Below are 72,089 nucleotides of genomic sequence, written 5' to 3' on the forward strand. Positions count from 1 at the left end.
TAAAGATATGCCCTATTCCTTTAAAGAATCGAGTCTCGGGATTTACGCGGTGGTGCAGCGGGTGAGACTGTGCTCGCGCTCCCAAGGCAGGGGGCCCGGGTTCAGTCCCTTGACAGGGGAACTAGATCCCGCATGAATGCAGCAACTAAGAGTCTGCATGCCGCAACTAAAGGTCCCGCGTGCCGCAACTAAGATGTGGCGCATCATAAATAAATAAATAAATAAATAAATAAATAAATATTTTTTAAAAAGAAAAAAGAATCGAGTCTCTCTTCTGCTCTCAACACAAAACAGGAAGCTTTATAGATACCGGCTTGAAAGATGATTCTCCTAGAGTCAAGGCTTCACCCTCTCAAGGGACCTAGGACTCAAATCTCTCTGGAACTCAAGAAGGAATTGCCTCCAAGCTAATTCACTAGGGACCATTTCTTGTCCTCTGGGCACTATGGAAAAATTCAACTCAAATTCATTAGCATTCAAAAAGCAATAATTATTTCACCAAATAACCTGAGTGAAATTCTATACCCTATATTCAAAATGACCAGGTAATTTTTAAAATAAATTTCCAACCTCAAAAGATCGTCTTTTTCTTCCCAGAGTGGTCATGGCCTTTACAATGGCCAAGCCCTTTAGAACATTGCTCCCACAGGTACACGCAGCGCACGTGACTGGTGAACAAGGCCTTCAAAAGGTCCACAGGTCAGTCATCTTGACAGATACTTTATTTGAAATGGAATGCATTTTGAAAATACGAAAAATAAATCACATCTCTCCAAAATCATTTAAGAGACATATTTACACAAATGACGACCACTTCATTAAGTTCACAAATGTGATAGTTTGTAAAGCATTTGGTACATGGTGATGCTTGCTTTTCAAAGCTCGTATTTGCATATTCTGAAATTTTAAGCAGAAGGTTGACAGGGGAATGTAACAGACAATTGTCTTATCTTTCTTCTCAAAATAAATACAATGGTCTGGAAGGACCACCTGTTGTTAAAATCTGCTTCCCCACCACCCAGCTGATCACCAGCAGGCCAGCTTCAGAACAGGTAGTTTTTACGCAGCTGCATCTAATGGTCCAGGGCCCTTCTGCTTCCTTCATTGGACAATAATGCCCTTTCTAGGAAACCCTGTTGGATCCTTTACTCCATTTGACAGATGGAGTCCTGCCAACAAAGTCACAGATCACTCTGTCATCCAATCTTATGTAAATCTGGATTGGCTGTTCGGCACCGCAGATCAAAATTCACCCTTTAAACTGTGTCAAGAATTTAGAAAATAGTTCTTAAAAACCCATCCAACCCGATTCCACAATTAATACATCTTAGGTTGTTTTAGGTAAATAGGTGTTATTTCTCTTGAAAGAATCACTGATGGATTCATCGAGCTCTATAATTCCCAAATTTAAATTTTATTCTACTGAGGGCATTTTACTGGTAAAGCAAAAACGAATGAGTTTGACATTTACAAAAAAAAGAGGAAAAGGAATGTTCACAGGCCCATCGTCATCCTACAAAGCTCTATTTTCTATGAGATTGCTCCAGTTTCATTCAAGTCTTAGATCCCTCTTGTAAACCTGCCACTGAACGTGACACTGTAAACACTTGGAGCCAAGCTAAAACCAAGTCACTCTCCCTGGGGACAGAAAACAAGTGATGTGTTTGAACCCACACACTGGCAACAACTCATATAGTGTCAGACTTAAATGAAGAGTCTTTAAGAGAAATAGTGTTTGGAATATGAGAGCAATACAGCGTTAAAACGGGCCCCTCAGCTTAAGCCAGACTTCCTAACGGTGCTAACGTGTTAAGAGGAGCTCTTTTAAGCAACAACTGGGCTTCGTTCTTTTTTTTTAACCTCCATTGAAAAAAATACGTGAAGTGAAGTTATAAAGTTGGTTTGATTTCTACATGATGAGAGAATCCCCCTTCCTCTATGAGGGGAACGTTCACTTTGAAAGGGCCCTTTATAGCCATTCGCTCTCTGACCTCAGCACTCCCCGTAGGGCATACACAGATCCATGTGGATCTCCACTAAGAAAGTATGTCCAAGGAGTTCCGTCACGATGCATAGCCGGTCCCAGTGGTAGCTGTCCTCAGGGAATCGCATGAGAGCAAGTAGAGAAGGAAGCACTGTGTGAGGCCAGAGAAATCGCCCTCCTGGGTGCTGGGGAGTTAGACATTTTTTCCTTCTTTCATTTGTCCCAACAGATAAGTCATTGAACTCACTGTGTAAGAGGCTTGGTGCCAACACAAGTTCAAAGACAAAAAGTTCAGTTTCCAGATGGGACATTCCTTTTAATTTTCCAACTTTTTACATTTTATGTTTATTTAAGGGGTGGGTTTTCTACTGGACCTGTCCTCTCCTTCTTCCTTTTCTTGGGTTGAAAGAAGAATCACCTTTCTCCATGAAGGTGATTTGTCAGGCCTCAGAATACCCTAAGTGGTTTGTATCATTTTCTTACAGGTAAAACAGAGCCACCAACACATTATATGATTTGCATTTGTATTTTGTTTTGCTGAGTATTGTTAAGTATGCTCGTTTTTTGTTGTTGTTATGTTGGAAAAATTATTAAGCCATAATAAGTGTTAAATAAAGAAAAAATCCCATCCTACTCCTCTCCTTTCTAATTTCTGAGGTTTCACAGTTAAATGCTAAGAGGGGTTCAGACTAGAGAGTCACTAAGAGGGTCAACTCAATATAAATATCACAGCAGAGCAAGGACTAAGGGCTGTGGAAACATAATACAAGGAACCACGATTCCGGTGGCCACATTACAAACCAGAGCCATTGTGAGAAAGAAAAAAATTCTAGCAGCCACGAGGGAGCCTGGGCATACTTTTTTTTGACAACAGTACCTAGCCGGTATGCAAGCTAACAACATACAAGTGCCTTTAAAAGCCTACAAGAATCTTAATTTTAAAAGTATTTGGTATGGATTTTAATTTTTTTATAGCATGAGAATTTGAAAGAAAAATCCTTCCATCTGGAAAAAAAAGCTGTGGTTTAATTGGGCTTACATGATCTGCATGTATTAAAATGACAGTACAATGAGGCATTATTAAAAAGCACAGCAGTGGTTCCAAAGAAATCAAACTGAACTTGACTTAAGAACTCTTGAGATCTGCTCTGAGATGCCCATCATATATATTTTTTCACAACTGCAACTTAGTCTCTGCAAGTGGGAGTTCACTTAAATTCTGCTTGCCATTTGGTTGACGTTTATTTCCCCCACCACTTCTTGGATTTGAGTTATGATCTCAAATTTTAGTTATTTAAATATTGCACTGAGAAGTAATTTGACCTTGAAACTCCTTTTCAGATGGAGGGAGAATAAAGATATCTCTAGCATGAAATTCTATTTTCATTTCTTGACTACAGAACTTAGCAGTGGCCCAATACTGACCATTCCAATTTGGAAGCTGGAAAAATACTGATCAAGACTTTGCAGAAAAGATGATGGTAAACAGAGACCCGTTAGTAAAGCTAGGCAGATAGGAAGTGATTTTCAGCCGCAAGAGGATTTGGTAGCATCTATGGGCTCTTTTTAAACTTAAGTAGCATCTGCCCTTGTGGATTTTGACCATCCTTTTGATTTAACACAGAAGAGGGTTTGTTCTACCTTTAAAAGCACATGCTCTTCCCCCACCTCCCCCTCCCCCGCCCCAACAACCCCCCAGACTCCTGAACAAGTCGCTGCTAAAACAAGACTGGGGTTGTTTTCTTACTGCAAATCCAGTGTTTATCCAGTCCTTCCTTTTTCAATTTCTGAGTTTAGCTAACCTAACAACAAAACATATAACCCTTGGATTTCTCACAGAGCAATAAAAAGCAAAACAGCTGGTGTCTCTGATCAACATTATTCTCAGAATGAAAACAAAAAGCTATGACTCCTAGTCCTTTGAAATATTTACAAACTGTATTTTAAACTATGAGATTCTAGAATATGTTTCTAGAACAAAGTAAAAGGGCCAGAAAATGTGGTTCACATCAAGTGTGCAAAGCTCTTGGAGAAGGGTAATATCTATGGTGGTTAAGAGTACAAATGTTCTCTCAAACAAGTGGAATAATTCTTTTCCCCCACTATGTTTTTTGAAATGAAACACCTAATGCATTCATACTGAGAAATCATAGAAAACTCCTTATTAAACCCTTCACACATAGATAATCTAAGGAAGCCTTTTCCTACAGCAGACCCAGCCTTCCTTGTATATTCAGGATATGATCATCTTGCCATCAGCTGGGTTATGTTTGAAATATTCTGAATCAGCTATCATTACTACTGATTTCCTTTTAGAAAAAGCAATTCGATTTTTATAATTACACAATTCTGAACATTTAGCTTCTTTAAACTTCCATTCTACACAAAATATGTGTCGAAGGAAAAAGAAACTCAAAAGAAAAGAAGAAGAAAGAAAACTCCACATAGTATCACAGAGTTTAATTTCAACCACCTGGTATAACATTTAAGTGTCAGACCTTCTGAAAAAGAATTCTTGATGTGTTCCCTTCACCACCCTTTTACTTTCTTCTTTCCCAAGATTAGAACTTACTAGGGAATAGGTTTTTGAAAATAAAGTTTCTTTTTTGGAAAATGGCCTACATTCAGAAATGTCTCAGAACAAGCATTAAAAAAAAACTAATAAATAATCATAAATCAAAATACATTAAAATAACATTACAGTACATCATCGCTCCTAAAAGGTCCACCATACTGGAAGATCCTCTCAAAGGTTCATAAATAAAGCCTCTGGACTCGAAATCATTTCCTGCATTGTGATGAAGACTATGCAGAATAACTAAGAGGAATCGCCAAGTTATCGGTCGTATTCTGTCCAAACTACTTGGTCTGGTGCGGGCGGGGCGACTGTTTTGTTTTCGATCCAAGTGAAGACAACAGAAAGGTGCTCGTCCCACTTCCTCAAGTCCTCACAACCTGGAAAGAAATGACACGGATTGAAGTGGCTCGGACTCCTACAAGACCCAGTTCTCTTCGGGCCTGTCCCGTGGACAAAGCGAGCTCAGAAGGACACCGGGGTCGCTCCCTCGAGTCCCCAGACACACTCAAGTGGCGCTGGTGACAAGGAGAGAAGCTGCGGCGTCGCTGGGGAGCGCACCAGTGAACACGCGTGGGTCAGCGTGGGCGGGCGATCAGGAGAACTTCCTGCGCCGCCCGAACCCCGCACCCTCCCCTCTCTGCCCCGCCTCTCCCGGCTCCAGCTTGTTCCCTTCTTTCCGCCTCCCAGAAACCTGCATTAATTTCTCATTTTTCCACCCAGGATCCGAACCGGGGAAAAGGCTTCCTACCGCTACCACCCCCAGCCCCACTCCTCGGAACCTCCCTCGGGAGCCGAGCTGCCGGGACCTTACCTCGTCTGGCCCGGGTGCTGCCCTCTTCAGGCAGAGTTGGAGGTGCTACGGAGAAGCCGGTGGCCGTGCGGCTGCGAGAGCGGTAGTGGGTGCGGGTGCGGATGTGGGTGCGAACGCAAGTGCGGATGCGGATACGGATGGAGCGGCTGCGGCTGCGGCTGCGGCTGGGGCTTGGGTTGGGGCTGCGGCTGCGGCGGGGCTTGGGGGTGGGACTGGGTCTGAAGCTGCGGCTGCGGCGGCTGCTGCTGGACCAGGTGCTGCTGCTTCTGCCGCGTGGACTTGACCGCCAGGATGGCCTGACGATTCTTGTACTGGACCATCTGCAGCGTGATCTCCGCGTTCCAGCCCTGGTCCTGCGGGCACCGAAAGTCGATTTCCTTGCCCTCGGCCATCACCACAGTGAAGTACATATACTTGCCTTTGCGCTCCACGCAGTCCACGGTCTTCATGTTGGAAAAGTGCAATTCCTTCAGCTTGACGGGCGGCTCGAGGCTGCCCACAGCGGGGCCTCCGGGTTGGGATGGCTCGAGCGGCCCCTGCCCGGGCTGCTGCTGCTGGTGTTGCAGCTGTTTGGGCGGGATGAGCAGCAGCCCCTCCTCAGTGAGGATACAGCACTTTTTCTTCCAGAGCTGCAGCAACCCGTCGCTGCGCTTCTCCAACACACCCTCCTTCAGCGCCTTGCAGCCGCTGCTCTCCAACATCCTCCCGGCATAGGGGGGGCCGCCGCTCGGCTCGGCCTCTCCTCTTCCAGCCGCCCGGGCCGGGGCGGGCAGCAGCAGCCGCGCGCCGTCCTCGCCCCAACGGCTCCCGCGGCCGCCCGCCCGGAGCGCGCAGAAGAGGCTAACGCGCAGGAAGCAGAGCGGCGGCGGCGGCGGCGGCGGTTCCTCGGGGTCCGGGCAGCAGGGCAGCCGCGTCCTGATGCGCCACAAGGTCCGGGAGCTGCGAGCCGCCGGGCCTCTGCCGTCCTCTTGCGAGCGCTCACTGAAGGGCTCTGGCCGGGCCCCCTCGCGGCGCTTTTGAATGGGCCATCCCCCCCACCCCCGAGTGACACCCAGCGGAAAAGGCGGCTCCTGGCGCCCGCGCCGCGGGGGAAAGCCCAGCTCCGAAAGGCACTCCGCCGCCGGCGCACGCCTCATTAACTTGGGGCCTTTCCAAAGCCGGCCGCGTCCACGCCCCCCGCGTCCCTTGCTCCGCCTCTCGCCGCCCACTCGCTTCCGCGCTCCTTCCCCGGGATGGCTGCAGGGACCCGAGTCCCGGAAACTCCTCTCCTCCGCCGGGGGCCACAGCCGAGGGCGCCCGAGATGGCCAGCGAAGGATGCCGAGGCGCAGAGGGCGCCGAGAGGCCATCCCCAGCCGTCCCACCTCTCCTCCCGGTGGGGCTCTCTACTAACAGCCTCAGAAAATGAGGATGGGGCTGCGAGGACGGGTACAGCTACCACAGTGCCTGGTACGCCAAGCTGACCCTCTGCCATCGGGAACCCAGCCCTGGGGATTGGCGCTGCCTGGGCGAGCAAGGAGCCTGGGGGTGAGGCTCGCGAGCCGCGGAGTCCCGTGGAAGCGTGCCTCCCCCGGACACTACGTAAACATCTTAGTGCACAAAGGCCGAGAGGACACGGTGCCTTTACACTCACATTCGCTTACGGTCACTAACTAGCTCTCGTTGGAGACGAAGGGGCGATTGTTAAAGCAACAGCGCTCCCGTCTGTTCCCGTTTGGAAGGGGACCACTTCGGAGGGCACCTCGCCTTCCTTTTCTCGGGCCAGGAGCGCGGGCACTGCCAATCTTTACCCGTGACACAAGCGCTCTAGCTTCCTTCTTGACCCACCCGTACAGCCCGCAATATCTCACAACAGTAATTCAACTCTAACGACAAATTCAGGTAATGCCCGGTCCCAACACTTTAAGGCAGTTTAGCCTTCCAAACGGCAGGCTAGCCTCCGCGGGTCCCTCTTTGCAAACGCCTAACGGGTCAGAGCTCTTGGAATCTCGTTTATCTGTAACCTGGGGAAAGTGATGCGGCACTCGCCCCGAGCTCCCTCCTACGCTCCATTTAAACAATGTCTATAGACATTCTGGGAAACAAGGCAGAATAAAGAGCCTAAGCCGAGACCAAATCTCCTGGGGGAAATGTATTAAGTAAACAGAGAACCCCAACTAGGTACCGACCCGGAAAATACGAAGAATTACACAAAGAAGAAATAAATCGGTGGTGGATAAGTCAGAGTTGGCCAAGGTAAGAGGAAAGGCTGCTACTTGGACTCAAGAAGGACGAAGGGAGAGCTTAGCTCGTCTGTAGTTGCATCAGGCTGGAACAAAGAATTCAAAGGCGGAGAAGGGAGAGAGGTGCTTGGAGAGCAGAACAAGATTCAAATTCTTTGTGCGTCACGCTTAAGAAATTCCAGGTTTATCCCAAGGTAATCGAGAACGGAGGATAACTTTTAAACACGGGAGGGTCCTGAATCTTAATCTAAGGAACAATGTTTCAGCAAATGGGACAATTCCAGCACAATCCTGAGACCCACTCAATTGCACTTAGTGGGCTCTCACGGCCTTCACATTTTTGATGGATTAGTCTTTTAAGGAGAAAGGCAAAGTCATGTAAAGATTACATTTTTAAAAGGTTACTTTTTTAAAGTTCTGTATACCAGTGAAGGACAAACGCTGCACCTAACATCTCAGTTTCTCCCTTGCCTTTGCAGGACAAGTGAGCATTCCAGAGAATTTCCACATGACCAGCTGTTCCATCTTTTTAACAGAATGCCATTCTTCAGCTCATTTAGAAAGGATACTTCCTTTAAGTGTGTAATTCAGAGTCTCTGAGGGCAGGTGTAGTTGGGAAAGACATTTCATATGGAAAATTGATACTATACAAACTGAACTGGGTAAAACATTAAGATGTATTCTGGAAGCCCAAGCCATTTTCTTGAGAAATACAACATTTGGTGTTCCTATCCTTCTGCAGTTTATCAGGATGCAACAAATGCATTCTATCTAAGCTACTTCACAATGTCTGAACAACCAGCAGCACGATTTTCAAAAGCACTTGTTATAATTAGAGACTTTAAAACTCAGAATTTCCAGTTGGGTATTTCACGACTTACTGACTTTGTGAACAGCTCAGAAGTAAGTATAGTTTGCCTTCTCCAACCATAGTGCAACTGATTATTGGAAATCTCAGTAGTATAATATAGGAATCTTGTAAATAGGTGACAACTTTGCTCTTAATTTCACCAGTCACCACCAACTCACAAAAATGGCCATATTACCATTAAGACAAATTCGCAGAAAATGAATTACAGGAAATAACTGCCCCCCCCAAAAAAAAACCCCCACAACTTCAGTTGTAGATAATGAAAACCTACGAATGTCACTTAAAAATTACTAAAGTTTAGAAAGCTAGCTAACAAGTCATTGCTTTGGTAAACAAGTCTGAAAAGGCTCAAGTCAAAGTGGATATTATGGCCGGCTGCATCAAGTTGTGTATCAGCAGCATCTGAGAGTTGATCATCTTCTGCTCTAGGATAGTTCTTCACTGGCTTCGAGGACATCACTTCGCTTTCCTTCCACCTCCCTGGTCATTGTCTGTCTCCTCTACAGGTTCCTCCTCTTTCCAATCTTTTGAGGGCCCCAAAGCTCAGCCCTTGGTTCTTTTATCTACACTCACTCCCTTGATCTCATCCAGTCTTATTATTTTCAATAAGATCTATATGCCCGACTCCCAAATTTATATCCAGCTGCTTGTTGCCAAAGAATAAAACAAAGACTACCAAAGTTAAAAAATAACACCCCCAGGCAAGGGAACACATACTGGTGAAGACATGCACTGAGTAGTTCGCTAGAGGGAAGAGTCTGAGGGGATTTTGGATCACAGAAAGCATGGTTCATAGAGCTTCTGCAAATAAAAAACAGCATGCCGGCTAGCATGGAGTCCATAGGCTTATATATGACTGGTTAAAGCAAATTCCTGGGTAGGACTGGTTCAGTAAGGGTCTGAAGTCAAAGTTCATGGTTTTTTTAAAGAGCCTTAGCTGGTTAGAATGGCTGTAATGAAAGATACCCTTCAGTTTTTATATATTCCAGGCTACTGTTACTGTAAATTGAATTTTTTCCTTTTCCCTTTCTCTACAGTACTATTTGGGTGTCTAATAGAGAACTAGAATATATGCACTCCCAAACTTATCTCCTCACCCTGACCTGTTCTACTTACCTGCAGTCCCCCTCTCAGCTGATGGCAATTCTATCTGTACAGTTGCTCAGGCCAAAACCCTTGCAGCAGTACTGCCCTTAGAACAAGACAATAGGAGCCCTGTGCTTTGAAGAGCCAGTACTACATGCCTATCTGGAACTCATACTTGTTCTAGACTACACTCCATGTACTCACTCCAAATACCCTGCCTAAATGACCTCGGCTATTTCAGAGTATTACATGACCACTGTGTGCACTGGTGTGTAAGGTAGGTGGACAGATTGTGAACATGCAGGCTAGGAATGTCCACACAAACGTGCAGGAGGCCCCTTGCCATACAATTCAGAGGCAGGGATGGGAAGACAAGGAAAGTGGCACACAGGCAGAAGATCAGCTTCCTCTCAAGGAAGGGAGTTTTAAGGATCTGAATTTCAAACCTGGACCTCCAGGTACTTGGGAAGGTGTGTTTGGCAGGATAGTAGTGTGGGACATACCTTCGTTGAACAGAACTTTACAATAATCACTGGCGTCTCCACTGCACTCCTACCCCAGGACGGCACATGTTTAGGAGCACGCCTGCCGTGCAAAAATCCTTTACTCGCTTTCCAGTACCCAATCCACAAAGTGAGTCAAGAGATCCCATCGGTTATGCCTTCGAACCACATCTGTATTCTGTCCATTTCTCTCCACTTCGTCACCACCCTGATCATCTCTCCCCCGAAATACTGCCATGGCCTCCCCGATTCTACCCTTGTTGTCTTATCACCTATATTATAATCTACTTAAGACATCCCAATCACTTTCTTCAAGTCTCTGCTCAAATGTCATCTCAATGAGGGCTTTCCTAATCACTCTAAAACTGCAACCACCCAATTTCCCTTAATTTTTCCCATAGCATGCATTACCTCCTAACATAACTGAATAATTTATAATGCCTATTGCTTATTTCTGTTCCCATTCCTAGAGAATGTCAGTTCTTCCAAGAGGTCAAAGATCATTGTTTTGATATGTCCCAATCACCTAATACATTTCCTGGCACACAGGAGGAGCTCAACATATGTAGAAATTTTAAGTTGGCTCAAAAGCCTGTATCTGTCATAAAAAGAAAATGTCTTCAAATGCTTGACAGACTTTTCATAATGCATCCTACTTTTTAAAGTTTTCAAACTGTAACAAGAATTTATGAAGACTTCTAAAACTTGCCATACCAATACATGTATTTGGTAATAGTTTTTTTTTTAGTAAGTTTATTTATTTTTGGCTGCGTTGGGTCCCTGTTGCCGCGGTGCGCGGGCCTCCCACTGAGGTGGCTTCTCCTGTTGCGAGCATGGGCTCTAGGGGCACGGGTTTCAGCAGCCGTGGCACTAGGGGCTCAGTAGTTGTAGCTTGCAGGCCCCAGAGCGCAAGCTGAGCAGCTGTGGCACACGGGCCCAGCTGCTCCGAGGCATGTGGGATCTTCCCAGACCAGGGCTCAAACCTGCGTTCCCTGCATTGGCAGGCGGATTCCCAACCACAGCGCCAGCAGGGAAGCCCTGGTGATAGTTTTAAAAAATTGAATTAACTATACATGCTAAGCCTCTCTGAACTTTAAATGCTACTATAGTCTATAAATGCTATCTAAAATACGTCCTACAAACCTTCCTTTTCCTGAGCAGCATGCAGCTTAATATTGAGAGGTATTTATACATCATCCTATTGCTTGCTAGTAAGAGTAATCAAAAAAAAAAAAAAAAAAGAACATAGTAATGGAACTGAATTGATAGAATTTTCTTAGTTGGCAGATACCTGCTTAGAAGTTCATTAATACTGGCTTAAAGACATTTAACAGAAGTTATAAAGTTATAGTGTTTACTACCATTTACAATTTGATTACAAGATTATAAAACTTTTAATCTATAAACTTCCTAATTTGCAATATAAAGTAGAAACTCATGAAAAATATCATTATTAAAGATTTGGATAAAGTTCAAATGTCTTTTAAGAAATAGTTAAAAGCCGAGTAATCATGAAAATACAAGTCAGGTCACCTTCATTAGTGCATAAAGGCCTGTGTTCAGACTGCAATTTAGACTTCTTAGCCATTCATGTCTTCATTTTTAAAAATTCTATTCAGTAAAAATTTTATAAAGATTCTTATTTCCAAAATGCTGAGATGAAAAAGTTAACAACTCAACTGAATACAGAACTATTTTTCTTCACAGATGCGTCCCTCTAGCTGCCTTCCTTTTCACCTAAAGTTGATGAACTGTGCCTCCTAGTGACCAATTTGTATAACACAGCTTAGAGCAATTGAGAATTGTGAAGTGTTCAAAACAGGGCTATTACAACCCGTTTACAGATCAAACACTGTCAATCAGCCGTCTCTGTCCTTTCTATTGTGCCAACAGCCTAATTTTAGGTTCTCATTTCTCTCATTCATGCTCTTGTAACAGCCCAACCACTTGAATCCACACTATCTAATACACTGCACTGCTACCACTTCCATTCCTAAATTATGATAGAAAAGTTTTGGTCTCCTCCTATTCATATAAGAGAACATCCCAACTCCTTATTCTAGCATGAAAAGCCCTCCACAGAAATGTAAAGCCCTACCTGCCCTTACAATTTAGACTCTCCTTCCACTCAACCCTAAGTGAGCTCGTCACTTATCTACTTTGTGCTGTTTTTGCTTTTCCTAAACCTCAGTAACAATTTGAGCAGGCAACACTGTACTGATACTGACTTCTGGGTCTTCAGGGATGGCCGCAGAGAAGCACCAGGTACTTCACTGACTGACAGTGGAAGCACTGGTAAACTTGTCTGCAGGTTTACTTTGAGCGTTGCCCTGGCAGATTAGCATCCAAGCCTCTGCCTTCCAGTAACAGCCCATAAACACCTAATGTCCTAAACCTACTTCTACTCAAACTAGGTAAATGCTCCTGTTGCTTGCAACTCAAATATCTGACGGATAGCCAGTGGGCAAATCTCTCCTTTTAAGGGACTAGAGTACATGGGGAAACTCCCTCTTTTGCAGTCTTCTTTTACAACATAGCACACAGTCTGAGAACAGACTTCAGTTTGATCACTGATACCTGCAAAAAAATGAATAAATCAGTAAATAAGCAAAGGCCTTTTTTAGGTGGTAGAAGAGGGAAAGTAAAAGCAGTGAGTATAGAGAATTCCTTCCAAAAATTCAAGGATACAGGAAAACAGGTGGTATGATAAACTTGCTTGGGTGTTGCTGTAAATGGCAAGGCTACTTCAGAAGAGGAACTCAGGTTTCGAAGATCAAGACTGCAGGGTGGAGGGTGCATCACAGATGACAGCTGACAGAGAACCAAGGAGCAAAAGAGATGGAATAAAAGAATTCTGTGGGGTGGCCAGGCCCAGAAAGATGGAGGAACACTTTTTACCAAAGAGAGAATCCAGGAAACCTTTTTATGGCAAGCTTCCACACTGCCACTAAACCTAAGAGGAAAAGCAAGGCCCCAGGTGAGAGGCAACAACAAAATCGCCACACAACTCGTGACTACAAACTATTTAACTATCAGCATCCTTTAACAGATCAGAAACTGGAACATTTAGCATTTCTTGTTTCTAATGAGATTCTATTTACACTTTTGCTTAAGTCACTGTCTCAACTTCACTTGTGTACGCAGGGGTTCTGGGAAAGATTATCATGTAAGACAAAGCGAAAGATGGCTAAGACTCCAATCAGAACTCATCTTCAGGTTGTATTCCTAAATCACCTTTCTGGAACTGGTTTGCTTATTTCTGAAATGCAGCTGTTTGCCTCCTGTCTTCCAGGATATCCTAAATCCTTTACTAAACCTGAAGCTCTTCAGCGTGCATGGCTGATGTGGCTGGGATCCCAGCCTTTGTTCTACCCAGGGTCTACTATATCAAGCAGCCCCGCTTTTGTGCTGAAAGCGCAAATCGTAAGCCCATCTCTAGAGACGGCTGGATGCCAAGAGTCTTTTGCCTCCTTCAGCCCCGCCTGCTGCCTAAAACCTGCTAATAATGGGTAAGAGTGGCAGCAGCCATTTCAGATGATAAAGCAACTTTAAAGGCGGAAGCCATATGTCAAGGAAAACAAAGCAGAGGATGAAGCTCTCAGAGCAGGTGGGAGCAATGATAGAGGCCAAATCAGCTGACATCAAACACTGACTCCAACAAAGATCAGCTGGGCAGCCCTGTTATTTACCTTTTACCCTTACATGTCGAGAGGGAATAATTACCATTTTCAAACAAGTATTAAGATTAAATAAAACATTATTTCTATTACCTTAAATGGCTGAATACGCATTGGGGTGTTTTTTTAATGCTGATTAACATTTATAATGCAAAGTCCCACCTAGTCTGAAATACAAACAGTTGAGCAATGAAGCTTTCTTCTGAACCCCGAACTATGTAATATACCCAACCTTTGAAAAGAAATATGTACTTAATGGTCATCGTATACTTACCATTTACGGTTCTTTTACTAATCAAGCTTGACATTTTAATGATCAGAGTGAGCTAATTATGTGTACATTTGGTTATCTCAATTGTCCAGATAAATTCAAATGATAAGATTCCAGTATAATAAAGTAAAACATTCTTTCTCCATAAACAGGCGTACAATACATAATTTAACCTTTTCTGATGTTTCATTTTGGGAAACTATTGTAGCTTTTGTTTTATCAATACTATTATAGCCAACTGTATTTTCCAAAGACAAACTGTGGACACTACAAGATTCCAGTTCCTCTCACCTTCCCCAAACTATATCATTCCTCCAGCAAGATGTAGAGTCCTCTCCCATTAAACCCTGGTGGGTTTGACTATAACCAAGAGTACAGAAGTGATGACTTCCCAGGGTAGGATAAAACTTTGCCTAATTCTTGGAACCCAGCCACCATGCTGTGAAACAGAGTCTAGGTAGAGTTCTAGCCACAACCCAGCTGAAGTCTCATCCAGCACTGACCACCTGTGTATGAAGAGCCTTCAGATGATTCTCGTCCCCATCCTTCAAAGCTGCCCCTAATGAGACTCGGTAGAGCAGAAATGAACTACCCAAGCACAATCAGCAAAAATAAATCTCGTTGATGCTTTAAGTATGGGGAGTGGCTTTTTTATGCAGCATTAGGTAACTGCAACAATTGATTCAACTCTCCACATTCTCACAGCCCCTCTGAGTTCACAGAACAATATACACGGTCCAGTTGTGTGGTTTTATTGGTTTTCCTAAAATAAGCAACCCAGTATGCAAAAATGTGACAACTACAAAGGGACCTGGAGCATCTTGGCTGACTTAGGAGATGGAACTAATGAGAATCAGTCACTTGTTACATGGCCCCATACAGTCTTATGGCTGGTAAACTGGAAGGAGTCCCTACTCTATCTACGCAGTGGCTACATAAAAATTTCCTGTATAGCTACCATCTTCCTGGCTCCACACTGGAAATCAGAGAATCCAGCAGTGAACAAGCATTCCTGGAGTCCTCCTTGAACTGGCAAAACCAGTTCAGAACTAAAGAACCAAAAAAAGGTACGTGTTAATTCAATGAAAAAAGAGACTGTTGAGCTAATAAGGTATGTGCACAAGACCCAGGAGAAGGAAGTGAAAGAAAAGACAGCCAAGCATAACTGAAACAGTACAAATGTAGGTTAAACAGGGCAGGTTGCAGATGTGCAAGTTGCTCTAAAGGTTCTAGGTCCACTCACCAAGCCAACTCAAACAGCAAAAACACAACTAGCCTAATCCAGGTCTAAACCCACATCTGACCCGAAGACTGACACTTCTCACTGTCCACCCACAATGTCCAGGGATCCAGGTTAATAAATGTTTGGGATGGAAACGGATGGGCTAATGACGACTTGGAAGTTTTGGAGCATGAGGTATCTAAATACAGTCAAACTTCATTTAGTTTTACCCTAGATGATTTCTGGACTTCACAAAACTAAATAAATCAGCATTTTTTTAAATGAAATCAGATTTTGAAGACTGATTTTAGGTAAGGGCGATCAATTTTTTTTTTTTTTTTTTTTTTTTTTTTTCCGGAACGTGGGCCTCTCACTGTTGTGGCCTCTCCCGTTGCGGAGCACAGGCTCCGGACGCGCAGGCTCAGAGGCCATGGCTCACGGGTCCAGCTGCTCCGCGGCATGTGGGATCTTCCCGGACCGGGGCACGAACCCGTGTCCCCTGTATCGGCAGGCGGACTCTCAACCACTGTGCCACCAGAGAAGCCCAGGGATCAATTATTCTTTTCTTCTATTTTTCTTATCTCTTTATAAAAAACATCAAAAACCTTCAAAATGGGGGCATAAGTTTATATTTATTATCCAGTTTTAGTCTCAGGGTTCTTTTGTACACCAAGTAGGGACACCTCTTAGCCAGGAGCCATTTTGCCTTTAGAATCAACAACAAAAACAGAACCAAAAAACCCCAACTAATTCTGAAATTAACTGCCAGAATCTATTATAAAAGGTGATCCCAACCACAAATTCTAGGTTTTCTTATGTTTAGGAAGCATGTTTACTAATTGCTCATTATATCAAGTTCTAAGTACTCCCGAACTACTTCAAGAACTAATGTGTTCTCTCATCAGTGCCCACTACCATCTTTCACAAGACATCAAAATAATGAAACTAAAAGAACAAGTGGTAGATTAACTCCGAAGCTTATATTTAACCATTCTACTATCCAATGTATCAACTATTTTATTCCCATATTCATTAAAAACAGATGGTAAGGGTCGTTTGTTTAGGGCTGCCAAAGTTTCAGTCTAAAATCTTTTCCACTTTTATTCATGGTTTCTTATTCCTATAGAGCAACCTCACCTACTATTCCCAGCTGGATCAGCTACTACTAACCCCACCTGTTTGAAGGTAGTTACAAATATGTACTGGGGTAATGCTGGGAAAAAAATCCTATTGTGTTGGATTAACTTCGAAATATTCAGTGTGTACTCAGTTTTTAATGTATTTCTTAAGTCTGTCACCTGAAAAGACCTAGAAATAATAAGTCACCTGAAAAGATCTAGAAATAATAACATCCCACGAACAAGCAAACCCATCACCTAGACTTGATTTCTAAGTACCACTCCCCATTAAAGGGAACCAGGGATCCTTGGGGAAATAGCCAGTTTCAGAGCTGGTACAAAAAAGCCCAAGATGATCCCAGAAAATCTTTCTGAGCTATAAAGTATGCAAGAGCTCAAATGATGAAGGACACACCAAAGCACACAGGAACCAACTGTAAAAGGATACCATTGATCAAATCTGAGATGACTGAAGCATCAAAATGAACTATGATTACACAGTAAAATTTCCTGACTGATTAATCATACTGTGATTCTGTAAGAATGTCTTCCTACTGAAAAAATACAGCATTTAGAGGCTAAAAGGGCACAATGTCTCCAACTCTGTCGAGTACTATAGAAAAAAGACATATGCATGAATACAGAATCATGTAGCAAAAACAATAAATGGTGATTTTGAGCAAAGAATGTACAGGAATTCTTTCAACTATTGTAATTTTAGAGTTAGAGAAAAGTTGCAATATCCATAAGGGCTTCCTTGCAAAAAGCAATCTGGAATTTAAGAGGATTCGTTGCAGATAACCTTGAATCTATTATTTAAAAAACAAAAAAAACCCAAAACCTTCATCCCTTACTTTGACACTCTACCCTACTTTTAGACCCAGCCTCTAACCAGCCCCAATGTTCTTACCTACGAATGGTTGACTCTTAGTCTTAATCATGTCTTACTTTAAAGTTATCTTCATGGAAAAGCCATCCTCACTTGAAAACCCCTTTAAAAGGACTTCTACAGCTAAGCCTTCCATGGCTTTGCCCCTTATGTCATCCATTCTTTCACTGCCTTGAAAGTGCCATGGCTTGTCCTACTTCAGGACCCTCATGGTGTGTCTCCTCTAAAACCTTCACCTGAACTGCTCTCTGCTCGGAGGCTCCACCCATCACTACACAAATTCCTACTCATCCGTGATTTCCCAGCTGAAAGCTCTTACATACGATTTGAGTATTCTGGCAGAAACTTTTACCACTCCATGAAAGTTTCTGAGCAACAACTGCTTAACTTCATTATGAATGGAAAAATGAGTATTAATACTATGAAATCTGTCCACTTCTGGCACTTGAATTTTCCAACACATCCCCAGTTCCTTCTTATTTTCAAACGTAAAATACATGAAGACCTAGCCTTTCTGAGGAACCGACAAGATAGCAGAAGTGGAAAGCAGCAGACCTTCCACGAGCTCACCTACTGTGGCCTGGACCTCGACCCACCGCTGGACATATCCTAGGAGCAGCTAAGGCAGCTTCATGGCGCGCGAGGCAGTGGCGGCGGCCGCACCGCCGCCTGCGGAGGAAACAGCACTGGCTGCCGAAGCGCCTGCGCAAAGTCAGTTATGCGGCACCGCACAAGGAGAAGCCCGAGGTGGTTAACGCGCCTGCGCAGCATGATCATCCTGCGCAGCATGATCATCCTGCCCAACATGGCGGGCACGGTGGGCGTCTACAACGGCATAGACCTTCAACCGGGTGGAAATCAAGCCTGCGATAATAGAGCACTACCGAGGCGAGTTCTAAATCACCTAAGAGCCAGCCCGTGAAGCACGGCCGGCACAGCACGGGGGCCCCACACCCCTCCCGCTCCATCCGCCTCAAATAGCCTGCCGGCCAATGAAGACACAGACTTCTCTTTAAAAACAAAAAACACCCACACAGATGAAGAACTAAAAAGTACTGCTTTTAACTAACACATCCCCGAGTTTCAAAATAATAAAACTCAAAATAAGAGATCTACAAAAGCTATAAACTCTTATTTCTCAATATGAAAATTAAGCAATTTGATTAACAACTTATTTCCTGCTGGCAATTTATTATTTCTAAATTGTTATGCTCCGTTTCTCATTTACTTTACACTTAAGAAAATTAAGTCAATACCTCAATTCTTTAAAAAACTGAGAAACAAATTATGGTATATAACGTCAAATGGAAGAAACACAAGATAGCGCGTATATTGTATTTTTTGAAAATATAATTAACTGAATACAATTTAAGTTTTCTAATAAACATTTATCCTTAAATAAAGTAATTCTACACTCCAACAAAGATGTTCCCATTTCTCTGAAGTTAGTAATCCTTAATTAATCCAAAAACTTGGCTTTTTCTCCAAGTTATATTTTTAGCATCTGGACTTTTAAACCAGTATACAAATATCACCACTATATAAGTTAATCTCAGTTAATTTCATCTTTGTCATTTACATTTACTTTTCAGCTATTAGAGACTTAGTGCTTTAAGTAGCAAACTACCTAAATTATAAACACGGATTTTCAAAACAAAATCCAGTTCACAATTACCAAGTATATACAGTGCAGATTAAAATCTACGTGAGCATATGATTTCTCTTTCCTAAGATTCCTATAAAGAATGTATGCTTCTTCTATCCATTAATTCTGTACATCGAAATAACATTTGCCTTGATTTAAACAGTCAAAAATATAAAGGCTAAAATTTTTATAAGACTAACTCATAAAAAAGGACTCAAATTCTAAACCAAGCCCTAAAACCAAGCAAAGAATATTTGAATATTAAATAGTTTAATATTTCTGCATGGTACAATGAGGTTTTCACAATGATTCAGTTTTATTTTTATTTTCAATGATGGGAATGGCCTACAACTCAGATAACCCACAAATTCACTGTCTTACAAGCAGCAGTGATATACAGTTAATTCAGTTATCTTAAGGGCCTTATCAAATACACCAATCAATACCATTAACCCGTTCACAGAATAATTAAAATGTATCTAAGCTAATGTGTCCTTTTAAGGTTTATGTGTTGTTATTAAACATGTTAAAAAGGAAACAGAGGTAGAATCCCACGTTTTAAAGCACTACTCTGTAAGCCAATTCCACACAATTAAGACATTTTTATGCCACATAAATACTAATGCAGCTTCAGTGAATTAGATAAAATAACGTTCAGAGATCCATGTTAAACTAAAAACCAATCAATTTATGGAACTGTTGTTCTCTGCTTATAACCATATTTGAATAAAAAGAAAAAAATTTAAGCATTACTTTACAGGTGATCATATGGGATTTTACCATTTCTAGAAAGAAATAGTTAGAGGAGAACTTGGTAGTCACTGCCTGGGCTAGAGAATACTATAAACTGAAAATGTAAAGACAAAATTCGAAGGGCCTTAAAAACATCTAGAGTTAACTCAGAGTATGATCTGTAGAACGAGGGAATTCCTTTCTGTCTAGTCTTCCAATAACAAACACGATTTAGCAGAGCTCGCGAGGTTGCTCTTAAAATGACACACTTTACAGGCCAGCATGGCCTAAGCATTGAATAGCCTACTCAAAACATCTCTACTCTCCACTCCTTCAAGAACAACAACAAAAAAAGTATATACTCATACTTTTTTAAAAACCACCCAAAATATCACCAGTACATTTTATAAAATTAAATGCAATTTTATTAAGGATTTCAAATTACATATGTCAAATTTCTAGAATGGAATAGAACCATTTTGAAACTGGAGAGATGGCATAGATGAACACTGATATCCCTTGAAACTCCAACTTTATTTAAAAAAACAATTCCTCTGCAAACCATATTCCCCCTTATATAACAAGACGAAATAGTATCTACCTCTTCACTTTGGCAACAGCTATTTCCTAAAGGAATGAAAAAAAAGAAAGTAGTGATCTTGCTACTTCTTTAAGTTCATTAAAAATGGGATTCTATCTTTAGATTAAAAATTTTCAGTTCAGAAAAAGCTGTGTTCAGGTGAGCTATGGGTACAAAAGAAAAAAAAAAGTCACAGGATGTCTAATCAAAACAACCAAAATCATTTTGAAAATAAAGAGGAAAAACAGGTGTTTTCATGGCATTTTCCCCTTTTCCCCCCTATAAGCTACTGCAATTGGTTAAGGATTTCCAGTAGTTAATTAAAATCTCAGGAGAGGAGCAGACAGTACTATACAAAGAACACAATGTGTTTACATTCCAAGACCTTAATACTAAATTTTTAAAACAGAAGCTCTATCACCTCTAAAAAGGAACGCAATGTAATTTTATTAATATAGCAGGAACTCTAAGGCCTTCCTATAATTACAACCCAATTAGTCCATCCTCACTGTCAAAGCTTTAAAGTTCATCCCCAAAAGTAACAGTAATTAGCCTGAGGTATTTTAAACGTGGCTCTACAGTCTCTAATTTAATGGCATTTCCCCCCTCTAAAAATGGTCTTATTTCTACTTTAGTCCCATGGTATCTGCAGTATTTACTACAATATGGTCATAATTAAAAGAGCTGGAAAAAAAATTCTTGGACCTTTTCAAACAGTTGCGCTTCCATTCACTTCTATTAAAATAGGAGCCACACAAATATCTGCAAGGGTTGCCTGACCGGATCCAGAATAAAGGTCCTTAATCTTTGTTTTCCAGTTTAACTATCAGACCTTGGTATAAATAAAATGCTGAATATCACATATTTGTGGTACAAATAGGTCCAAACTTTTGAGCTTTTGATGAGACTGAGAAACATTTCATAAAATTTAACTTAATATGCCTTAACACATCTGTGAGGTAGTTAAGTAAACAGTACTACCCATTTTAATACATAGTAAAACAAAAGGCGTGGGTAAATGACACACTCATACTTTAAGGAATAAGAATTGGAATTAACTGTAGAGGCTTGGGGCCTTTTATCTAGTTCTGACCAAAGGAAATAAAATTTACCCTTTTAATCTTTCTATTAAAAACATTAAATCATTTAAGATTTTGTTTTCTTTTTTAATACTCTCTCATTAGTAGATGTAGTACCTCTTCCAAAGTTGGCACCCTTTTCTTCAATAATGCGGTAAACTGGGTACATAATTTAAGCTAGGCCTCTGCTTCTACCTGAATTAGTACAAAATTAAGACATTATCTCTGGAGAACTAAAATTATATTTGACATTTTTATTTTAGGCTGCAAAAACAAAAACGAGCAAACAAACAACAAAAAACTTGAAATAGGCTTGTCAAATGATGTAAATTCATCCTTTCCAGGGAAGCAGAAGGTAGACCCTACCACAAAGAAAAGATGCTTAGTTAATGGAGGTTAAATTTAAAAAGTACAGTTAAAATAAAAATAATGAGACTTAACTTCTGAAAATACTAGGTTTTATTCACCTCCCTGTGGTAACCAATAACCATACTATTAGTAAGATTTCTTTATAGTAACTGTCACCTGAAATACAAAAATCCATTAACAATCTAAGTTATCAGGTGTGGTCTTACTGGAAATTCTTAACCATATACTTGTCTTGACAAGTGTTGTTTTTTAAATGATGAATTGTCTTAGTATAAGTCACTGTATTTCTGTAACAAAGTAATGAAAGGCACAGCTAGTGCAAGCGAACTTAAACCCATTCAACTACCCGCTGAAAAAATACTTTGGTTCTTCAGGAAAAAAATTAGCAAGACAAAGAATCTGGTTCATTTCACAGTTCTGTTCATTTTCATAACTGTAATCTAATAGTTACAAGATAAAAATACTCCAGGAAGAACCAAGTATGTAGCAATGAACAAACATGCGTGAGAGAATTTGTGCATTCAATGTATCTGGCAGAAAAACTAGTTAAAATGCTAAGTAGAACAAATTTGGTCTTTAAAATATCAGTTCCTTTCCTTTAAAAAAAAACGAGTCTACCAAGAAAATACAAAAACATAAGGCTGTAAGTAAATAATAGTTGTGTTTAGGCTATTACAGTGCAGGTTATCCTCAAGGCCACATACATCCTGCTTCACTGCTGCTTGCACTCTGCTGGGTTTTGATCCTTCTGTTAAAGGAAAACAAGAAGTCAATCTATCTTTTTCTACCTGCTTCAGTTTATTTTTCAATATTAGTTAACTATCTTAATTATCATATTATCTCACTGTTCTGTCAAAATTTCTGCCAAATTTTAAAAAATAAATGATGGCAAATTATTTATTCAAATATTACCAAGTCACAAAAATGCTAAAAAATAAAAGCCCCAATTTTACATCGTAGAATGAACTCCATAAAGTGAACACATTAAGCTATCATCTTAAAATAGCCAAGCAATTTGTTAAGTCATATTACCAATTATTTTTGCCTTTTAATAGACCAGTTACTCTAAAATACTAATTCCATTTATACTTAGCCGTTAACACCAATTCATACCTATTAGAATATTTGATTTTTTTAACTACCTCTGTTACCTGCTCACTAGGTTAAAGTATCTTCTGGGTATTTTTACAGCATAAGCAAACAAATAAATACATTAAAGAGAAACCAGAAGTTCCAAATGAATTCTGATAACATACTAAGCATTCTGTGGGAGATAAAGTCCATAGGACAACTTCCCAGGAATAAGAAACTGGGACTCTCAGGTATGGAGCAAAGCGGTGACTGGGAGGACCTAAGAGTATCGCTCCCCCACTCCTGTGCACTCCTGCATTCAGATGATTTAAAAACTGACCTATGTTTATAAGCTTTCCTTTGGGGAGAAAACCACCTAAAGAATACAAGCAATAATAAGTAATGTTAAGTGCTTCTAAAAAAATTTTTTTTAAATGCCCAAGATAATGTGCCATTAAAATAGAACCTAGGATTATTTCGCCTGAAACTAGGAAAAATAAAGGTCAGAACCAAAAATAAACGTTTCTTAGGAAAGGTGCATTGAAATTACATGCACTATTGAAATGCCAGTGGGGAGAGATTTATTCAAGACCTTACTAGACTAAAATACACTTTACATATTCAGAAACAGGACCTTGTACCTACTCTGCCTTCAACCTAACCGACAGCAGCACTGACTCTGCTCACCTTTGGGTCACAGTCTGGATCGTTGTCCTCATCGCCTTCCTCTTCCCCTTCCTATATCAAAGTTCAAAACGCATCCATGAAGCAGGTACATAAGAGGAAGAAACGGCTCATAACGTAGGGAGAATGTAATACAAGTTACTCTACAAGTCAACAGAGTTTCATGATTACAGAGTTTGGTGACAATGCAATTTAATTTGAAAGCTTCTAATATGAAAGATTTCCCAACACAACTTGAGACATCCAGACAGGTTTTATTGAAAAGATTTACTGCAGCCAACGTTGAAAAAGTTTACTGCAGCTTTTGACTTCTTCAAAGAGCTGATAACCCTGCAGCAGAACAGAATTATTTGAAATAAAAAAAATGTTCTGAGTTTTGCAATTTATTTATTGAAACCTCATACATACATTGTTTGGCTGTAGAATTCTAAAACCAAATTTTTTTCCAAAAACGTTTTTATCCCATATCACAGAGTAATGATTTATAGCAAAGGAATACATAAGTCACTCAATTTGCTTCTCAATGTGTTAAACAGAATTATTTGCTCATTTGGTAAACATTACCTCATCCGCTTCTTCACCTTCTTCATCATACTAAAAAAGGGAAAAAAGGAGACATTTGAATGACGCTAACAAACATCTGAAAGTAGCATTTAGTTAATATCCACCATTGTATCCCCTAATATCTAAAGAGCGGAAAAAATACATTCCCTACCGTGACTGATTATAAATTAAAACAAGGACAATAGCTTCAGGAATCACCCAGCTCAGTGCCATTATCTAAACCTGACACTTTAAAAAATTAAAATAAAGAACACAGTACAATCATGGATGAAGTATGATCAGATAACTATGACTGTAAAGATTACTTGCCTGTACAAAAAGGACCTAAAGGCTATATGAATGGTTGCCATTTAACAAGAAAGATATACAAAATATTTGAGAGCAGCCTAATTTTACCTTAATTGTTACTTAATATTCCTATGGATAAAAATTCCATGCTTCCTAATAAAGATTTTTATCAGTAGTAGAAAATGTACAAGGTTACGTTTTGTTTGGTCAAAGATGTGTAATGGATTTACAACACTAACCCAACATAGTAAAGTTTTACTACTTCAGAGAAAGTAGCCTTCCTAATAGCAGGAAAATAAAAACTACAATAAATGAACCCAAAGATCCTAAAAGGATCTACTTAATTCAAGGAAGTTATCTAAAAGGACATAAGTAATCAGCCTAATTTTGAATTATTCTGTATTTTTTTTAACAATTGCATCTATTCATTAAACCTCTCACTGATTCTATCACACCCTCACCAAACGATTCCACTGCTGGATTCAAATTCACTCACATCATCATCATCATCTTCAATAGCTTCTCCAGTAAAGTATAACACTGATCTTGGGATTATGCGCTCACGTAAAAAGTGACCAATTTCAAAGTCCGCAGCAAGGATAGCTTCAGCATCATCATCCTGTTAAAGAAAAATAAAAGCACAGAATTTAATAACTTATTTAATTTGGCATATGCGAGACTTGGATTTAAATCATATGCAGAAATTCTCAACTTCACTTTTAACTTTAAACTTTTAAAATTATCTTACATGTGCATGATCAAATAGTCTCTACATATGCCCTAGGTTTACAGGTTTTTAATAAAAAGAAAATAAGTTAGCAGGCCAGTATACATACTGGTTATTGCTTAAGTTTTCTCTAGCTTAATAGTTACAAAAGCAACTTTGCTATATGACTACAACTTTCTTTTTATTATTTTTTGTTTGTTTGTTTGTTTTGCGGTACGCGGGCCTCTCACTGTTGTGGCCTCTCCCGTTGCGGAGCACAGGCTCCGGACGCGCAGGCTCAGCGGCCATGGCTCACGGGCCCAGCTGCTCCGCAGCATGTGGGATCTTCCCAGACCGGGGCACGAACCTGCGTCCCCTGCATCGGCAGGCGGACTCTCAACCACTGCGCCACCAGGGAAGCCCCAACTTTCTTTTTAAAATATTAATTACTGAAAACACCAACCGGAATAACAGGAAAAAAGAATCTCAGGCTTTTCTAAATAACATTATGTATATGGCACATAAGACCAGAGAAGATCATTTCACACTTCCTAAAAGACAGTATCCAAGCATCTGTGTAATGCCAAATGAGATGTTGTTCTACTTGATAAAGACTAAGTCAATCTAAGATTTCTACTTAATGGCAAAGTACAGCACAGAAATGCTGTTGATATTATTCAAAATTAAAATCATTCCATGATACTAAAGTTCTAGTTCTGTGATACTAAACACTAACTATTCTGTGAATTCCTGAATGTTTATTTTGACTCACCAACATAATCCACTCTAACAACAACAACAATAAAACACCAAAGGGTCATGGGGGAAGACTCTGAAGGAAAGAATTCTCATCACAGGCAGAGGTGTTCTATCCGTAACTCAAGACTGTTTTGCTACCATCAGTATTTTGTAACAGACTTAAGCCAAATTCAAAACAGACCTAGCCTACCTTGCCTGTGTAGATTTCTTTAAGGCTGTTCCTCATTCCTGGCTGTGTGCTAGGCACATTTCAGTTTTCGGCTATATGACCACATATATAAAACCAAATTTCCACCGGAATAATAACCACACACAGAACTCTAAGTACAATGTGGTTAGTGTTTAGTAAATAGTATAAATGATTTAATACATTCTATTTTCAATAAGGAAGAAAACTAGTCTTGAAAACTTGAATCCCTCACAGCAGTATTTGCAAGACTCAGAAGAAAGGACTATCTTTAGCCTTTCACCATTTCTCAGTAGAGGCACCAAAAGCATTTTAAATGGAGTAATTTTTCACATGCGTAAAGGTCTTCCTCTATGCACTGCAAGCCTCAGAACAAAATACTAGTAGCAACTATCCTACTCCCTACATTAAGAACCAGTCCTAGAAAGTGGCTTAGTGGTTGCCTAGAACTGGGAGGAAGGGGGAACTGATGGTGGCAGCTAAGGGGCAGGGGGTTCATTTTGGGGTAATGTTAAAAATGTTCTAAAGTTGACTGTGGTATTGGATGAACAACTCTGCGAATATATTAAAAGCCATTGAATTGGGGGAAAAAAAAAAAAAAAGAACCAGTCCTTTAATTTCATACTTAGTAAACAATTCAACAAATAAATAACAATTCAGCTTACCAGATCTCCACTCTCAGGAACTGCAAAATTGAGAAAAGAAATTCAAATGAATAAAAAGTAAACAAAGCTTACAATAAAACAACCATAAATACCCAAAGTAAAACACTATTTACCTTCAGGAGGGGCAAAAAAATTAAAGAAAGAGTCATTAGAAACTGTTTTGGTCACAGTACGAACTGTCCCACGTCCCTTGTGTTTCTGCTTCTTCTTAATGGTTTTCAAAGTGACATTCTTCCCTTTTTTCCAATCTATCTGGCACCTTCCAAAACAAAGGGGAGAGATGGTCTATCACAATTAACACATTACTTTCAATTGCTAGGAAAGCTGAGATTTTTCTAATTAAATGGTCTATTTAATTTCAAATTTAGAGGGGAAATTTGTGCTGCCTTTTGTAGCAGTACAAAGAGAAAATTTTTATTTCTAAACAAACTTTTTCAATAAATATATTTACAATTACCACAAACTCACAATATAATAAATTTAAATGTACACTCCTTTGGAAAAATATCTGTTAATAGTCTATGGAGAAGTCTAGGAAAATGAATAAGTCGTTCTCAGAAAACATTTTACTGAAATGTTTGGAGATAAATATGTATGTACGTACTAAGCAGACACACAGAAAATACCAAATATCACAAATCATAAGTAAAGCAAAAACAGATATAACATTCTGTTAAAGTAATAAAATTAAACTTACCCTGTACAACCCATAATTTCTGGTCCATCAAAAGAAAAAGGATCAGAATCATCGGGTTCTGACCTCATTCTATATGTCTTTGTCAACACTTCATTTGTGAAATATTCATTGGGTTCAAAGTGAAATTCTAAGACAAAACTCTTAAAAAAAAGAAAAAGCATAAAAAGTAATTAAATTCCTACATGATAAATCTCAATGCTTCAGTAAATAAAACTTAATCTATGATTTTTATAAACATATAAAACCTTAAGTGACAAAGTCCTACTCTGGGAAAGAAAGGGTCAGATAAATCCCGAGGTATCTTAAAAGCAAAATGTGGCACAAAATAAACTGAATAGAACTTAGTTCAGCTAACATTACCATTTAGTAACATGTTTATGACATAGGTTAGGTACAGCTGAATAAACTGACCAACCCCCCACCCCCCATCTCCACAGAGAGGGCTTTAAACCTTAGACTAGAACCTAGCCTGACAGAGAAAAAGCCCAACCGTATCACCATGTAATATAAGAACTAATCGCCTACAGAGCCTTTGCCCATGCAAAGGCCATAATACTGATGGTTTTGGAGAGAAGCCATTGGCTGATCTTTCATAATGGGGAAGTGGGAGCCCTCTAACATTTTTGTTGTATTTAATTCCCAGACACATGTCTTTTAATACAGAATAAGCATTTTCTTATTCATGTTCCTTTGCTATTACTTTTATATACATTTTAAATCTAGGATCAAAAATTGACTATATTTCAAAAATAGTTTACAGAGGAAGGAAAAGGAATAAATACTGCATCACAACTGTCAACGTCCAAACATTTATTTCCTACCATCAATTAAGTATCAGTTTTAATTTCTTCCCACTCCCATGTCTAACCCTTGAATGTCACCTTTCTTTAGAAAGTTCCATTTATCTACTTGTAAACAGCTAATGCTACAAAACTGAAAATATTTCAAAATTCTTTTACCATAGGCTGACCAGCATCTGAGAACTTCACTTTAATATCTTTCAAGTGCTTCAGAATAGGTTCATCATGTTCCTTCAAATTAAAAAAAAATTAAAATGAGTATCTGAATGGCATTAAGACTAGTGTTCTGTTATTAGACAATAAGCACTTAACTGACAGACATTTTATTGTTCAGTTTTATGTACGATTATGAACCATAAAGACTTAATCCTCCAGGTTATGCCTTATACTAGTTTACTTAGTTCTACCTTCTATCACCATTGGCTGAAAAAAGGTGACTAAATAGAGAACTACATCATTATATAGACTGAATGGACTGAAAAGTTCAAAACCAAGTCTAAATAATTCATGTTTGCTTTAAAAATGTTTCCAGATCTGGACTTCCCTGGCAGTCCAGTGGCGGTCCAGTGGCTAAGACTCTGTGCTTCCACTGGAGGGGGCACGGGTTCGATCCCTGGTCGGGGAACTAAAGATGCATATACCACACATGTCGTGTGGTGCAGCCAAAAATATTTTTAAAAAAAAGTTTCCCGATCATAATTGCTGCCTTTTCCAGCTGCTTGTTCCTTTTCTACTTTGCTAAAAAGTAGAAATGCAGTAAGCAGTCATTGTTCTGAGACAGTTTCTTTTTCTTGACATTAACGTCCAACAATCACAATACAAGGTAACAAGTACTACAATGCAGATGATAGCGGCTCAAGAAATGATTCAGATTAGGAGAGGCAAAGTTTCCCAGAGAAGGTGACATCTGTGTCAGTTTCCCAGGGAAAATGACAATTGTTAAAATAGGTAAATATTTTTACAGTATTCTTTTAAAATGCAAATGTGCCTTGGAATAGTTGTTTCAGACTGAAAAGGTCTCTGGGGTAGGACAACTGAAACTCCCCCATCCTACCACCACACTCCACATCTAAAAACAGAAGGCACAGGGATATATTAGAAAGCATCATACAGTGAGATGAGCAATTACCAAAGGGACTATTTCATTATCTAATTTTTGAAAACAAATTATAATTTATTTGATTACATTAATCAAAGCTGCAATTTTCTTTCTACCAATAACAGCTCTTTCAAAACAAAGCAATCATGGGAATTCCCTTGCGGTCCAGTGGTTAGGACTCCTCGCTTTCACTACCAAGGGCCTGGATTCGATCCCTGATCACGGAACTAAGATCCCACAAGCCTCATGGCGCGGCATGGGCCCCCTCCAAAAAAAAAAAAAAAAAGAAAGCAATCATTCTATAAAAATCAATAATAAAGAGACTAGTCATCAGAGCCATTTAAACTTCAAAGGTTTACCCTTTGAGGTAAACTGGTGTTTTTAGGAATAAAATTACCTGAACCATATCACTGAGCAAGTCAACATTCTTAAAAACGGTCAGCCAAAATTCAGGAATTCCTTTGGGGTCTTCTTTTTCTTCATCCTTTTTCTCATCTTCAACCTTGGCCTTTTCTTTTAGCTCCTCCTTAATAAAAGACAGCATTCATCATTACTGGATACCCAGATTAGTCATCTTGATAAAATTTTTTACATCCCGTTAACTTACATGCAGTGCCAGAGAACCCAACAAACCCTCAATGACTAATTTTAACATTTAGCCAAAGAAGTTCTAGTCTAATTGTGTAAACACTGCTGTTACCCATACCAGACCTTACTTACATAATATTTCTACTACCATACCCCTTCCAAAAAGAAAGCCACTAAGACCATGAGCTGTAGGAAAAAAATTTCAGCTTCATGGGAGAGAAGAGGAAAAAAAATAAGACTTAAGCACAGTAAAGAGGAAAAGCAAAAGAAATATAAACCTTGTCCACTGCCTCACCCATTAGTGTTCTTAATCAAAATATATTCTCTTAATCACCAATGTTAAAACATCAATGCTGGAGAAACAGGGTCATGTAACAGAGCATTGGATTTGTATCACAGCTCTACCATCTGTAAGTTGTGGGCAGGACATTTAGAGACCTCCATTTGCACTTTTGTATGTCATCATGAAGTTCAAATGAAAAGTTTATATGAATCTATAAACTTTAAATGCTATAGAAATGCAAGGAAAAGGTGAATTTGGGTACAGGTGGAGCTGGGCTAACAGTGGGTCATCTGCACTCACTATCCATCTCACAATAAAGATAATTATTTCCAAGGTATAAAAACACACTAAATTAAATTTAATACCGACCGAAACTTCATCTTCCTCATCTGGTTTCCATTCACATTCTTCTTCTGTAGGTTCATAAATGGCATTAATGATCTCAAATCGCTAAAATGATTAAAAACAAAAACTTGCATAAAAACACTGGCATCCAAGCTAAAAACTAGATGTCCCTCATTAAATGCTTAAAGATTTAATTAATTCATACAACTTGAATTGCTATTATTGATAGTTCTCCCAAATTCCTCTAATAACCATTTTGCTGACAGTTCTAACAAAAGTTTGTTTATATTTCCAGAGCTTTATTATCTTCTTGAATTTTACATTAAAAAAACAAAGTATTAGAAAGCATTACCTTATCAAATAGAGGTTGATAGAGAACAGCATACTTTCTTTCAAGATCATGAACTTCCTCATAGAACTTGGCTTCTATCTGTGCACATTTAACTTGAAGGTTTTTGAGAGCATTCACACGTCTTTTAACTACCCTAGGCAAGCTGAAAGGTTAGAAAGCACCAGTTACATAGCATCACAGTAAAACCCAAGTAACACTTCTTTTAGCATACTGAAATTGAAGCATGAAAGTTAGTAACAGGTTTCCTATTTGAAGCAAAAGGTATATTCAAAGTAATTAAAATTCGAGATGTAAATACACAGACCTCTTGCCCATAAAACATTTCAAAAGAGGAAATTTAACCAGGTACAGTAAATTGATAAGAAAATGTAAATCATATCACCAACCCTAAATCTTTCTTTGTAATCAAGTTCAGCACTGGGCTCGTCAGTGCTGGCATCTCAGGTGTAAAATGCAGTCTAAAAGTTAAAAAGCCACGGACTAACCATCCTAACAATGATAACCTGAATTATTTTTTTAAAATATGTACACTTGAGGGAATTCCCTGGAGGGCCAGCTGTTAGGACTCCGAGCTCCCACTACAGGGGGCACAGCTCCAATCCCTGGTCAGAGAACTAAAATCCCCAAGTAGCGCCGCACGGCCAAATTAAATAAATTAATTAATAAAATAAAATAAAATATGTAAAGCTGACACTTAACACAAGTTTGAACTGCATGGGTCCACTTATATGCAGGTTATTTTTCAATAGTAAATACTAGAGTACTACACAGTCTGTGCTGGGCTGAATCCATGGATGGAGGAATCGCAGACACAGGGGGATGACTCCTGATTAACTCCTGTGTTTTTCAAGGGTCAACTGCACGTCTCACCTGTATCAATTATTAGGGCAAAGAGGGGAGCATATGTGTTTTGGAAAAAGGATGGTAAATCCTACACCATGATTTTCTTTTTAGTCTCAGTATTTAATTTGGAATTTGAAATTACATTAAATAAGTATGTAACACTTTATGAAGAGGGGAGGTAGATTTTTTAAAATAACAGCTTTCCTAAGATATAATTCATATACAATTCACTATAGGGCACAGATTTTTTTAAAGGTTATACACACCTAGTTTATGAGCCCCTCGAAAAATGATTAAAATTATGAATCCCTCTACCACCCCAAAAATGTTCACCCTCAAAAGTTCCGTTAAGTTCAGGGAATCTGTACAACAGATCCAAAATGCAGGTTAGAATTTCCTGCCATACACAGATTGGGGTAAAGCAAATTAATTCTCTACTTAACCACTTTAGTTAAGGTAATCAGAAGTAAAAACAAACAAACAAACAAAAACAAAAACCTAAAGTACAAACTTTTATTTCTTACAATTAAAATTAAAATGTTGTCAAGGTGGTGAAATAGCTTGGTCAGCTAGCCTCCCTGCAACTCTACAACTCAAAAAAAAAAAAATCAACCCTGGAAACTTTAGAACCATGAAGCAAACAACTATTTCTCACACACACACACACACACACACACACACACACACACACACACACACCCCATACACACCATCACACCATGAGCAATTTCTGAGTAAGACTGAAGGTTGTCTTTAACTGGTACAGACAGGGTGAGCTGCAACTTGGAAGGCAGGGATGGGGGTAGGTGGGTGGTGGTGACCAGAGTGGGCAGCAGTGAGGACAAGGTGGAAGAAAGCTTTCTGCAGAAAAGCTTTCAAGTTCTACACTTGCCTTCGACACTCACTGCCTGTCCCCTTCACCCTTCCCAGAGCCCAGTGCCATTGCTCCTAGGATAACATGAAGAGCTGATGGAAGCTGGACTGGCTCAGAGCCCTAAGCACTCACTCTTCCACCCGCTCCAATCCAGGAACAATGGATCACAACCAAAGGAGACTGGCTCCTCCCAAAGCAGCCAAGAAAACTGCCTGTAATTGTCAGCCAAGTCTGAGTCTGGGGTGACTGGAGCTCTCCTTAAGCTCATCCAGTCCCCTTTCTCTTTCTTTCTCCATGAGACTGTCACAGACAGAAGTCTAATCTTCATTCCTCCCTCAACACTCATTACTAGAGTAACTGGTATCGCCCAGTGTGCTGGAGCTATAAGGCCAAAATAACTAGACACTTGAAGAGTACTATGAAAGAATGAAATATTTAGCACCTGAAGCATTATTAAACAAAGGATTTAAACAAGAATGTAAATATATTTAAAGAGTTGAAGAAAGATAGATCTTAACTCTGAAACAAGACCAAGAAAGCTAATACAAGGTGGGAATATTAAGTATGAAAAATACAGTTAACTAAAATAACCAACAAATAGGACAAACAAGGTATGTTCAACTGAAGAAAAAATCCATGAGGTTTAAAACCTCTTCAGAAAGGCAGCAGGAAAGACAGACAGAAAAGCTATGAGACATAGAGGCACTGGTGCCAAATGAAACAATAGCTGAAAAAGAGAAGGGAGGTGGATATCTGAGGAAATGAGGGTAATGAATTTCTCAGTTACAGAAACGTGAAAGCCCTTATTCGAACCACTAGACACGTTAATGAGATTGATGACTACCAAAGAAAAAAGAAAATTCTAAAGATATCCAATGAAAAAAGCAAACAACCTACAAAGGAAAAGGAATCAGAGGGATATCGGGTTTCAAAGAGAACACTGTAGACAAGAAAAACTGAAGTGAATTTTTAAGATATTTAAGAACTTTGAACTTAAAATTTTCAGATATGAAGGCAAAATAACAACTGTATAAGGTATATGAGGCTTTAGAAAGTATGCCACAGATATTATATTCATGAAAAATAATTTTGAAAAATAATTTTGAGGAAGTAAAAAAAAAAAAAACCCAGGAGATGCTATATAACGTTATGGGTGAATCAAAAATATCTTGATAAATTTTACTGTTGCCTTGAAAGAAAAAAAAAGAGGCCTAGAGGAAGTATATTATTGGTAAATTTAACAGATCAATAGGGGTAAATAAACTGAGGTATTAGGTTATGATCCATTTTACCATAATAACAAAAAACAAAATGCATTAACTTTGAAACCAGCAGAAGACAACTTGATCTTTTCAATGGAAAACAGAAAAGGAGAAAAAAGTACCATAAATTAGATAATAAGAAAAGAGAAGAGCAATTAACTCCAAAAACAATACCACTTCTAAGAAATGTAAAGAGTTTGAAATTACTAATACAGAAGAAAACGATCATACTAGAGTAAGATACAAGGATGGAAAAAGACACGCCAGATAAATAAAAACCAAAACAAAGCTGGAGCAGCTAAATAAAAACCAAAACAGAGCTGGAGCAGCTATCTTAGTATCAGACAAAACAAAATCTATGACACAATCCACAACTGACAGAATTATAGGACGAGAAAGATAAATTAAGAAGATTTTTTATACATTCATCCCCAAAACTGTTAGATCAAGCAATCAATCAATACACAAAAATAAAGAGAATCTGAACAATACAACTAATATGCCTAAGCTACTGATATCGGCATATAAATTTTCATACTTATTCACATAACATTTATAAAAACAGTTTTATGGCCGTAAAAGAGACATTAATTTTTTTTTTAATTAAATGAACTAAGCAGGCAATTAAGAAACTGGGAAGGGAATAGAGCAAACCCACATAAGGAAATAACATTAAAGCCAGAAAAAAAAAAGCAATAACAAAAAAATATGCAAATGGAAAATCAAAACATTAAGATTGAGAAAACTGGCAAAACTAACGCAGATACAAAATACAGAATATGAAAGGGAAAAAATCAGATTTTTTAAAATATGAATTATACACATTAATCAATTTGAAACCTAGATAAAACGCATACAGTTTAGAAGAACATAAAACTCCACAATTGGCACAAGAGAAATTGAAGAGGTCAGTTAGTGTGTTATTAAAAAAAAAAAAAAAAAAAAGGATAAATTCCCCAGGACCTCTAGTTCCCAAATCCCAAAGGCCCAAGTCAATTTTTAGAAGAGTTCTACCAACTGTTCAAGGAATTCCTATCTTATACAAGTTGTTCCAGAAAACAAAAAAGTAAAAGCAATCTTGTTTATTTCTAGTCAAGTTGAAATCTTGACTCTAAAACCAGGGAGAGAGGGAGAGGGAGAGAGAGAGATGGATGGAGGGAGGGAGGGAGTGTGTGTACAGGCACACACAAGCTCTTTTCATTAATAAGGACCCTAAATAAAATATTAACTACCCAACTCAGATTTCCAAAAACATATTTAATATACAATTAGTAGATTCAAAGAAAAAGTCAAAAGACCATCTGAATTGATAAAGGAAAAAAGGTCATAATAAATCACAAATAGACACATTAATGAAGAGATTACATACTCATTCCTGGTTAAGATAAGAAATAAGACAAGGATGCCCATTTTTAATGTTAATGTTTAACACAGTAATGAAAGTCCTGGCCAATGTTACGAAGAAAGAAAAATAAACATGCAGTGTGGTGTAATGTGGAAGATTAGAGTTAAAACTGCCACTTGCAGATAAGATCCTTTGGGCTATGTGAGAAATAACAGAACAAATTACTATACAGTAAGAGTAGCAAGGTTTCTGGACACAAGATCAACTTTAAAAAAATAATCAGTAGTACTCCTTTATCAAGAACAGCCAACCAGAAAATACAATGAAAAATAATATTCACAACAGCAACACAGATATAGAGGAATTAACCAAGAAGAAAACTTTGTAATAAAAGATACAGAATATGATCTGAATAAATACAAGGATATGGATGAGACAATTTAATACTAAAAAGATACTGGAATTCTTATGAAAATTCTAGTTTTTTGTTTGTTATTTTGAGGAGTTTTGTTTTTGTTTTTTTAAGAGAACACTGACAAACTTACTCTCAACCATACATGGGATAAAGGGCTACAGATGGTAAGATCAACCTTAAAAGTGTGTTCCATGGTGGATGAGTGGTGGTAGAAGAAAGCAACTCACCCAGCCAGATATTAAGACATACTATAAAGCCAGAGTAATTAAGTGGGACAATGACAAAAGAACAGGCAAAAAACCAATGAAGAGTGCTGCTCAGAGACAAACAAAGGTGTTTATAAGAATCTGATATACAATAAAGGTGGTAACACAAATAAATGGGGGAAGAATGAACTGTTTAGTGAAGCATTATAAAAACTAGCTCACCAAAAAAGAAAGGGAAGAAAGATGCCTATTTAATATGAAATACAAAGGTCATCTCTAAAGGGATTAAAGACCTAAAGGTAAAAGGTAAAACTAGTCAATAGGAAATGTAGGAGTAAGGAAAGACTTATCTTCAAAAGAACAAGCCATAGGTCAAAAAATTTAACAAACATAAAAATTAAGGATTTGTTTAATAGAGGACACCATAGACAAAGTTAATAGAAATGACAATAGATTATTTACAAAGTCTAAAACTGATAAGGGATTAAAACCTAGAATACTTAAGAACTCCTACAAAACAAGAAAAAGACAGTAAACCACAGCTTCCCTGGTGGCACAGTGGTTAAGAATCCACCTGCCAATGCAGGGGACACAGGTTCGAACCCTGGTCCAGGAAGATCCCACATGCTGTGGAGCAACTAAGCCCGTGCGCCACAACTACTAAGCCTGCGCTCTAGAGCCCACGAGCCACAACTACTGAGCATGTGAGTCACAAGTACTGAGCACGAGTGCCACAACTACTGAAGCCCACATGCCTAGAGCCCGTGCTCCGCAACAAGAGAAGCCACCACAATGAGAAGCCCGTGCACCGCAACAGAGTAGCCCCTGCTCACCGCAACTAAAGTAAGCCCACCTGCAGCAACAAAGACCCAACGCAGCCAAAAATAAATTAATTTTAAAAAAAGATAGTAAACCCCAAAATGTGAATAGGCAAAAGGGTACAAAATGAGCAACATAAAAGGCTCACTCGCAATCATTATGAAAGGAAGCTCAACTCATTAGAAATCAGAAAATACAAGTAAAACACAATGAGCCTGCACCTCTTAGATTGGTAAAAACAGAAAAACTATAAAGCTGAATGATGTCAACTGTTGGCAAGGACACAAGGGTAAAGCGTCCTTCACATACTGGATATAGGCATTGCAGAAAGCACTTGGAAGTACTGAAGGTCTGCATATCCCATAATTAACAATTCCACTAAGTACATATCCCAAAGAAATTCCTACACAGCTCCTTAAGAGGACATACACAAGCATGAACAACATCACAACTGAATTCGTGTTGATGAAGCTTGGAGACAAATTGGATGACCATCAAGGAAAAAGCATATAGTGAAGCATGGTGGACACACATCACAGAGAACCAGGAAACATTTAGAAGCTAGAAACTAATGAAGAGAGATACATATAGACAGCAATGTGGATAGATCTTAGAATTATAAAGTTATGTAAAAAATTATAAGCAGAATAAGATATTTGGGCTATTATTAGTGATTTATATCGCCAATGAAATAAATAAGAAATCTGTATTTCTTCTAATTCTGTGCATTTCTAACAAATCTCAGAAATGATTTAAGATCAGTATACTTCCTACGGAGATGAACCAAAATAAACTTTAAAAGACCAACTCTAAACCTGTACTGAGCAAAATTTTAAACTCCCAATAATCCTATACTAGATACTAATGAACACTAGCTCTCCACTGTGACATACCTAAGTCCCAGATGGCCTTAAAAATATACACCTGCAACGTTGATTACAGAAAGATAAATAAGGACTATGAAAAAGAAGAACTTGTACCTTTCAATGTATCCTGTTGGTGTTTCTACCAGACCATCAAGTCTTTCTTGAAGGGCTGCAAGAATCTGAGGATTTTGCATCATCTGAACAGTCAGCTGACGCGCTTTGGAAAAAAAAAGGGCATTGAAAGAAGGATTTTATGAAAATGTATCATGCTATTTGAATAGGACAATCCAATCATGAAACTTTCCTGACTAGCTCATAAATCGCTGGTATGAGTAGAGACAAGCAACAAGCTAAAGAAAATTCACTCTAGGAAAACCCAGTGTACAGGAAAAGTTCAGATTCTAATGATGTCTAACGTACACCATTTCTCAAGGCCACTGCCACAACTACTATGAACATTATCCTTTCTTTTCCTACTATCTTGTGTTTTACCCACCTTATGTTTTGGGAAGCTCGAAGATTCATACAGATGCCTATTTATGATCCTTGATAACCCTTTGAAGTCAAACAACACATACAAGAAAACTGCAAATATAGTGACAGTTTCAAGCCTGGGACAAAGATGGTCAAATGAATCTGAACGTTTCATTGATGCTTATATAATGTGCTTGTGGGTATCTGAACAGAGGAAGTTAACAACTGAGATAGTCAAAAGTTGTAACTAAAGCCGAACAAAATTTGGTTATTAATGGCATCTAAAAATTATATTAAATCCAAAAATAACCTAGATTTATGCAAATTATTTTGCTATCTTATTTTCTCCATCAATACAGACTTTACCAAAAAATTACCATTAATTTTCCCAATTTATGTTTTTAAACATCAATTTACTTCTAATACTGACTTTATTATTGGATGATGTACAGCTGTGATAACCAACATGCTTTCAGAAATACCAATACTGGCCACTAAAGATACAGTCCTGTATCTTTTAAAAAAACGCTGCACAATGAAAGCTGAAGCTAGAAGTTCAGCAGTCTTTTCAGAATAAACCTCATTCTGGCTTAAAAATGAGAAGTTGGGTCATCTGGTACGTTGATATTCTTGGCTCCTAAGCTACAGGGCATATCCTAAAGCAGTATAATTCCCCACTACCATTATTACCCCCTTGAAAAATAATGTGCTAAAGAAAATTTTGAATGATTTTGTCTACATTTAATAAATGTCTCTTTTTGATTGGTTGGAATGGATTTAAAAACACAGACACACACACTACATATTTTCTACATATTAAATACCAAACATTTTCAAATAAGTCTAAGCTAGTGTTATTTAGAAGCACCACTAGAAACAACTCCTACCACCACCTATAACGTACCTAACTTGAGACAAATCTCACCGGCAACAGTCTGACAAGCTATGACATCCCTCCAGCAGTAGGGCGTACACACAGTGACTTCTGTTGGGTCACTCCATCCATTCCCCCCTCCCTCACTACCGCTCCTCTCCAGCTCCAGCTCCCTCTGACCCTCCCTCCCTCCCTCCCTCCCCACCCCAAACATACATGTACACACACAACTGTTACTGCAGGTTTGGCTAGTCAGTACAGTGGACAAGTATCCAAAAAGAGAATGGTATTTACCACTGCCCTCTAGAAGACATGCGCCAGCAATCACTGGCTCCTGAAGGAATTTAAAATAATACCTTTGAGTTTTGTTTCTTCACCAGTTTCTTCTTCTTCTACTTCTTCAACATCATCCAAATCTTGATCAAGTTCAGACTGTTCTTTGCTATAATATTATAGTATCACACACCAAGGTTCAAATGTACCAATTACCCAAAAAAAAAAAAAAAAATTATAGAAAACTTCAGTTCATTTTCTAGGTTAATATTCCTCTTTCAAAAATATGAAGTAGGAAATCCAAAGGGTGATTCAGTTTTCTAACTTCATATGTAAACAAGGACAAATTGGAAATACTTAAAATTTCATTTAAAAGCATATGGTCTAATATAAAGTTTATACTTTAAGCTTTAAAAATGTGGTTTGACAGGTTGTGATTCAGAGAATGTAATGTCAGAAAGTATGTGTTTTCTACCCAAATCTATTGGTTTCATTCTTCCTAGTAACAGCACTCTGATTTTATATGAGATGGTAATACACCAAGCTAAAAAGTCAACATATCCCAGCCTACCTTTCAGCTAGATGTGGCCATATAACCATATTTTGGCAGTAAGGTAAAAAAAGAGGAATGTAGAATTTTATATATATATATAAAGCCTCCTTAATAGAATGGTAAACAGCTGGAAGCCTTTTCGATATTGCTCCCTCCCTAGAACACAGATATGATGGCTAGAGCTCCAGCAGCCATGTTGGACCATGAGGCATCCTAGCGAATGGAACTCACCAGCTAAGAATAAATTAAGGAATCTGGAAAAACAGAAGGATCCTGGATCCCTGGTGGCTGTGGAACAACCGCATCAGCCTGTATTTACTATCTTTGGACCTTCCTTTTTCTTCACTTCATAGGGGAGATGGGGAAGAACAGTAAAAGTTAAGAAGACCTGAGTCTACTTCATGCTTAGAGTAAAGCCAGAAGGATGGACCATTGAAAGAGAAGGTAAAACGTAGTAACATTCTTCCCATTTCATCTTAAAAATCTAGTTTTTGAACATGAGATTACAATCAGCATTAAGACGGGGAATGAGGATATCTAACTCAACATACAGATCATCATACAATCCCTTTTGTTATTTTACATTTTAGTATGGTATTTGGTTTAGAAAATTAGTTGCTTTCATGTCTAGAAATAGCATTTGAAAAATTAATTTTCACATAGGAACTATAGAAAAGGTCAACTGTATTCTGCTAGAAAAATGTTTCTGTCAACAAAGGGAAAAAAAAAACAGCCTTCCCATCAGAAACAATACAGATTATTTTGGGACTATCTTTTATTCACTATAAAGTTAAGCATAAAGACAACATGGAACAGCTCTTCCTCCAGTGCCATCTCATTCAATCATTTATTGAACATCTAAAACTTAAAGCTTTAAAACAGAAGTCCACAAACTGTCATATGGCCAAATCCAGCCCAGTCCTATTTTTGTAAATAAAGTTTTATTGGAACACAGCCACATTAATTTATGTATTGTCTCTGGCTTCTTTCACACTACAATGGCAGAGCTGAAGAGCTGCAACAGAAACCTCACGGCCCAAAATGCCCAAAATACTTACGATCAGGTCCTTTAAAGAAAAAGTCTGTGGACTCGTGCTTTAAAGAACAAGCATCTTCCTCTTCCTCCTACCCTCCTAAGAGCTCACAGACGTCCCACAGTAAATGATGGGATGGGAAGGGTAGGGCAGAGTCAAGCTACCACAACCAATTTACTTTTTTCAAAGTTTAAGACAAAATGAAGGTTAGATGACAGACTGCACTTACTCGTCTGATCTTAATCCTTCCAAAATTTCTACTAAAATTATGACAAAGGGGTTTTTAAACAAATACTGAAGGACAAGGAGACAAAAAGCAGCAAATTCATCGAGAACTAAAGTCTAAGTCAGCAGTGGTAGAGCTGAGAAACAGCCTAAACACAGAATCTTAAAAAGGACACTTCTAGAACTCTAGGGCTTGGGGGTGAAGGTGGATAAAATAGGGAGAACCAGGCAAAAACTAAGAAACAGTTAAATCCTTAGATCCTCTTTCTCACTCTAGCAGAACAGTTTCTTCTCTGGAAAGGGAACTGGAAGCTCAGACCAGAGGATCACAGATATATACATACTATTGATAGAATGCTGAATGCAGAGACCCCTCCCCAGCTGCCTTCTCCCAAGTTAGTTCCCAAATGTATGGAAGCCATATCTTTACCCGAACACTCTTTACTGGGGTATGTGACCAGCCCAGAAAAAAATGCCATTCTGACAGTGTGGAGTCTCACAACAAATGTCTGCCCTGGTGAGCCCACATTAAAATCCTAAATTGAAAGCACTCCCCCGCTCCCAACACTCAAATTCGCCAATTAACTTGTAAAAAAAACATCCTTCAACTATGCATTTCCCCCACCCAGTCTTAACGAGCAAACAAGTAAGTATTACCTCCTATTTGAGGAAAGCCTCCTACATGGAGACCAAAACAGGAAAGAAAAATTTAAGACCAAACAGACTATACAGGGGAAAGAACATCCAGAGAAAAGACATTACAATCAGTGAAATAAGAACAAGATGCTATAAAAATAGGAACAGAGAGCAAAGGAACGCTTGAAAACTAAAACAACAGAAATTTAGACACTCAATACAAGAGTTAAAAGATAAAGTTTCTTCAGCTTTGCCCAGAAAGAAGAGCAAAGAGACAAAGATGGAAACTAGGACAAAAGGTAATCACAAGAGCCAGTCCAACATATAACAGAAGCTCCAGGAATAGAAAATGGGAACAAGACAACCAGCAAAATAAGTCAAGAATATTCCCTAGAACTGACAGCTATCAAGTTGCCAGACTGAGAGGGTCCACCACTGAATGCCTAACAAGAGATAAAAAAAAAAAAAAAGACCTAACAATGTAAAAATTTCTGAACTCCAAAGCCAGAGTAACTTCCAGAAATAGATATATATGTCTACCTTTTAAAAAAAGTGTTACATACAAATGATCAAGAATTATGACGACTTTGAACTTCAACACAGCAACACTAGAAGCAAGGTGACAATGGAGCAATGCCTTCAAAATTCTAAAGAAAAGTGATTCCCAAATTACAATTCTACACCCCAAATATCAAGCAGAAGGGTAAAATAGTCATCTTCAGTCATGCCATCTCAAAATAATTTACTTCCCTTGTACTCTTCCAAGAAGGTACTAAACCAAAGAACCAAAAAAAGAAAACATGGGATATAGCAAACAGCAAACCCAAGAGAGGAGAGACAAAAGGAAACCCCAGGAAGATAAAATAAATCCACAATGACAATTGTGCAACCAAGGTCAAGCGATCCACACTGGAGCAGTGTGATTCAGGAGACAATCACTTGGACAGCCGTTATCACTAAAATGTCTGCTGCCACTCTTCTTTTTACGCTGAAGACAGTATACATGGGATGATCGGCCAAATTCTTATAAGTACTTGAATGTGTTGCCCTTATGATATAAGTTTCCTGCCCTCCCACCTCCATGTTCTGCTGCCTACAACAGCTGTGGATGAGCACATCATAACCCCTTCATCCTGAAATGTTCTGTTTTACCTATTCCTGAGTTGGCAGACTATTGTGAAATTACAAATAGCAACAAACAGTGCAGGTCACCTCATTCTCCTTCACCATACTTCTGCACGACATCCATCCACACTAGAACCCCGACAGATGCCAACTTCAATAAACCTGTGTTTCCAGGATGTATGACCTTGCCCAATGACTTCTCCAAAATAAGCCCTTGTAAAGACTCAGGAAAGCTGAAGCCAGTCCATGACCCAGATAGTCTCTTTTACTTTTTATTTTCCTACCTTGGACCCTTCAACTAATACTGCTTTTTTCTTTACACAGCTAAGTTTGTAACTGCTATTCAGATTTTCAAAAGTAAACACTGATTAAGAATTTGTAGGTGGTAAAAGTCTAAAGAAAAACAAAGAAGTGACTTAGACAAAAGCCAAGATAGTACTGACACCTCTGGAGAGAAAAGGAGGATGAAACTGAGAAGGGGTGCACAGGGCTTCCAAAGGGGATGATCCATGTTTAAAAACTTGTGCACAAGTGTACTGTTATTCTTTAAACTCTACACATACGTCTCATACACTTTTTATCCTGTATGTATGATACTTTAGAATGCAAGTAGTAAAATCTTTGAGAAATGGTAAAAATGAATTCTCCAAATATTTATGACTCATTATTGTGCTCAGCACTTCCCTAAGAATAAATACTGACAAACGGTTTACTATATTTATGACAGTGATTATGTATACTATATTTTGTCTTGAATACATTGTACCCAACTTTTAAAATAGCAGGCACTAAAGCATGTCATTACCATACATTTTCATAGTACATAATTTGTACCGCTGTTAACTACATCACACGGTACAAAGTGATGCCAAATCTGAAAAAGGAACTAACTATCTGCCACTTACTTGTCGATGTCTGCCATGTTGTATGAACGCCAAATATCTATGGAGAGAAACATCAATGTTAAAAAAAAAAAAAAGAGCATACGACTTATTTATAACCAATAAAAACATTTGAAACCAAAACCCTTTAAATGAATACCACGTTAAAACTATTCCAAGAAAAAACACGGAACATAGACACTAGTCACTGAAGTAATTTTTCAGAGGATGCTGCTTACAAGTTACTACTTGGCATTCAGAATCTATTGGGCAAGGATTTTTACAATAGCACTGTTGGTGAAAATCTAATGTATGCTAGAATCACAGGAAAGGAACAATACAAAGAGTCTTTATTCAAATTCCTTTAACAACCATGAATGGTCAATTTTCACTTAAATTTCTGGACTGCTCAGTACCTCACAGATCAAACCCACTTGATCTTTATTTTACGTTTTTACTTTGACACGTTTTCACATACATACACACCCATGAAACCATCACTGAAGTCAAGGCAATGAACGTGTCCATCAGTCTCAAAGCTTTTCCCCTGCCCTGTTAGGACACCTCCCTTCTCCCCTTCCTGCTTCCCACCCCAGGCCACTGCTGCTCTGCTGTCACTCTAGTTCATACTTTCTAGAATTTTATAGAAATGCCATCATACAGTATGTACTTTTTTCCCCCCAGTCCGGCTTCTTTCATTCAGAAAGACTATTCTGAGATTCATCTATGTTGTAGTATTTATCAAATAGTTCATTACTTTTTACTGTATAATGGTATTCCACTGAAAACATATATTCTATTATACGTTTAAATATTCAGCTGTTGATGGACATGTGGGTTTTCTTTTGGCAGGGGGCTATTATAAATAGAGCTGCTATGAGCATTTGAGGATAAGTCTTTGTGTGGACAACTGCTTTACCTCTCTCAAACCCACTTGATTTTTAACAGTATTAATTTTTACCAAATTCATGTTAAAAAGTCAAAATCTGCCACATGCTGCACTGTACTCATTATGCTCCCCCTGGAGATCCTTTTTTTTTTTTTTTTAGTTTAATAATTCTTGTTATCAAATGTCAGCCCTTTAAACTATTTAATGGCAGTTATAAAAAGGTCTGGTCCCAATCTATGTCAAGTAAACCTTCCTCATCTCCGTGAATGTACCTCATGTCACATCACTGAATACCACCACACCCCCAGCCTACCCCGGATATGCTGGCACATTGTCCATAATGTTCTTGGTTATCAGACCAGAATACTGTTAGGACTGATCACAGCAGTCCTAAGTTAGCATATCCTAAGTTCTTTTGCACTATAAGATTAGTATTAATTTAGAGAATACTGCTTTTAGAAAACCAAAACCTTATAAAATAGATAATAAGAACCTGCTGTACAAAAAATAAATTAAATTTAAAAAAAAGGAAAGCCAAAACTTAAGACAAAATGTGTTACACTGAGCCAGAAAAATGGCTGAATGCCATAGGTAATGCACAGATTACTTTTTTAAAAATTAAGGTTAGAATCCCACATTAAAATCAATTTTTAATCTTTTAAAAATTAAAACCTTAGTTTAACTCACAAGATGCTACAAGATGTGATTCCTCATACCAACATGCTTAATATGCTTTTCACTTGAAGAATTAAGAGTTACTGATTTTAGCAATGAAGTGCTATTATTTGGAATAGTATTGCTGATCCAACATCCACCCTTTAGACAATTTAGAAATATTTATTCCTAATGTATCCTACTCTATTTTATACACTTTCTGTTTGCTGTAAATAATTTCTAACAGCATTGATAAATTCCTCTAGTGATGCTGGTTAATTAGCTAGCATTAACAAAACATTTAGCAAAAAATGAAGATACTGGGCTTCCCTGGTGGCGCAGTGGTTGAGAGTCCGCCTGCCGATGCAGGGGACACGGGTTCGTGCCCCGGTCTGGGAAGATCCCACATGCCGCGGAGCGGCTAGGCCCGTGAGCCATGGCTGCTGGGCCTGCGCGTCCAGAGCCTGTGCTCCGCAACGGGAGAGGCCACAGCAGTGAGAAGCCCACGTAATGCAAAAAAAAAAAAAAAAAAAAAAAAAAAAAAAAAAAAAAAAAATGAAGATACTAATTCAAAAATAAGAAAAATATTCAATCAGTCAAAGAAACACAAGCGGGATTCAAATTTGTCTATGAAATCAGAGTAAGGATTTTCTTTTAATGCAGGGAAAATTATGGTGAATATGCATTCTTAAATATGGCTAGTGTTCCTATAAACCATTACCTTTCTGGAGAGCACCTTGGCCATGGGAATAACAAAAGCCTTAAATATGTCCATCTCCAGCCTTGGTTATTCACTTATGAGAACCTACCTTGAAAAAAATTAAAGGATCTCAGGGTCTGTAAAGAAATAAATAGCTAAGAATTTTCCAGAACTAATGAAAGACAAGCCCTACAAATTCCAATCAGGATAAATAAAAAACCCACACTTAGATATGTAAGTGAAAATGTAAGACAAGAGACAGGAGTCACCTCAAAAAGCATACAGAGAAAAGACTCAGATTAACTTCAAAGGCACAAAAGACTGACGACTGTTTTCTCTTCAATAGACACCAAAAGACAACAGAACGTACTGTGTGCTCAATGTGCTGAAAATAACTAAGGATCTTAGAATATTACACCCAACCAAAACATCCTTTAAGAATGAAGGTGAGGGCCTCCCTGGTGGTGCAGTGGTTGAGAGTCCGCCTGCCGATGCGGGGGATGCGGGTTCGTGTCCCGGTCTGGGAGGATCCCATATGCCGCGGAGCGGCTGGGCCCGTGAGCCATGGCCGCTGAGCCTGCGCGTCCGGAGCCTGTGCTCCGCAACGGGAGAGGCCACAACAGTGAGAGGCCCGCGTACCGCAAAAAAAAAAAAAAAAAAAAAGAATGAAGGTGAGGGACTTCCCTGGTGGCACAGTGGTTCAGAATCCGCCTGCCATTTCAGGAGACACAGGTTCAAGCCCTGATCCAGGAAGATCCCACATGCTGAGAAGCAGTAACTAAGACTGTGTGCCAAAATTACTGAACCTGCGCTCTAGAGCCCACAAGCCACAACTACTGAGCCCGTGTGCCGCAACTACTGAAGCCCACGCGCCTAGAGCCCAAGCTCCGTAACGAGAAGCCACTGCAATGAGAAGCCCACGCACCGCAATGAAGAGTAGCCCCCGCTCGGCGCAACTAGAGAAAGCCTGCGCGCAGCACCAAAGATCCAACGCAGCCAAAAATAAATAAATTTTAAAATAAGAATAAAAATTAAAAGTTTCCTTCAATTAAAAAAAAAGAATGCAGGTGAAACAGAAATATCAGGCAAAAGTATCTCCAGCACTCATTAATAAATGCTATTAAGTATATTCTTCAGGCAGAAGGCAAGTGATCCCAAACAGAAGATCTAAAGATACAAGAAGAAATGAGAGGAAATAAGGTTATCAGCATATACCTGAACAAATATTTTAAAAGACATAATATCACCACTGTGTAGTGTTAAATTTAAACTACCATAACATTGTCAGTGGTGAGAATAAGGGGGGAGGAAATGGATTATTCTAATGTTCTTAAGTAAGCATGTTATAATTTCTAGGGTGACTCCAAAATTTCAGAAAGAGAATATGCAGCTTCCAAGTACAAGGAACACCAAGTAAATTAATTATACCTATTTTTACATCAACCTAAAAGAAAAACAGGTTTTGGACAAATAAAAAGTACACACACACACAAATCAGATTTAAACCTAATCACAGTGATTACATAAATCAACTAAAGGCTCCCTTTTAAAACTGTCAGACTAGATTTAACAAAATCCAACTACATCCCACTTATAAGAAACACATCTACAACGGAAGAATACAAAAAGCTTCAAAGGAGAATACAATCCTTAACCAAAAGGTGGTATCACTGTTTTAAAGTTTAAAGAGATTAAAGTTTACGACCAAAGGTTCAACCCACTACCCAATCAATATGTTACAGAAGATCTCAATGGAAAGACAGTTCATAACATGACTGAAGGCAAGTCTTAACCCAAGAACTTCAACACGAAGAAAATCTTCCATTGGAGAAAGAGGAGGAAACAAGTGATTCAATCAGACCATCATTTGATTATTCTGTGGTCTTATAATAGCTAGATGTCCAGACATCAAATGACCTACCATTCCAGTATACCCGATTCTGTTCTCCTTACTTTCAATGAGAAGGAAAGAAAGCTAATATTCATGGAGCTTTTACTCTGTAGAAAATTACTACATGCTTTCCTCTTATTTGCAGATCAGTAAGCAACTTGCTCAGCAGCACACAAGTGAAAAAACTAGGAATTAAAATCTGACTTCCAATACCCATGCCAATTCCACTATTCCAAGAGCCAAGGGGCCTCCCCTATCAGCCTACTGCTACATAGATTATATAGTAACCTACAGTTATATTCCTTTACAGAAAATGACTACTTCATGGTGAAACAGCCAATCATTAAAAACTACAAATGTTTTAGGAATTCCCTGGCGGTCCAGTGGTTGGTTATGACTCTGCACGTTTACTGCCCAGGCTGTGGGTTCGATCCCTGGTTGGGGAACTAAGATCCCACAAGCCATGCGACACAGCCAAAAATACAAAAGTAAGAAAATAAGAATTAAAAAATAAAAATTTTTAAAGAATTAAAAAAAAAAAAACAACTACAAATGTTTTAAAGCAATAGAGTTCAAGGGAGCCAGTAACATCCCAAGGAAAAAATTTCCCTTTACCTCAGACCTCATATCTCATTCCAAATGCATTTTAAACAAATCTGTATTTTGGACATTGCTGTTCTATTAACAATTTCGGTGGTCCAGGGGCTCAGTACTTTACTTGATTCCAGCACAACCTCACAGTTAGAACATCTCATTCTTTACGCTCACTTTTTTCACTTCAGGGATATCAAAAGTCAACCTAGAACTGACTTTTGTATTTCACTCCCAAGCCAAATGAACTCCTATTTGAGAACACTATCTTCTGTTCAAGGGACCAAGGTATCATCTGACCCAACAGCAGAGAAACATACTGATATTTCTTGAAAATTCACTCGGCATTAACAAACTAAAACAATTTATTCACATATCAGACATATGTTGGAAGAAATCTTCAGGATTGTAAGTGCTTGAACTTTCCCTTGAAGCCCAGTGGAACCCAAGCAGGGTGCTTTTAAATTCCAAGCAGATGTATACAGTGTAAGTTTAAGTCAAGGGAACTCCCTTTAAACCAATATAAAATCCTTATTATAAATCATCATTGCTCAGATATGTAACCTTGGATAAGTTCTTTAACTGCTCTGTACCTCAGTTTCCTCATCAAAATGTTGATACTAGCTATCTCCAGGAGCATTAAATGTGTTACTATACACGCAGAGTAAAACACTGCCTGAATAATCATGCAAGAATATTTTCTGCCTGTTGTGCTCTTATGTACCCTCTTTACCTGAGAAAATAATTTAAATTAATACTCTTCAAAATTATAGCCTCCTTTCCCAATAAAAATCACATGTACAAAACTTCTGAGCAAGTACAAATACATCAAAATATGTAGCAGTAAAAGGCAGAGCTGGTCACCAGAAGCGCAGAGGCCACTTTCCACGGCAAGCCCAGTAATGTGATCTAGTGGTCTGCAGTCAGAGCACTAAGCAACTTACTTCCAAGGATGAGTGAAAGCAACCCTGCTCACCTTCTAACCCCTACTCTGCCCAACAGGGAGAGAACTTACTCAGATGAAATTAGTATGAAATGGGTCTTAATGTTACTGTTTTAACAAATTCCTTCATGTAAAGAAGGTTACAGATACTACACTATCTCCCACTTTCTTTTTCTTCAGGGCACTCATCACAACTCAACACTTTATATCTAGACAACCAATTTGCCTGTTTGGCTCATGAAATAAGGTGTATGTCCAAACAGGAGCTAAAATATTTACTCAAAGAATCAACTAAGAACACAAGTAATTACAGGTTTGATTAGACTTGAGGATATGAATGGACTGATCATTAGTTTTCTAAACTGATCAGGATTCATCCCCTTTCATTAATATTTCAAATTTACAATCAAGCAGAAAATAAAGTAAGCAAAGCAGTATGTTTACATCTTCATACCTTTCAGTCAATCAGATTCTACCTTTTTTAGCCCCCTTTCCTGCAAAAGGACGCTGTGCTGAATACATTTTGGGGAGTTTAGAATCAGTCGGTCATCTCGAGGCAATATGGGCAAGTTGAGTCAGTAATAAAAAAAAAATAGCACCTGGATTAAATTAGTTCTGGTACAAGTGTTGGGTGTTTTTTTTTTAATCTCTAGAGGACAAGGGTGTCACATTTAGCATTAGCTTAGTAATTTTCCCTGTCAATAGGTCCTATATCAAAAATAGGTACCTTGCAACATACACATTTTATGAAAGTGTTTAGACTAGTATGAAAGGACCAGTCTTCTTAAAAAGTAAATGGCACATTTTAGATTTGTGCCATTAATTTGCACTCAGGAAACTTCGAAAGAAGCGTGAGACTTTAGCCCCAGAAGATCACTGTAAACCTCATTTACCTCCCGTCAGCTTTAAGTAAGTTATTCTAGATATATGGTTTTTCCCTTAGTCAAAAGTGTATTATTACTAAGTACGTATAGAAGTAGTATTAATTAAAACCGACAAGAAAATAGGAACTAAACACTACTCTGCAAAGTATTTTGATGCTACGTATTTTCAAAAGTGGCAAATTTCGTTTTCCAGCTCAGCTCTCCTGAAATCAGGCAAGCAGTTTTAAGTTGTGGGCTTTTAAAGCGCAGTCCTTACAGAATAATCAGACAGTGAGAGAATAAAATTGGGGCTCCTTGAGGACATCCCGTGCCCGGTTCTTCTTGTACTCGGAAAACCCAGCCCTCCCCGATAGGACCGCATCACCCGTCTCCCTGCCCTGCCTCCTTTTTTGAGGGCAAAGCGGGCGCACTGACAAGGCAGCAGACTACACACTTCGCTCAGTACGTTTACACTGACGCCGCATTCCACCCCCTAATACCTCCTCCACCATAATCCCACTCACCTTAAAAACAAAACAACTGGCTAACTATCTTAGAGTGGGAACGTGAACAAAGGAACTAATTTGTAAGAAAGCAATAGAAGTCCTAGAAAAATTAAAGACATTGCAGGCCAAATCCTTTACCTCCACCTTGGAACTGTTCAGGCTTAGACTGATTAGGATCAATTCTCCCCAAATAACAAACTCTGGTCAAGATACCCATCCCAATTCTAAGCTGTACTTGAGAGACACAAAAGAATCTCTTGTTAATAAAAGCTAACGTCAGCGCTTTACACGTGTTAGTTCTTTAAAATCCTAGCAGCGGAGGCCCTGCTTCATCATTCAGCACCTAACGTTCACACTTTCCTCCGGTACCAATAAAAGGAATAAGACCGAAGAGAAGCAGGCAAGAGTTGGAAACCCAAGGGCTGAACTTACTGGCTCACTATTCATTTTCACGTCCCACCGTCTCCACAACTTCCAGTAAAGTAGGGACAACCAGACGGGGGTCTCCAATCAGGCCCCGCCGGTGGCCACGTGCGGAGGGAAGCCGCCGGGGGTTTCCCCTCCCAGACCCATCGCCGCCTACAGTGGGCGGGGAGCCCAGGAGCCTCGCTGCCTCCCCGCCCCCTCCCCGCCCAGGGGCCTCGTCCCCTCACAGCCCCTCCCTCCCATCGGAATTCGCAGCCTCCGCGGTTCTTTCCATCCCCCAGCGGCCTCCCTCCGAGTATTATTTTTGAGTGAGCGGGGGCGTCGAGGCGGCGGTGGGCTACAGACCTGGGCCCGGGCCGCACCCCAGGCGCCTGCCGGTCCCTAGCGGCGCGGCCGCCGCCTCCTCCGGGCGCCCGGGCGTCGCCGCGGCCTCGCTCCCGTCCGCGCTGAGAAGCCGGTGGGGCTCAGAACCTCGGCGCAGACTAGCCGGCGGGCCGCACCGACCCCCGCGCGTGTCCTGAGCGGTTCCCCAGAGAAGCGCCGGCCGATCCCGCGGGCCCTCTCCGGCTGCGGGGTCGAGACTCCGTTAACGGCTCGGGCTCTGGCCTCACAGGACGGCCCCGGAGGCCCGGGCGGCCAGCGGCCCCCGCTCGCGGTTCCCCGTCCCTTCACCCCTTCCCCCCGCGCAGGCCTCCTCTACGTCCCCCCTTCCCCTTCGAGTTCCCGTCCGTTACCGGTGGCTAGCACGGGGAGCCAGGCGGCCGGAGCTGCGCAGGCAGTGACTCAGGGCGGCGGCGGGAGGAGCAGAAGGCGGCGCGGCGAGCAGATGGCGCTAAAAAAGACCCAAGAGCCCGCCGCTCGCGCTCATATACAATTAGCGTCAGCACGTAGGGCCCCCGCCGCCGCCCTCCCCCTGGCCTCGCCGTCTCCTAGCAACGCGAGCGGGAGGCGGGTCCAGGACGGGTTGCCTAGCAACAGAACCGTCCTTCTTCCCCCCGCGACCTCCAGACCTCCCGCGCCAAGCTTGGGTTCCTCGGGTTCCCGCCTCCGCCCCTTACTACTCCTCCAGCCATCTCTTTTCTACCCGCTTCGCTGGAAAGGAACTCGCCACCCCTTCCGTTCCCGGGAAGGGGCCAGACCCACCAGCCTCGACCCCCGCTCACCTCGTCCCCCTTGCGTGGTACTGGGAAGGGTGAGGGCAGGGGGCCAGCCACCGGGTCCCGGCTTGCCGCATCCTGATGGCGAGCGCTCCTTAGTTCCCGACGCTGTCACGGCCTAATTCCTGCAACTCTCCGGTCCCCGGTAACCATTTTCTCTCCCCGCCCATTTTCCCCCCTCAGAACAACAGTTCTTTCCTTCTAACCACCTCGGCGGCGTCTTCTACTGGTTTTGCTTCTCCTAACTCAGTGGGTACCCGTGGCTTCCGGGGATGCTCTTCATTGCTACCTCTCCATCCTTTTACCAGACTTGCGATCCTTGAGGACTTTCGATGGATGAAAATAGCATGTTTGTTTATTGTCTGGATGCTTTATAATGAGGACAGTGTTGTTTCATCTTTTTGAAAAAGTAAATCCCATGTAAAGCCTCAGGGCCTGTGAAACCTCATGGCTACTTTTCAGTTGAAGCTGGATTGACTAATATTAACTCTTAAAACAGTGGTTCTCGAAGTGTGGTCCAAGGGTCCCCAGACTCTTTAAAGGGGAAAGTCAAAAGTATTTCCATAATAATACTAAAATGTTATTTGCCTTGGCACTCTCATTCTCTCATAAGTGTAGAGTGGAGTTTTACAGAGGCTACATGACATGCGATATGGAAACACTGAAACAGAAGCAAATATTAGAATCCAGTCATCTGCTTTCAACTGGACGTTAAAGAGATTTGCAAAAACATGAACCGATGCCACTCTACTCAATTTTTTTTTGTTTTGAAAAGGAGTTACTTTTCATATAAAAGATTATTTTCTGTTAAAATGAAATGAAATAACAAATGTTTAAAATGAGATAACGAATAACTACTCTTAAAATTTCTTAATTTTAATTTCAAATATGATAATATAGGTATCCATAATACACGTAAAAGTTCTTGGAGTCCTCAATTTTTAAGAATGTAAAGGGGTCCTGAGATTTAAAAGTTTGAGAACTATTCTCTCTTGTATTCCTTGAAACTTCTAACTGCTTAGAGTCATCTGTCGTAATTCTCCTGTTTAGCAGCAACCCCTAATCCATTTTAGAGGATATGGTTTTTTTCCTCGGCACTCCCCAACCTCACTGAAATTAGTTGCCTTTCCCACTCTGTGCTACAGATGACTCAGTGTATCCATTCATTTTGGGTTTTCTTATGTGATTATTTTGTTTTTCTCAACCTTCTGTCTTCATATACATCCTACTTGACAATGATGTAAGGCTAATAAGGATTATAATCACATCAGTAATGACTCCTCCTGAAGAATCTACAATAAACTAGGTAGACCAGTGCCCAAAATGTCAGTACACTTGGCACTAATTTCAATGGAGTCCTCAAGAGCACCGCAGTCTAAAAGGTAAATAACTGCCACCTCCTTTCCATACACTTTGGTGGTTTGAACATCTGAGACCAAATTGAGAAGTTAGCCTTCATGATGGTTTCCATCCCACTCCAGGGTGCCCCACCAATTTCAGGCACTGATCCGAGGCTCCTAATTTCTTCAACCCCCACTGCCATATTTAAAGGTTTTACCATTACCAGTTTATATTCTCTCTTTCCTTTACTCCAGCTCCTTCCTCTGGCTTCCTCCTCCCTTTCTTTCAATTATCCTAGCCAATCTAAGGAATGAAACACGAATAAATCGCTAATAAGGCATACCTTTTAATGTGATCTTTTGAACCACAGTTTGTAAATCTAAACCTCTACCATTTAAGACCCAGGAAGGGCAATCATTTATGCATTAATTCAACAAATATTTATATGTCAGGAACAACTTGACACACTGGAAATACAGCATTGAACAAAAAAGACATGGTTCGGGCTTCCCTGGTGGAGCGGTGGTTGAGAGACCGCCTGCCGATGCAGGGGACACGGGTTCGTGCCCCGGTCCGGGAAGATCCCACATGCCGTGGAGCGGCTGGGCCCGTGAGCCATGGCCGCTGAGCCTGCGCGTCCGGAGCCTGTGCTCCACAACGGGAGAGGCCACAGCAGTGAGAGGCCCGCGTACCGCAAAAAAAAAAAAAAAAAAAAAAAAGACATGGTTCTTAATTTTATTGAACTTGTGTTCTGGTGATGTGGGACAAGTGATAGACAAGTAATGAAATAGTCTTAGGTATTAGTAAGTGAAAGAGCTGCGGAGAAAATCAAATCCCATAACGGGGTAGAAGGTGACTGATGTGAGCATAGCATTGAGATCTTCTCATGGCTTAGACCCCCTTAGGCCCCCAAATCACACAATGTAGTTAACTCATGAAATTAATTTACAATCAATGGTGGCTCTGGCCACTGATCGTGGATCATGCTAAACTTTTCATTAGAGTTCCTTTTTTCTTCATTCGCCATTAATTTCATCTGGTAGATGCTTACAGCATTATAGCCCAGTGGTTTAGCAGTGTGGCTTTGAAGTCAAGTAGCCCAAGTTTCATCCCTATTTCATTGTGTGATGTTAAACAGCACGTAAGTTGCTTAACCTGGCACCTGACAGATAGTAAACACTCCATAATAGTTAAACGTTATAACCGTCTTACTGAGGTTTTGTTTTTGTTTTTGTTTTGTTTAAAGGTTGAAGGGACTGCCCTGAAGTCTAATCATATCTGACTCTATTTTTTGCGAAATATTTTATCAAAGCTATCTTGTCACAAATTTGAAAACATATTTTCCTGAGCTGAAATAATCCACACTGATAACCACAAAAGTACTATATTCCACATTTCTCAGTATTGGGTACAGACACTGTAGAGCTCAACCAGAGAAGTCAGGGACAGAGATGCTGTCTTAAATATGCTTGTGTCTGTAACTGTCCTTACATGGTAGGAAAGTACATAGGCTTGAAAGTCAGGCTTAGGTTAGTCCTAACCTGTGACCTTGCAAAAGTACTTACACATTCTGACACTTAGGCTTCCCCATCTGGAAAGTGCATTAATAATTATAATAAAATAATTATAATAAATAATTATAATAAAATTTGCCTCTTCAGCAGCATGAAATAGAAAAATATATGTAAGCCCCCAGAGCAGTGATTGCATTTAAGTACCCAATAAATGTTTATTTTCTCCCCTCACAATTAATCAATATGTAAAATATGGCACCAATCATAATTATCATCTAAAAAACTACACATTTAAATACCTTAGTTTTGAATCTGGTTGGTTTTCTATTTTTCCTTTTTTTTTCCAAATTATTATATGACTGCAACATAAAATCAATCAAAATTCCAGTGAGGAATTGTGGAAAAGTTGCCTTAAATCTCTTCCTCTACATCCAAAAGGAGATTAATATATATATATACATATTTGGTTTGAAAATATCTTAATTTTGCTATCATTTTGAGTTGAAATTTTTATTAAAATGATTGTAGATTCACACGATTGTATAAAATAATGCAGAGATCCACATAAACTTTACCCAGTTTACCACAATGATAACAATAATCCACAATCTTATTCAGATTTCCTCTTTACTTCAGTCCTCTTGTGTGTTTGTGTGTTTAGTTCTCTACAACGTTATCACGGGTAAGTTTCTGTATCATCATGTGAGGCAGGATACAGAACAGTTCCTTCCCTGCAAGGATTCCTTATGTTGCTCTTTGATGGCTGTTTGTTTTTTTTTTTCTTTTCTAACTTACATGGCAAATAAAGTTCTACTTTCCCAGATTTTACTTTTTTTCCTTGTTTCTTACAAATAGACAACTTAGGGAGAAAACAAGCCATTCCTATGTTCAATATTTCTTATCTGAACTATTTGTAATAGACTTGCAATTGGTCTCCCTATTACCAATCTCATTCCTCTCTGACCTATATGCCAAAGTTATGGTTCTGAAATACAAGTCTAATAAACTCTACTTTGTTATAAAACCTTCAATGGCTCTTTGATGTCTACATGACAAACTAAGCCTTGCAAAGCCCGTCCCAATCAGAACCCATCCTATTTTTCTAGCCATACTTCCCACTACCCACTTTCATGGACCCCATGTTCTATAATTTTTGAACTACTCACCAGACCCTCAACATGACAAGTGTTTTTATGCCCTCTGCTCTCCCCTTCTTCTTTTTTTTCTTTTTCTTGGCTACGCTGGGTCTTTGTTGCTGCGCGTGGGCTTTCTCTAGTTGCGGCGAGCAGGGGCTACTCTTCATTGTGGAGCACAGGCTCTAGGCATGCAGGCTTCAGTAGTTGCAGCATGCAGGCTTCAGTAGTTGTGGCTCGTGGGCTCTAGAGTGCAGGCTCAGTAGTTGTGGCGCTCGGGCTTAGTTGCTCCACGGCATGTGGGATCTTCCTGGACCAGGGCTCGAACCCGTGTCTCCAGCATTGGCAGGCAGATTCTTAACCACTGCGCCACCAGGGAAGTCCCTCTCCCCTTCTATTAATCCTTCAACAACTAGTTCAAATCTTTATCTCCTCTGGGGAAACTTCCTATCTCACCAGGGCAGAGCCGGCTGCACTCTCTTGCCTGTTTTTAAACAACTCTTTCCTGCATGTCTGTATGTTATGTTCCCATGTTTCCTTCTCCCCCAACACACACTACACCAAATTGTCAGCTACTACAGGGTCGGGTCCTTGTTTGTGTATATCCCTGGCTTGAACAATGACTACTACAGGCAAAGACCTTCAATAATATTTTTTGAGGGATGAAATGAAAGGAAAGAAGCAAGGAGGAAAGCAAGCGAGGGAGGGAGAAAGGAAAGAAATGTTATTGAAAACAAACCAGAGTCATAATGCTTTATTAAATAATCCTTTTTTGAAGATAATTGCATCAATTCTATATTTATCATAGAGTCTATGTGAGAAAATTTGAGAATCTAGTCTATGCAAGAAGATTTTTAGATATGGTTTGGATATTGTTTGACTGTTTGGATATTATTTTCCCTCATGTATGAAATAACTTGATGATGAAAAGAAACTAAAGAAATACTGAAATCTCTGAGATCATAATGAATAAAGAAAATAAATTTCATGGTATTATTTGGAGACAGTGGGAATGTCTGTTATTGGGAGAATTGATAGTGAAATGTGGTAGATGCACCTCATAGAGAATTATGCAGCAGAACATAGGATGTAATATGGCAACAGGGATGAATCTGTCAGATGTAGTGCTTGCAAAATAAAACCATAATCAGGGAATTCCCTGGCAGTCCAGTGGTTAGGACTCCACACCCTCACTGCCAAGGACCTGGGTTCAATCCCTGGTTGGGGAACTAAAATCCCACAAGCCGCACGTCGTGGCCAAAAATAAAATAAAATAAGATTAAATAAATAAAACCACAATTAGATATCATTACACACCTATTACAACTGCTCAAATTAAAAAAAATAACTGATGGTACAAAATGCTGGTGTATATGTGGAACAATAGGAACCTTCATTCATTGCTGGTATGAAAGCAGGATGGTACAGTCATTAAGTCAGTTTAGCAGCTTCTTATAAAGTTAAATATACACTTACCATAAAGAACCAGCTATCTCATATCTGGGTATTTACCCAAGTGAATTGAAACACACACAAACCTAGAGGGGAGTATTTATAGCAACTTTATTTGTAATTGCCAAAAACCAGAAGCAACAAAGATATTGTTCCACAAGTGAGTGGATAAATAGTGGTACAATCGAATACTACTCAGAAATAAAAAGGAAGCAGTTACTAATTTACTCAACAACATGTATGAATCTCAAATGCATTTTTGCTAAAGTGAAAGGAGCCAGATTCAAAAGGCTATATATTATGTAATTCCATTTATATGACATACGGAAAAGGCAAAATTATAGGTATGGAAAACATACCAGTGGTTGCCAGGGATTCAGGAGGAGTGAAGGGTTGAGTCCAAAGGCACTGCAGAGGGAGGGGATGTTTTAGGGTAGGAACTCGTCTATACTCTACAGGTAGTGGATACCTATAGACGATGCATTTATCAAAATCCATTTGCTGTATTCAGATTAAAAAGAAATCAACCAAGATGATGAGGAATCCTGGGATGGAATGCAGGCTGTGACAAATTAATCTAACTATATTATAAATATATAATATAACCTCATTGAAGGGCTAGGTAGAAAAGGAACTGACTCTGGAAAACAGTGTTTTGACTAGATATTATAAGGCTAAAGGCAAAAACTTTGTACTCTGTTTGGTAAATCTGTTTCTCATAGGGCTAAGTATTGGGAATTTCAAAACTAATTTACCTGTACACCAGAAAATCTATATTAGTTTGCTAAGGCTACCATAACAAAGTACCAAATTGGGTGGCTTCAGCAACAGAAATGTATTGTCTCACAGTTCTGGTTACTCACAGTTTGAAATCTAGGTGTTGACAGAGTTGGTCCCTGCTGAGGGCTGTGAGGAAAGGATCTGGTCCAGGCCTTTCTCTTTGGCGTGTAGATGTTCATCTTCTCCCTGTCTTCACAACTTCCTCCCTCTATGCATGTGTCTGTGTCCAAATTTCCCCTATTTTTAAGGACACTAGTCATATTGGATTAGAGGCCACCCTAATGATCTCATTTTAACTTGCTTACCTCTTACCTCTGTAAAGACTCTCTCCAAATAAGGTCACATTATGAGGTACTGGGGGCTAGGACTTCAACATACTAACTTTGGGAGAACACAGTTTAACTCAATAGTAGGCTCAAACAAATAAGTAAATAATTGTAGATAATGGGAGCCAGGTCTCTCATTATTAGAGAAAATGTCATAAATAAGCAAGAAGAGATAAGCCCTGGGGTGCTGGATTAGGGTCAGAGAGATCAGTAGAAATTCATGTTTATAGATAGATAGATAAATACAAGATAGATAGAGAGATAGATAGATAATAGATGTGTGTATTCATAGCTTACTATACATACCCATATTTCCTAGCTCTGTCCATTGAGAGGGCCTAGAAGCAGTGACATTCCAGCAGCAATAAGCATGCCCAGCAACCTGATTTTGATTTCTAAATACCATTTTCCTAGAAAAGGAGAAACGGCTGACTCTAGGACAGGGGAGGGAAAATATGAGTCTGGAATATCTTATAATGCCAAAAAGGAAGGAAGTTTGAAAAAAGATAAAATAAAAGTGATGGAAGCATGTCAAAAGGACACAGGAGCCAATCTGAAAGAGCTCCCAATGGCCAAAGCTGAAAAAATTTCAGCAAGAAAATAATTATGGTATTGGATTATAACCCAAAGAATAAAATAAATATCCATGAGTCCATAATGATACAAAAATTATTTAATAAATAAATAAATATTGGAGAAGTGACAACTTTTCTTTATAAAAGAATTCCAAAGAATAGATGTAGATACTCCTCCTTCCAGGAGGTAAAGATTAATTCTCTCCCCACACCCTCCCTTGGTTGTGGACTGGACTTTAATGACTCACTTCCAAAGAAGAGTATGGAAAGGGAAAAATGTTAACTTTATAGTGGAGAAAACTGGCAAACAGCACCAGGTTTCAGATCAAGGTTAACACCATCAGTTATAAGTCATGTTACTGTCAAGTACTCCCTGATGTGATAGGGCAGGAATTAGTACATCCATTTAATTAGTACAGTGTACTAATTAAGTGCAAACAGATGTATATTGAACACATTACAATGGCGGTAGAAGAGAAGGAGAGAGTAGAACAGAAATAAAAAGGCATCAATTTATTGATCTAGAAAGGTCTTACCAGGGAGCAGGGAGGAGTTACAGGATAAGTTGTTGTTTTGTTTTGTTTTGTTTTGTTTTGTAGTACGCGAGCCTCTCACCGTTGAGGCCTCTACCGTTGTGGAGCACAGGATCCGGACGCGCAGGCTCAGCGGCCATGGCTCACGGGTCCAGCCGCTCCGCGGCATACGGGATCTTCCCGGACCGGGGCACGAACCCGTGTCCCCTGCATCGACAGGCGGACTCTCAACCACTGCGCCATCAGGGAAGCCCACAGGATACGTTTTTTTGTTTTTTCTTTTTTGGTTTTTAAAGGAGTGGAATGTGGCTATGCACCTTTTGCCAAAACTAGACAGTCAATATTTTTCATTTCTCAATATTCTGTCTGCAGGATCAAATTGTGATTCATAATTTGAAAGCTTATTTCTTAAACTAAAAGAAGCAAAGAGCAGTAAAATTAGATTTGTATCAGTTGTAGCAGAGTAAATTTGAGCAATTGGAGGAAACTAGAGACAAAATATGGAAATAAAGAAAAATCAAGTCGACAGCAACAACAATAATAATCACTAAAATTTATTAAATGTCTTCCATGTGCCACAGATACTGTTCTACAGAGTTTTACAAATATTTGCTCATTTAATCCTCACAACAACCCTGTGAGTTACTGTAGATGAGGAAATTGAGGTTCATAGGGATCCAGGACCTGTCCCTGGGCTACAAAGCCCAAATGTGGCAGAGCCAGGATTTGAATCCAGGCATCCTGGCACCAAAGCCTGAGCCAGTCATCATGTCCTTTCTAGTGAAGCGCATAAGATGTCTCAGAATTCAAGCAATTCACTCTAAGAGAAACAGGCATGTAAACAAGTAGTTGCTTCTCAGTGTAAGAGAAAAGAGACAAGAGTATCAGAAGTGACACTGAAAACAATCTTGAAGGCGAAGTACTTGCTGTGTGATGAAAGCAGGACATCACTCCTGGCAAGAGAACAGCCATAGGGAAGAAGTTTGGGTCTAGTTGTTCAAGATCATACAGGAAATACAGCTCAAACAAGAACTTCTGCCTTTGGCCAGGCAGGGATTTCGCAAACAGAAAAACTCTCATGTAGTCATGAAATATGTTCGTTTCAGGTATTTGTCAGTTCCATTTGGGCCAACTTTCAGTTGTCAAACTGAATCTCTACTTAACTCCAGAAACGTGATTTCTTAGTAATAGAAAATGCATTTACATATTTCCACACAGTTAAGGTTGGAGTCTTTACAGGTCATGAACCAAATTAAATCTATTTTCTGGAATCTTATGAAACCATCAATTTTACAAATAGTTTTGAAAAATATGTCACAGAAATCCAGAAAAGATAACAAAGAACAGGGGCTGAGAAGCAAACACTGTGGCTTAGTCTGTGTTGGGCATTGTTCTAAGTTACCTACATATTTTATCTCATTTAACCCTCACAACAACCCTGTGAGGTAGCTACTATAAATATCACTATTTTATAGATGAGGTCACCAAGGTACAGAGGGGTTGAGTAACTTATGCAAAGATGCAATTAGTTTAGTACCTGTGGGAACCAGGATTTAATAAAATCCGGTAATTCCACCCTGAATAGAAAAGAGTGATGCTATTTGATTCTTCGATTTTTTTCTTAATTCAGCACATGGTATAGTATGGCCTAGACCATGGTCACAAACTCAAACATCTACAGTTGCCAGGCCAAGAACATATTGTGTGAAGTCAGCCAGGTATCAGACAAAGGAAGAGGTCGGGACTGTGAACAACTCCTCAGCTCCAGCCAGCTGTAGTCACATGGACTCGGTATTATAAGATTTTCCAATTTTTCAAGAGAAGCTGACTTTTATATGGCATCATCCAGTATTAGGAGAAGGAGTGCACAAAATGAGTTCAGTTCTGGACATGCCGTGTTTCAGACAGCTGTGATGCCTCCAGCAGTTAGAAATCTGAAAATGTGCACGCAGTTCAGGAGAATAACTCAGCAGAATAACTCCTGAGTGGGAAGTACAGATTTAGAAATCCTCAACGCAAGGAGTGTAGATGAGGATGCCCATAGACAAGGTAAGAAGAAAATAAGAGGACCAGGAACCCCCGCATTTGAAGAGTTGGCAGAAGAGGAAGAGCCAGCAAGGAAGACCAAGAGCAGGAAGAAAGGGAGAGGAGAGCAGAACCTGAGATGCCAAAGGAGGAAGGCGAATCAGGCAATATCTACCAGCCTAATCTTGTTCAGAGTTGATGTACTGACTCCCTTCGGTGAAAGAGATCCCAGACCTCAGTAAGAAATATCACAAGTTCAAAGAATTATTATTTAAAGCCCAAGTGGGCTATGACTTTCTGGTATCAAAATTAGCACCAGAAGAGGATCCCGGGACATTCCTACTGCTAATCACTTTGATGGCTCTAACTTAAAAGGTAGAAGGATTTAAGAAAACACTCCCATTTACCATTGCAACAAAAAGAACAAAATATCTAGGAATAAACCTACCTAAGGAGACAAAAGACCTGTATACAGAAAACTATAAGACACTGATGAAAGAAATTTAAAATGATACAAATAGATGGAGAGATATACCATGTTCTTGGATTGGAAGAATCAACATTGTGAAAATGACTCTACTACCCAAAGCAATCTACAGATTCAATGCAATCCCTATCAAACTACCACTGGCATTTTTCACAGAACTAGAACAAAAAATTTCACAATTTGTATGGAAACACAAAAGACCCCAAATAGACAAAGCAATCTTGAGAACAAATAAAGAAGCTGGAGGAATCAGGCTCCCTGACTTCAGACTATACTACAAAGCTACAGTAATCAAGACAGTATGGTACTGGCACAAAAACAGAAATATAGATCAATGGAACAGGATAGAAAGCCCAGAGATAAACCCACGCACATACGGTCACCTTATCTTTGATAAAGGAGGCAGGAATGTACAGTGGAGAAAGGACAGCCTCTTCAATAAGTGGTGCTGGGAAAACTGGACAGCTACATGTATAAGTATGAGATTAGAACACTCCCTAACAGCATACAGAAAAATAAGCTCAAAATGGATTAAAGACTGAAATGTAAGGCCAGAAACTATGAAACTCTGAGAGGAAAACATAGGCAGAACACTCTATGACATAAATCACAGCAAGATCCTTTTTGACCCACCTCCTAGAGAAATGGAAATAAAAACAAAAATAAACAAGTGGGACCTAATGAAACTTAAAAGCTTTTGCACAGCAAAGGAAACCATAAACAAGACCAAAAGACAACCCTCAGAATGGGAGAACATATTTGCAAATGAAGCAATTGCCAAAGGATTAATCTCCAAAATATACAAGCAGCTCATGCAGCTCAATAACAAAAAAACAAACAACCCAATCCAAAAATGGGCAGAAGACTTAAATAGGCATTTCTCCAAAGAAGATAAACAGATTGTCAACAAACACATGAAAGAATACTTAACATCATTAATCATTAGAGAAATGCAAATCAAAACTACAATGAGATATCATCTCACACCAGTCAGAATGGCCATGATCAAAAAATCTAGAAACAGTAAATGCTGGAGCGGGTGTGGAGAAAAGGGAACACTCTTGCACTGCTGGTGGGAATGTGAATTGGTACAGCCACTACGGAGAACAGTATGGAGGTTCCTTAAAAAACTACAAATGGAACTACCATATGACCCAGCAATCCCACTACTGGGCATATACCCTGAGAAAACCATAATTCAAAAAGAGTCATGTGGGCTTCCCTGGTGGCGCAGTGGTTGAGAATCTGCCTGCCAATGCAGGGGACACGGGTTCGAGCCCTGGTCTGGGAAGATCCCACATGCCGCCAAGCAACTGGGCCCGTGAGCCACAACTACTGAGCCTGCGCGTCTGGAGCCTGTGCTCCGCAACAAGAGAGGCTGTGATAATGAGAGGCCCGCGTACCGTGATGAAGAGTGGCCCCCGCTTGCCGCAACTAGAGAAAGCCCTCACACAGAAACGAAGACCCAACACAGCCATAAATAAATAAATAAATAAATAAAATTTAAAAAAAAAAAAAAAAAAAAAAAGAGTCATGTACCACAATGTTCATTGCAGCTCTATTTACAATAGCCAGGAGATGTAAGCAACTTAAGTGTCCATCATCGGATGAATGGATAAAGAAGATGTGGCACATATACACAATGGAATATTACTCAGCCATAAAAAGAAACGAAATTGAGTTATTTGTAGTGAGGTGGATGGACCTAGAGTCTGTTATACAGAGTGAAGTAAGTCAGAAAGAGAAAGACATATACCGTATGCTAACATGTATATATGGAATCTAATAAAAAAAATGTCATGAAGAACCTAGGGGTAAGGTGGAAATAAAGACACAGACCTACTAGAGAATGGACTTGAGGATATGGGGAGGGGGAAGGGTAAGCTGTGACAAAGTGAGAGAGTGGCATGGACATATATACACTACCAAACGTAAAAGAGCTAGTGGGAAGCAGCCACATAGCACAGGGAGATCAGCTTGGTGCTTTGTGACCACCTAGAGGGGTGGGATAGGGAGGGTGGGAGGGAGGGAGACGCAAGAGGGAAGAGATATGGGGACATACGTATATGTATAACTGAGTCACTTTGTTATAAAGCGGAAACTAACACACCATTGTAAAGCAATTATACTCCAATAAAGATGTAAAACAAAAAAAGGTAGAAGGATTTCACTTCCATTTTTCCAACTTTAGTGATATTTTATTAGTATTATAATTATTATTTCATTTCTTCAGGTGTTCTTTTCTAGTAATTAGTTTGCTCTTATGACATATTGAAAGTTCTGAAATACTTAGCAGCAGAACCACCAATAATAAAAACTGTGATTTTAGTGGAAAAGCAATACCCATTTAGATTTATAACTACATAAAAACATTTCACACCTACAAGTTAAAACTTGGTTCACACATCAAAAATTATGTATAACTTTGCTCAGACACATTTTTTCCCAATGAATTTAGGACACCTGATCATATAACAAGGAAAGCAAGTTGAGTTCCAGGGAGCCAGTAAATAAAACCCATTTTCCCTGCCTGAGTTTAGAACCAACTGAAAGACAGATGCAAGAGGCAAGCAAAAGGAGATCAAAATAGCACGGATAGGGTAAATTGGAGAACATGGCTTTGTACTTGCAGTGGATTTCCTCAGACCTCACCTCCAACACAGGCCCCCAGCCTCCCTGCAGGCACAGGCCCTCCTGTACCCCCAGCAAGGTAGAAGACAGACCTGGACAATGAATTCTGAATTAAAGGAAACCCAAGAAGGGACTGGGCTTTGTTTGCCCAGTTCCCTCTCCCAAACTCCCCAGTCAGGTACATCATGCCTTCTGCCCTGGGGATAAATGATCCAGTCAGAAGGAATAAAGCAGGTTTCTCTGGTGGAGGTTCTTCTACAAGGAAACCTGAGGCCAGGGAAATGGAGGCCCCTTTGTAACACTCCCAACTGCCTTATCTCCTTCCAAGCTCATCCCACAAGGCGGGTTCCATTATACCCACAGAACAGTAAATGACTAAACCTGGACTCAGTCCCAGGTTGTGGGATTTTAGAACGCTGACCTTCATACTACCCTGAAGGCTATGCCCCAGACGTCTGTGGTTAAATGGAATAATCCCATTTAAAGTCATTGGGTGGGCAGTTAGGGAAGAGGCAGTAATGATATAGCCCCAAAAAGGCCCTGTAATGAGACTCAGAACACCTAGATCATGGTTGCAACAACATTCCCAAATGGTTGCTTGGCCATGGTCAAGTCACTAAATTCTTTTTTACTTAGGTTTTTTTGTTTGTTTGTTTTGCAGTACACGGGCCTCTCACTGTTGTGGCCTCTCCCGTTGTGGAGCACAGGCTCTGGACGCGCAGGCTCAGCGGCCATGGCTCACGGGCCCAGCCGCTCCGCAGCATGTGGGATCTTCCCGGACGGGGGCACGAACCCGTGTCCCCTGCATCGGCAGGCGGACTCTCAGCCACTGCACCACCAGGGAAGCCCCTGTTACTTAGTTTTTTGATCTGTGAAACTAGTTTATCAAGTCCTGCCATCCTACTGTCTAGACCATCAAATGAGATATTTCATAAAAGCACTTTGAACTAGCATCATGCTACAGTAAAAAAGACAAATTATTTGCAACGAAACTATTATTTAAATAATCTTAAATAAAATTGGAAAAGCAGACTTTTTCTGAATGTTTACATTATAAAAGCAGATGCTATAGAGGCTGACAGAGGCGGATTTAAATACCAGAATCCTCCACTCACTACCCGAGTAAACCTGGACAAGTAATTTAATCTCTCTGAACATTGAAGAGGATCAGAACTCTATGCCACCCAAAATATGCCACTTTGGCAAAAGGATTATTTTGAGCTGAGACAACTGAAAGTCAACAGAGGCAGGGAGAGCTCTCTGCCCTCCCCTCATTGCCCGAAAGCAGGATATAAATTTCCTTTTGAGGAAGGTACCTCCCCTATGCATCCAGGGAGAGAAGAGTGACTCCTATCGTCAAAGATGGAGAGTCAGCACCAAGATGAGTTTGCATAAACAGAATTTACTAAAATAGCCCTTATCTTCTATTAGTTTCCCCCATATATTACTTACTCACTTCCCCACAATTTATCGTCCCTTTAATCTCAAGTTCTCTTTCCTTAGTTAAGAAGAGTATAAAAGGTCCGGAGTATAATTGCTTCTCTGAGTTTCACTTATTTTCTGTAAACTCCTGTACATGCAAATATAATAAAAATTCTGTCCTTTTTTTTCTTGTTAATCTGTCATTTGTTTTTTTGTCTGTTTCTTCTTTGGGCTGCGCCGCACAGCTTGTGCGACCTCAGTTCCTGGACTAGGGATTGGGGTGAGGGTTTGATTCCTGGTCAGGGAACTAAGATCCCGCATGCTGCGTGGCTCCACCAAAAAAATAAAAAAAAATTTTTTAATGTCAAAATAATTTACCTATGTAGCAAGAAGTCTGCTTCTCTTAGTTTCAAGCATCAGCACATAAATATATGTTAATCATTAATTCAGTCATTCAATTAACAAAGTTCTACTAAGCAATTGGTATGTTTAGACGTTGAATTTTGTAACACTGGGGATACGACTTTATGATCTAGTTGTGGACATATCCCAAATAAACATAATAAAAGGAAAATGTACTATAATAAGGAATAAAATTCTATGAAAGTTACATAACCCAATGTCTCAATTTCCTTATCTGTAAAATGGAGATAATTTTGATCCCATAGGACTGTTATAATCATTATATAAAATAATGAAGTTGAAATTAGAAGAATGATTTCCACACTCACAGCCCAGTCAGCCTGGGGAAGAGAATACCCCTTAGTGAAGACATTTCCCACGAAAATCCAGTCTTGTTTCCTTCCAGGGTACATGGCTACTGTCCTAGACTAAGTTCCTCAGCCCCCTGCACATTGAGTTATGACTGTGTTACCAAGTTCTTGCCAGTAGAACATGAGCAGAAATGGCATGTGCTGCTTCTAGGCTTGGATTTTAAGACATTTGATTTGCCTTCTCCATATTCTCATTGACTTACTAGCTATAGAGCCTGGCTTGGTGGCTAAGTGTCTTCAGCAATGCAGATGAGGACATCCCCCAGGAGGTGATGGAGAAGCCTAACACCTACCTCTGATCTGGATCGATCACCCTCTTCATAATAATTACATGACAGAGAAATAGACTCTATACTCTTTAAGCTTCTGTAGTGTTGTGCCTCTGTTATAGTGGTTTGGTCTCATCCAAGCCAATACAGCTGTGGTTGAAGGATTCAGCTGGGCTTAAATCTTTCAGATGTGTCTTAGTGTAACTAGGAGTATGGCCATAAGAAGTAAGTGGCTCGCTGAGTGATGAGTTCGCTTCTTATTTCTGGCAGCCCTAAACAGATAAAACTGGAAGCCAGGAGGTAAAAAGATGAAGGAAAGGAATGAATACTATTCTTTTAAGCTGTGGTGAAGCATTGCATCCAAAGTAAGTGAGGCAGCATTGCTAATTACGGGACACGTAGGGGGAAAACATGTGTTTCTCTTCTGCCTTGCAAATTTACTACATGGTATATTCTTCAAGAACTAATATTTCCCCTTCACGTGTGTGTATGGAGGGTGTGAGGTGGACGCTAGCAGTATTTATGTGTGTGTGTGAGACAGAGACACAGAGGCAGAGATACTGTGAGACCAGGATAGAGAGAGAGAAAGAGAGAGGGACAGGAGAGGGACAGGAGAGGGACAGAGAGATTCCAGATCCACTAGTTACTCTCTGGATAATGGGACACACAAATAAAGAGGAGGGTCTAAAGCTCATGCTGGTGGAGAAACCTCAAAAGGTATCACACAGGGGTACGCACACATATTTTGGCTGTCCTTCAGAACTTGGATTGCTGGGTGATTCTCCTGGGACACCACCATAGACTGAATGTTTATGTCCCCCTGAAATTCATATGCTGAAACCTAACCCCGGTGTGATGGTATCTGGAGGTGGGGCCTTTGTGAGGTGATTAGGTCATGAGGGTGGATCCTTCATGAATGGGATTAGTGCCCTTATGAAGGAGACCCCGGAGAGCTCCTTCAACCCTTGTGCCATGTGAGGACACAGCAAGAAGATGGCCATCCATGAATCAGGAAGCCGGTTCTCACCAGACACTGAATCTTCTGACCCCTTATCTTGGGCTCCTTAGTCTCCAGAACTGTCAGAAATAAATGTTTGCTGTTTAATCTACACAGTATATAGTATTTTTGTTATATCAGCCTGAATGAACTAAGACATCACCAACCCCCGTCCGCAGACATACACACTGTTCTATGGGACTTGGAGTGACCATTGGCAGCATCCCAGAATGCTATTCTGTGCTGAACAACTCAAACTCAGGGGAAAGAATGAGGATCCTGGTACAGGCTCTGTGTGTAGAGAATGAGTAAACAGACAGGTGAACCTAAGAAGAGGGGAACCAGATGAGGAACTAGAGATACCTGCGAAGAGCCTAGAGTGGTCCCACCCAATGCAATAGCCACTACCCATGTGTAGCTATTGAGTGCTGGAATGTGGCTGGTCTGCATTAAGATGTGCTCTAAGCGTAAAATACACATCAGAGTCCAAAGACAGAACAAAGAAAGAATTTAAGATATTTCATTAATGATTTTTTTAATTAATTAATTAATTTATTTATTTGGTTGTGTATGGTCTTAGTTGCATCATGCAGGATCTTCATTGCCGCGTGCGGGATCTTTCGTTTAGGCGCGCAGGCTCTTTAGTTGCAGCACGTGGTCTTAGTTGCCCGGTGGCATGTGGGATCTTAGTTCCCCGACCAGGGATCAAACCTGTGTCCCTTGCATTGGAAGGCGGATTCTTAACCACTGGACCACCAGGGAAGTCCCATTAATGATTTTTAATATTAATTACATGTTGAAATGATAATATTTTGGATATATTGGGTTAAATAAAATGTATCAGTAAAATCAATTTCACCCATTCCTTTTTACTTCTTTAAAATGTGGCTATAGGGCTTCCCTGGTGGCGCAGTGGTTGAGAGTCTGCCTGCCGATGCAGGGGACACAGGTTCGTGCCCTGGTCTGGGAAGATCCCACATGCCGCGGAGCAGCTGGGCCCGTGAGCCATGGCCGCTGAGCCTGCGCGTCCGGAGCCTGTGCTCTGCAACGGGAGAGGCCACAACAGTGAGAGGCCCGTGTACACCAAAAAAAAAAAAAAAAAAATGTGGCTAAAAAATATTTTTAAATCACATTTGAGGCTTGCATTACATATCTTTTGACATCACTGGACTAGACCAGGGGTCAGAAAACTTTAACCCACGGCCATACCCAGCCCAATGCCTATTTTTGTAAATAAAATTTTATTGGAACACGGCCAAGTACATTTGTTTGCATATTGTCTATGGCTGTTTTCCCTATAACGGCAGAGTTGAACTGTTGCAAAAGAGACAAACTATTCAAAGCCTGAACTATTTACTGTATGATCATTTACAGAAGAAGTTTGCTAACCTCTGGTCTAGACTATGGGAGAAGTGATATTTAGCGTTCAGTTTAAAATTATTTTCCTGTGAACCCTATCATTTCTTTCAGTAACCCCAGCTTTAGGGAAAGCCTGAAACAACTATATAGGCTTCAGTGGGACGCAGGGGAAAACAAAGTGAGGAAAATAGAGAATGTGAGACCAGCCCCCCAACACACCCCCATTAGTCCCTCTGCCGGCATTTATGTAGGAGCAGCTGTACCCTTTCAAGGAATTTTAGGTGGAGACCAACATCAAAGTGTGTGTGTGTGTGTGACAGTGGTGTGAGTCCCCTTTGAACTGAAAATGATAGGGAGGGACCCCACGCTGACAAACAGTTCAAAAGGAAAACCTTCAAAAGCAAACTTTCTATTCTTTAGAATCGAGGGCCTCATGTGGCTGGTAATGGGGTGGGGAAGGCGGGGTGGCGGATGCACTCTTCGCTAATGGATTTGTGAGGTGTCCTACATTCTACATAGGACGGAACCGTGTCCTGGTTAAAGGGTGCTGAGCTCTGGGCTCGTGATCCTGGTTCTGCCACTTTCTAGCAATCCTGCTCAAGGTTTGTGATGATGAGATGAAACCATGCTTCAGTGGCTTGCACAGTGCCTGGCACATATCAGGCATTTAGAAGGTTATTATTGTTTTCTTTTATAAAATACTGATTGTTTTAGGGAGAAAGAAGTAGAAATGATCTTAATTTTTAAAAATAATGGGCGTTTTGGAGAAAACTGGAAAAGCAATAAGGAGGAAATGTATTCTAATTTGTTTTTTGTTTCTAAATTGTGTCTGACAATCCATTAAAGGAGGCTGTGGTTTTGGTTCCTTTGGCTGGTGCTTTTGATTCGTCTTCCCGTCCTCCTGCCTGAAATGCCTAAGTCTGCAGAAGGGATGACATGATGAGAACTAACCCTACTTGAAAATGAAATGCTGCTTTAGATTTGCCAAAAGATTCCCACTTTCTGAAATTCTCCTTCTCCTTCTCTGGCCTACTGTGAGAGGCTATTCCATTTCTACAGGGGCCTTCTAAGGAGAAGGAAAGGAAGAGGCCTGGATGTTTATTTTGTTGTGTGTCTTTTGGGGTTTTTTGGTGTTTGTTTTCCTGCTATTGGAACTTGATTTGTTTCCTATTTCTAGTTAAATGGTTCAGAACCCTCTTCCCTGAGGCTGGGGCTATTGCTATTGCCTGTGTATGTGGAGTGGATGGCCATCGCTATTATAACCTTACGCTAGCAGGCATAGTTCCTTCCAACCTTCTTTCTAGGCATGAAATGCAGTCTTCTGTCCCGGGTACTAAAGGGCTGTTCAGCTTTGACATTCTGTTTTTCTGCCCCAGTTCATGAAAAATATTGCCCCAGGAACCCATCAGGTTTTCTATGTTTATGAACTCTGAATCCTACCTCCCAGGTGCCAGTAAGAAAGGCTCTCCTAGAGTCTTCTAGATGCAGAACTGCAAAATGAAAGGTCCTAAGTAAGGTCTGCATTTGATGGCAATCCTTACATGGCCCCTTTCTGATAATACTCTTTCCACCCAATGTTCCAAATCCTATGTCCCTTTCTTACATTCTCAAAAAAAAAAAAAAAAAATAGTTGAGTGAAAATAGACTCTGTTTAGGCTTTGGTTAAACCTTCTGCACTCTGAGGATTTTCTGCTGTAGTGCTCAGGCTTTTTGGAGAAGCTTCTCTTTTTCTTGATACCTTAGTAGATTGGCCGAAATCAGCCAACTTTTGGGGGTGGAGATGAGGAAAGGTATGTCTTCCAATCTCTTTGTTTGATATCTTGAAAAACATACTGTTTGAAAAGAGTTTTTCAGACCTATAAATAATTAGCACTTGAAAGTACCAAAAGCTCTTTCTTAATCTCCTTTTAAAAAGAAAACACTGGGGATTCCCTGGTGGCGCAGTGGTTGAGAGTCCGCCTGCCAATGCAGGGGACGCGGGTTCATGCCCCGGACCGGGAAGATCCCACATGCTGCGGAGCGGCTGGGCCCGTAAGCCATGGCCGCTGAGCCTGCGCGTCCGGAGCCTGTGCTCCGCAACGGGAGAGGCCACAACAGTGAGAGGCCCGCGTATCGCAAAAAGAAAGAAAGAAAGAAGTAAAGAGAAAAAGAAAACACTGAATGAGATAATACTAGAACTTATTGAGCTCTTCCCAGTGCCAGGCACTGTTCCCAATGCTTCACATATGCCTACCTAACTTTCACAACCCTCTGAAGTAGCTACTGTTATCATTCCCATTTTCCAGATGAGGAAACTGAGGCACAGAGTAGTTAAATTGTTTGCTCAAGGTAACACAACTATTAAGTGTGAGAATCTGACTCAAGAATCTAAAGATCTAAAGGGACTCATATACAGGAAGCACTATTACAATTTTCTCTGATAGA

The 72,089-nt window shown here is 39.9% G+C and overlaps 2 protein-coding genes across 6 annotated transcripts; both read right to left on the reverse strand.

Moving 5' to 3' along the window:
• Positions 1–4,650: 4,650 nt before the first annotated feature.
• Positions 4,651–6,509, reverse strand: PHLDA1 (pleckstrin homology like domain family A member 1; the record flags this gene model as incomplete). The annotated part of the gene is made up of 2 exons (XM_079715201.1): positions 4,651–4,939; positions 5,374–6,509. One exon carries the CDS (start codon positions 6,507–6,509, stop codon positions 5,400–5,402), a length of 1,110 nt encoding a protein of 369 aa, XP_079571327.1. The 3' UTR covers positions 4,651–4,939; positions 5,374–5,399.
• A 14,996-nt stretch (positions 6,510–21,505) lies between these two features.
• On the reverse strand, positions 21,506–51,722 carry NAP1L1 (nucleosome assembly protein 1 like 1). 5 transcript variants are annotated; one of them, XM_079715152.1, is made up of 16 exons: positions 51,626–51,722; positions 43,453–43,489; positions 39,058–39,143; positions 37,468–37,570; positions 30,724–30,865; positions 30,396–30,476; positions 29,553–29,678; positions 28,216–28,287; positions 27,257–27,396; positions 26,673–26,818; positions 26,560–26,579; positions 24,739–24,861; positions 23,955–23,984; positions 23,394–23,444; positions 22,312–22,383; positions 21,506–21,628 (listed from the first exon to the last, which is right to left on the reverse strand). In XM_079715152.1, the coding sequence occupies exons 2-15, from the start codon at positions 43,467–43,469 to the stop codon at positions 22,348–22,350; spliced, it is 1,173 nt and encodes a 390-aa protein (XP_079571278.1). In that variant the 5' UTR covers positions 43,470–43,489; positions 51,626–51,722; the 3' UTR covers positions 21,506–21,628; positions 22,312–22,347. The 5 variants fall into 5 exon arrangements, with proteins under 5 accessions (XP_079571278.1, XP_079571276.1, XP_079571274.1 ...); XM_079715150.1 differs by having other exon boundaries at positions 22,340–22,383; positions 29,553–29,681; XM_079715148.1 differs by having other exon boundaries at positions 29,553–29,681.
• Between the last annotated feature and the right edge of the window lie 20,367 nt (positions 51,723–72,089).

This window comes from Hyperoodon ampullatus (assembly GCF_949752795.1).
Source record: "Hyperoodon ampullatus genome assembly, chromosome: 11".
In the NCBI taxonomy this organism is placed as follows: Eukaryota; Metazoa; Chordata; class Mammalia; order Artiodactyla; family Ziphiidae; genus Hyperoodon; species Hyperoodon ampullatus.

What these genes read in the sequence shown, in the direction of transcription:
- NAP1L1 (XM_079715150.1), bottom strand. An exon ending in ATGAGGAAGATGAAGTTTCG is followed by an intron (nt 29,682 to 30,395) that starts GTCGGTATTAAA and finishes TCTTTTATTAAG; the next exon opens with GAGGAGCTAAAAGAAAAGGC. An exon ending in GAAATTATGGGTTGTACAGG is followed by an intron (nt 26,819 to 27,256) that starts GTAAGTTTAATT and finishes TTGTTTTGGAAG; the next exon opens with GTGCCAGATAGATTGGAAAA.